This window comes from Atheta coriaria, unplaced genomic scaffold (assembly GCF_025399875.1).
Source record: "Atheta coriaria isolate IRGN ID8LTWV9N9 unplaced genomic scaffold, Caltech_Dcor_3.1 hic_scaffold_10_pilon, whole genome shotgun sequence".
Lineage (NCBI taxonomy): Eukaryota > Metazoa > Arthropoda > Insecta > Coleoptera > Staphylinidae > Dalotia > Dalotia coriaria.
Window position 1 is genome coordinate 2675669 of NW_027045452.1, and position 52740 is coordinate 2728408.

The 52740-nt window shown below is 38.2% G+C and overlaps 1 protein-coding gene and 1 long non-coding RNA gene across 2 annotated transcripts; both read right to left on the reverse strand.

Moving 5' to 3' along the window:
- Positions 1-5971: 5971 nt before the first annotated feature.
- Positions 5972-7048, reverse strand: LOC135800626 (uncharacterized). The gene is made up of 4 exons (XR_010550201.1): positions 6913-7048; positions 6722-6862; positions 6510-6660; positions 5972-6454 (listed from the first exon to the last, which is right to left on the reverse strand). It is a non-coding gene; the product is annotated as an uncharacterized lncRNA (long non-coding RNA).
- An 11777-nt stretch (positions 7049-18825) lies between these two features.
- Positions 18826-40435, reverse strand: LOC135801535 (uncharacterized). Its single transcript, XM_065315060.1, has 6 exons — positions 40067-40435; positions 31465-31673; positions 28886-29024; positions 25134-25267; positions 22769-22967; positions 18826-19782 (listed from the first exon to the last, which is right to left on the reverse strand). Exons 1-6 carry the CDS (start codon positions 40116-40118, stop codon positions 19694-19696), a joined length of 822 nt encoding a protein of 273 aa, XP_065171132.1. The 5' UTR covers positions 40119-40435; the 3' UTR covers positions 18826-19693.
- Positions 40436-52740: the final 12305 nt, after the last annotated feature.

Genomic DNA, 52740 nt, shown 5'->3' on the forward strand with positions numbered 1-52740 from the left:
AACGCCATCTAGCATTCCAGCAATGAAGCTCAAACCTAAGTACTATAGTACCATCACACTGTATTATCACACTGTATTACCGACAGCTACGTCAACATCAAATCCAATTGACTACACTATGGAGACTGTACACTATACTTCCATAGACTATACTTTCAGCCATTTTAAACTTCCCGCCATTCTACTTCATTGTTACTTCTTCTGTGACTACAGACGCGTACGGAAGCAACTTCATTATTTTAGATAGTCGCGAACGAAGCCGCGGGTTAAAGCTAGTATAGTATAAATACGCAAATATTCACAAAGAAGTACTTTTTTAAATTGTGGATATACTCGCACGTACTAATGATATTAAATCATAATATGTAATAAATCACAATGCCCTATTTATTGACTTAATAAACTTAGTTATTTAGGTTAATTAGTGCTTTCATTATGTACTTCTTAATTAATACTATAATAATAGAAATAATAATTATTTCTATCATAATCACAAACACTACACTCTATTATTTTCCTTGACTAAAGGAAAGAATACTAGTAGGTATATTTGCTCATTGAACAAAGAATAATGATATTCCATGAGATCGACAAAATAATTAGATACACTAATTGCAGTAATGCTCGAGGAATTAATTATCAATTATTAGTTTTTGTAAATTAATAAGCCGCTGAATACTTTATACAAAATTTATTTAGAGAGAAATTATATTTCTTAATTTAAATAAAGCAGAACATTTTATTATGTTTAGTATATATGCGTACGCGTCAATCTTCGCTACACAGCAAGATAAAAGATAAAGAAAACCGGAATTTGTCGACGCGAATCTTTCGATTGCATTTATACAGGCAAGAATCGACAACGTTTGCAGTCGGCACAATTCATTTACCTACACGTTGCGCGCGCGTTACTCGTAAGTTAACCAACAAGTCGACGAAACGCATTCTTAACATAAACCGATACCGCAAATAAAAACGCTAAGTGAAAAATAATCCTACCTTGTGTTAATACAGCTAATTGACACTGACCACTTCACAATCACATCAATGTACAGTTCAAATCACAAATCGCGATATAATTAAAAGTGAACCGCCATGAGCTCGTGAAACAACGCGCCGCGCCGACTTCAGCAGCGAGAACTGAACGAGGAACTGCAACGACGATTGAAATCCGAGGCGCAGTAATCACATAGTGAAGGTGAGTGAGTTTGATAAGTCAAAGAGATTGAAACGAATTGTACTAACATAAATTATTTCTCAAGTGTCTATATCAGCTATAAACATTGTTGTATTACAAAATAATACCTAATTTTGGCATAATAGGTAAATAAATCATTCAAAAATAATTCTCTACTCTCCGCAGAATGATTTATCATTTTTGTTAAGCACTATTACATGTATTGCGACCAAGATAACACAGAATTTAAATATTTTTGATGTACGATGACCACTAATGTTTCGTAGGTCAGAGTTTACACGTTTATGTGCATAACATTTTGTTTGCATCGTTGTTATATCGTCATGTCTGCGACGCGTTTCTGCTAAAATGGTTACTGCATCGCGAAAGCCGAACAAACCAGCGCGAGCGCGCAGTCGGCAGATGGAGAATATAAAAATGCGAGCGCACCGTCGACCATAAATTCCCCGACATATTTTTCCCCCCAAAGAGAAGCCAAAACTTTTACATATGTATCGCCCGCGTGCGAGGGCGCCGCGCACAGGGTTCCGTTCGACGCCCAAAAGTCAGAAAACAAAATCGGAAACGCTGCAAGAGAATAGTTTATGTCGGCCGGCGCAAAAACGCCGCGCCGGCGACAAAAAGAACAGCATAAAATCTAAAAAATATATTACATGTCGGCCCAAATAAAATACAATACCCAGCGACGAAAAAAGTAAATCAATTTTGGTTGTAAAAGTAGGTATATAAAACGTTTATCCGCCAGAAACAAAACGACTCGTTTTGCGCATTTCATGTCGTGATGAAAAATCATAATGCAACAACGTATAAAACTATAAAACTATAAGTGCATTAAAAGTCGCGAGCGTGGGAGGAAGTGTGTGCCGAGTTTTGCACAGAGCGATATGAATCTAAAGAGTCGAACGCAGCGTCCGAAGAGTCGAACAAAACTTGTCCATTCGGCGAGAATAAGGCGAAAGGACGACTGACTTGTGGGATGAGATGGAAGCGGCTTTCCGGGGCCGAGTATTCCAAACGTGCTCTTGTTTGGAAAATATAGTTAGCGAAGATATACTCGTAGAGTTCGAAAGAGCTCTGAAGCGGTGCCAGCGAACGCGCCGAGATTTTCGGGCAAGCAATGTTTTATCTTAATTGTTTAATCTCGGAATGCTTTTAAATACTTTTTGGTTCGTTCTTGTATCATCTGTTTGTTTTCTCAGCGCGGGCGGGCGCGCGGGGCACATAACTAACTATAAGTACAACAGCAACGATGGAAGAAAAACGAGGCAACAAAAGCGAAGAAAAAACCAAGGCGAGCGCCGAGTTGCCGAATAAATACGAACAGCAAAAGCCGGGGAGATACTTCCGGGCAGTGTGGGTTGATTCATCGTGCTGGGGTTAATATAAAATTACTATGAGCACTAAAATTATTGCATGCAATATTGACGATTTCATTGCAAAATGGTATAAAACACATAATCTAATTTGTGACTGTAGGCAACCAAGTTTTCACACTGCGGGAGGAATAGCGTAACTAGTTTTGTAAGTTTTCGTTTGTTTGCGTTCCATTGCGTTTTAGTTGCTAATGTGTTTGCTCTTGTTTCGTGAGAATCCGCTGGTCTACTTTGCTATTTTCCCCCATTTATGTATTTTATTTTTATTTAGCAACTTTTTCTGACCTCTCCGCCTTTGTAGTTCCAGAAACTGGAACTCGACAAGTGTGAGTGTCGTTGAAAAGTTTTGTTGTGCTTTTATGTGCGAGGGGGGTACAGAAATAATTTTTCCAAGATTTTATTGAAGCTATTTTTGCGGTGGCGTAACTAAAAGACCATGGGAGAAATGAACTTGCTGATGGTTTGATCGGAGAAAGGACGTCTCGCGCGCTTCCGGTTACTTTGTACAGCATGTAGACCAAAGGCCATCCCATTTCCGCCTTATTCATTTTTGCTTTGGTGAGTCGTCCAAGCATCTTTCAAGAATCTCAAACTATTATTTTTTATTTATACAGTACTTGGTCTGAATATCTGCAAAAACGGTGTTTTATACACTTTTATATTTTTGGCTACTGCTCTATAGATGGCGATACTTGTAATGGCAAGAGTTGAAAGCTTCAGGGAATGCCTTTATGGCAATTTACGCGAAAGTTGATTTTGGCGAATTTGTTTAAGATACAATGCAGAGTTAAACGCCAACCGTTAGGGGCAAACAAGTTGAAATTACAAAACGCAAATGAGCAAATTAGATTAGCACTTAGCGCCCCTTTGCTGTACGCTCCACATTCCAAATTTGTGTCAGTGAGCGTGTGTACAGCGCGCAATAACTTTGGGGTTAATTAAGTTACCAACTTTTGACTTGTACTACCTTACGAACGATTTAATTAATACGCTGACAAAGAAAATGCTACACATATAATACCCTCAATGTTTTTCGCTAATTTTCAACACCAAAAGTAGTATTTTGAAAAAGCGAGTGACTCAAATCGTCAAATACCAAAATGGCAGTGTAATAAAACTATAATGTCAATAAAGAGAGGGATGATAATCGAAGGCGATGATGAAAGTTCGTTGGCGCGTTGGATCGCAAAGATGTAAAGCAGGCGACGATGATCGACACTTTGCAACTAACCGAAGTTCGCTGCGAAGGCGTCGCAGAGCGATTACGCCAAATTCCGACGAGATGAGGAGATGGGCGTCAATTTTCAAGCGCACTATGCGGGGGCTGCCCCCAAGAGGGAAGTCAACGCGCGAGTTGCGCAACCTGCGAAAGATCTCGCGGGCGAAAAACTTATCCGGGTCCCATCTCAGAAATCGGGGATAATCGTTAGTCCATTAGTGGAAGCACCGCTTCGAGAATACGCCGCCCGCAGTCGCGCAATTCCGAATAATACGCACTGTCATTTAACGAGTCTTATATAGTATGTGTATATTGGGTTAGAAGTTTTATTTGCTTGAATCGGTTAAAAAAAATCATACGGTTGATAAAAATCATCAATGTGGCCGGTTTTGGGTTGTTAGTGACACCGATTTTACTGCACACAATATTTATTTGTTTTTTTAACTTTTAATGATAATAAATCGACAACAAAACAAACTGTCAACAAAAAGTGACTGTTATTGTGAATTTTGGTTTTAAATAAACAAATATCAAGCGCTTTTGTGTTTGGATCAGTAACTTTAGAATAAAAACATATTTTTAAATATTTCATTAAGTTTAAATAATAAATGTCTACGTATTTATATTAGACTAGCTTTAACCCGCGGCTTCGCTCGCGAATATCTAAAATAATGAAGTTGCTTCCGTACGCGTCTGTAGTCACAGAAGAAGTAACAATGAAGTAGAATGGCTGGAAGTTTAAAATGGCTGAAAGTATAATCTATGGAAGTATAGTGTACAGTCTCCATAGTGTAGTCAATTGGATTTGATGTTGACGTAGCTGTCGGTAATACAGTGTGATAATACAGTGTGATGGTACTATAGTACTTAGGTTTGAGCTTCATTGCTGGAATGCTAGATGGCGTTAAAGTAGTCAAATAGTCAGATGCAGAGATATTATTGGCTAAACAATTTCTTTATTTTATTTAAAAAATATTTTTTTTATTAAATAAAAAGTAGCCTCTAACCATTCGGGGACCACTAAGAATATGTGTACAAATTTTCATGATGATCGGTTAAGTAGTTTTTGCGTGAAAGTGTAACAAACATCAGGACTTTCGCATTTATAATATTAGTAGGGATTTGGTGAAAATGTTGTTTGGAAAAATATTATCCGCAAATAAATATCGAATAATTAGATTCCATTTAGTTGGTTGATTATCCATTCGAGTGGTATATCCGCTTATGTTAATTGCTGTTTATATTTAGGGTTTACACCGGAATGACCTTTTATGTTTATGATATTCGCGTTAAGGCTCGGCCGGCGTGTTTATTTACGTCATTTGCATATTATATGCCGGATTGCCATTTGGGACACATAACAATTGAGTTTTTGTGTGTTTTCGAGGGTGTGCGTTTGCGACACTCTTTAAATCAACATATTTATTGTTTAAAACCCCTAACCCGTGATTAGCATTTTGCAATTTGCATATTTTTCACCGCGACGTGTGCATGAATATAATAAAACCGCGCAAAAAGCATCTAGTTATTGTTCTCAAAAAGAACATAAATTTTGGTAGAATTAACTAAGTCATGTTATTAAGTTTTGGCAACTTCAAAAGGAGAAAAAACTGTCGCCTGCTGTCACTTATTGGGCGCACCCTGGGTTACATGCAGCACGCGTTTTAATATTAATTAAAGGCGCGATAATGTATCTTTAACGAGTCTCATTATCCAGGGGAAGCATAATTAATCAATGTCTTGCAGATGACGACGACACTGGTGTCGCCCTAACGTTTTCTTAGAAGATATTCTCCACCGAAAATCAAAAAATCAAAAATTTATATTAAATTCCGTTTGCGTTTATGGAAATCCTCAGTAATTTGCAATTTAACGTTGCATATCAAATAAAATCGTCATTCGAATTAGGTTTATTTGTGCACGGCTCTGACGCTGATTAAACCTATAGTCACACTAATTAATCAGCAATAAACAGGTTGCATGGTGGACGGCGTGCGCATACGAGCGTGGGTTTGATTAATTCCGCAAATTCTGTACATCTAATGTTTGTTTGGGCGAGTGCGGCGCGTGAATTAGCCCCCCGGAGGGTGGCATGGTCTGCTTATGCGAGCCCACAATTACGCGCTAGCATTCGGTCAAATCGTCCTTGCACAAATAGTAATTATTAACTATTACCATGAATATTTAGTTAATGCATGTGCAGGCAAATCCTAATCAGATTAGATTAGAAGCACACACACACAATTTAGCTATTTATTATTACTTGGATTTTAAACACATTTACTTATATATAAGTATAATTCACTAACAAGTAAAGTAACGTTTGAATTATTCACTCGCCGTGGCTGTGTGTGTGGTCGTGCGTTGCTTGCTTGGAAATCTACGCTGAATTGAACTCTATTTATTTATTACTTATTCATAGGCAAATGTGCACTTAGCCGGAAGGAGAAAAGCACTCTACTGACTTGTACTCAATAAAACGAATTCTTTTGATGACATGTCTATGTTTTCACATGCGAAAGACAGCATAGAGCATTTATACTCTAATAAAATCATTCGGTATCTCTGATTCGCTTAAGTTTGCTAGTTGTTTTTCTAATTTGTGTTGGAGCTCCATCTGGCGGTAGTTATTCATCAACAACCATGTTGTGAAAAAATTCCAAACTAAAATTAAGTTATCAAAGCGGCTTTTAAGATAATATTATTTAAAGGTACTTACATATCATTGCAAATCCAACCAATAACTCCAAAAACATTTTGTATGTTGAGCTGTGCAGCAAAAAAACTAAATCAAAGATGAGTGCGATTGATGTTATTGGTATTTCGATGATAATTACGGCGAGATAAGGAATTACAAAATAATGATTCCTCTAAAAAAATACAGTTTTAGATAATTAAATAATAATAATATTAATAATAAATATTACTTACTCTATAAATACCAATCAATAAAACAAATATAGCACATATTGTTATGCCACCATAAACATTAAAGATGTCTGCATATGTATGAAGATTAACATCTTTTTTTCTGTGATAATTTAATACAACTAACAAAAATATTCGCAAAATCTAAAAATAAATTTTTAAAAATTATTTTAAATTTATATTAACATACTTACAAGACCTGAATATGCAGCTATTTGAATATTACGTGAAGAATCAAGAAATCGTCTAGTTGAATCCGACATATTAACAATTAAATATGATGCTTGTAAAATGAATCGAAACGCACATCTGTCACATTTTGTGTTTTAGTATCTCCTCAATGTTATCTTATCAAAAATTCAACTTACTTGATTTAATCTAATTCCGAATACTTGAGTTTTATCAAAATGCGACAATGCGCAAAGTTGCGTCTAGTTGACTCCTGGTGACTTGAAGCATCTCGGAATCATAATTCTTAGTTATACCAACGCGGATCGCTTTCGGCGCAGTGGGCGCAAAGGTGTCGGACGAAGTGGCGCGTGTAAATTCCTCAAGATAAATGATCCGCACTCCCTACATAATGCATACACACGTGAGCAAGCCGGCGTACACACCTTACGAGATTGTGAGGATGCAATGCAATATTTATAAGGACGAGTTTCGCTCCTCGTATCATTTTTCATGTCGTTGAATATTTTTTGAGATTTGATTTGTCTGGAATTGTTTTCTTAAATTAAAAAAAAAACAAGCAAAATTAAGTTTTTTTGTGCCAAATCATGAAAAAGGGAGATTTCTCTTCCTCTTGCGTTGGTATGGTCTGAATTAAATGTCAATTCCAATGCAGGCACTGTAGTAGTGGTTATGTATGAGTGTCGACGCATTCCTGAAAGTTTCTTCGTTCTCCCGCGCCGAACATTAACATCCCAGCACAATCAAAGTTGTAATGTTATTGTAATTTACATCGTCGACAACATCTGTATTAAGTCTCGCTGGAATCCGGGCAAATTTCTCACACTTTACGCGCGTTTTGTCTCTATTCAGCTTCTTCGCAGTGGTTCATTCGTCGTGGTTTTCTCTTTCGGTAGGCAAGAGAAGCTGAAACAATTTTGCGGCGTGTGCAGACAAAGTTACCTCACTCCCTGACGCCTTTCGCGCGAAATGGGAAAAGCTGAGGAACCATCGAAAGAAACATCAGAGTATATAGGCAGTTTCTTCGCTGCTAAAACTCAAAAAGCTTCTAAAGGTGCAGAAAGTCTTTAATCAAGTTTTAATTCCGCTTTTAATTTACCAAAAACTGTGTGGATGGGCATCATTTATGTATATTATAACAGCAACCGCCCTAATGTTGGTCTCATGTTAGACTACTCACTTCACACGCGCGCGAAATGAGGTTATGTGCGGCGTGTCACACGACGACGCATTACCGACTCGATTAACGCTGAATTTTCTACGCAAACCTGCTTGATTGCGTCTCGCGGTCGCCCCTGCTGCTGGTGATGGCTGGAAGCACGGAAGGAAGAATTGCTGGGTGATGATGATGAGATGGCGTACGCACATGCGGTGCCGTCAAGGAGTTATAACTAGATGGCCGGCAGTTAAATGAATGCCTGCAACACATCGTACGCTCCAAACTCATACATCAAACTAATGGTATAGTAATGTACTGAGTGCGTTAACACACAAATAAAGCTTTTAATTTCGCAGCGCGGTTTTTTGTTTACAAACGCAGCGGAAATGTTTGCAAATATTTTGTAGACGCGTAACGAATGCATTCAGGAAATAGAAATATATAGTTGACGTTTGTGTATGACGGGTACAAATTCAAAAACTTTAAATTGATGTTCTAGTTCCGAAGTGAATGCGCGCGCATGTTTTGAGAAATAACATGATTTACCTCTGAAAATATCAGAGCTGGACTTGTTCCAATTTTTAATAAATATTTTGTTATTTGTTCAAATAAGCAAATTGAGTTCGAATCTGATTTTAATACAAATTGACGTCACTATTTCACTGGCCATAAGTTTTCCAGCGTGGCAAAAGCATAGCTTTCAACGAAAACTTATTTAATATATCAATATTATTTGTAGCAGCTGTCGATGTCTCCCAATAGTTATACTACCACCATCTATAAGAATTCTGCCAAATTTATCTTTACTCCATCTTTCAGCTGATGTTTTCAATTCTATCCAAGTTCTTCTATAACAAACCGTTACACATGCGTAAATATTGCAGTTTTAATAATAAAATATTGAACGGGTCATTCTCGTACAGGTGCTGGAGGTCAAAGTTTCCAACTTGAGGTGAAGATGAAAAGCGATAAAAACGTGCGGCAAAAACTTCGTCAATATTGTACGTGTCGACGCAGCACTTTTATATTAAAACTCAATTTCATTGCCACGACGTCTACGGATGGGGAAAAAGTCAGTTTTCTGTCTGGGTCTAAGCTTTATCTGAATGGAATCAACGAACTTGCCAGACTTGCATGCTTTGCTAGTCACAAGTCATTTATTATCACTCGTATGACAACATTATTAACGTGATATTTAATTGTGAGCTAACAAAGGATTTTTGTTGTTGTGGAGGCGCGCTGAGTTTGAAAAATTACCTTCTGAAGTAGTCACGTTTTTGGCAGGCAAAACGTGGCGCTTGTTACAACTATCAGGCGGATGGCCTACACCGGAGGCGGCGTTGAAGTGCAGCCGCACGCCGCGCCACTCGAGGGACGCGTGTGCTCGTCGCCTTCCTCTGATATTGGATAACTTCCGAGAGAGCACCGGAAAACTTAAGGAGCAATCCATAACTATAAAAGTGGGCTTTCGCTCATGCACAACGTCATCTTTGCACAAGCAATAGGCTCACAATCATCAAAAAATATACAGGCAGTTAAAAAAATGATTTTTTTGTCCGCAGCATAATTCAATTTTATCCTTCACTAAACGGTAACAATTTTACGTGTAGGTGGTAATCTCAGCTGTTAAACTTTTTTGTCGGGTATACCAAAACTGTTGGAGAAATTATTAATAAATGTGAAGTTATACCTTAACTTAACAGTTGTTTACGACCATCTGTGCGTTACGTGTAGAAAAACTTGCCGCCAAGACTTATTCTATTTATCCGCCGCCTCCGGGCCGTATCCTTGCCGAAACTGTCACGGAATTAAGTGAAAAATGACATAAAAAATCCATTTTATGTGAAATAGTTATTTTTTGTGTATTTCTTGGGGTTAAAGTGGCCCATTTGGCAATATTTATTGGAATGGCGTTTTCTCTGTCGGCCGTCCGCGTCTTTTGCCTTCCAGGCCCCGCGTCCTGGGGGCATATATGGAGCGTATATATTTTCGCTACCGGAATGTAGTGCTGTATGTATTTTTTCCTGTCGTCGATGCACAACTTCCCATTTTTACAAATATACAGTATGTCAAAAACTTTTTTCCCCTCACATTCATGCAACTAGTTAGAAGTCAAATAAAAATATACATCATGTATATTATATCAATGTACCGCGTTATGAGAGGGAGATGTTTACGGTGGCCACGGCAATAATTCACTGATTATCGTGTGCGGGTGAAATGTAAGTGAGTGGTAAAAAGTTTGCCATTCGTTATGTACTAACAAACACATTCGGAGCGATTTTGTTTACTCTCGACGCATATAAGTAATAAGTTATTAGTTGAGAGGTGGGCGTGCCACGGTAACAAATTTCCACTTCCCACTCCACAAACACGACGTATGTACACGATTCGGACAACAAAAGAAGTGATTCATTCGCTCTCTAACCCTTGACATGTCCGGGAGGCTAATGAAAAAAACACCAAGCGAATTATTAAGTTACTAAAAGCGTTCGATAAATTACAGCCCAATAACAAGACTGGTGCTGGTGACTACTATTCGATGAAATCTTTCATTTCGAAATGGTCGTGTTGTTGCCGTTTGCAACTATCTGATGTCGTCCGGCGGCGGTGGCGAAAATTAAGTGTATTCGAGGCACACCCCTTTTGCCAATGAAGCGAAGCGCGAGTGGACTGCGGGCGCAATGTGCGGTATGTGCTGGGTACGAGTCGAGATGTGTATGTTGGCTGTTTGTGGGTTGCGATAACGACGAAATAAAGCAAAACGTGCACACTGTGCGGCTCTGGCGTGGAAGAAGAATAATGAACGAACGTCTGCTGCATGTTGGATGTTTTTTTTGTTTTGATACTCAGATGTAGTATTGATGCTTGCTACAGTTTCTTGTTCTTCCAGTTCGTTATATCATGATCATGTTTGTTTCTATGTAATTTGTTTCAAAACTTTTTAACAAAAAACAATCATATGTTTAACTTGCTTATTTAATAGAGAATTTTCCGTAGATTAAGACTCTACGATTCGTTCTTTTCTATCTCTTTTAGTAGGCGAGATATTCACAATTGTAAAAATCAAAATTTAAAAAAATTCAATTTTTGGTGTTTTTAAACACATTTTCACTCTTTTACGCTATGATATTAAATTATTTTATAGAGAATTTTCCAATCTTTACTAATCTGCAATTTGTAGGATTCTAGCGCTTTTAATTTAGAAGATATTCACTATCAAAAAAAGTCGAAACAAATTATCAAGCATTCCCCTTGCCCATTTTTTCTTATGAATTAAAATTTCATCTTTTAGATTTCCAATTTAACTGGCTTATTTGATAGAGCATTGTCCGTAGATTATGATTCTGCGATTCGTTCCTTTCTATCTCTTTGAGTTTACGAGATATTCGCAATTGTAAAAATTCAAAATTTAAAAAATTTAAATTTTTGGCACTTTTAATCACATTTTTTGCCCTTTTACCCTATGATATTTAATTATTTTATATTCCAATCTTATATATTTTCCAATCTTTCATAATCTGCAATTTGTTGGATTCTAGCGCTTTTAGTTTAGAAGATATTCACTATCAAAAAACGTCAAAAAAAAATTGCCAAAAAATTATTTCTTAGATTTTCAATTTATCTAGCTTATTTGGCATACCTACTTGAAGATCGTTATTATGGTATATTCAGAAAATACATTTGTCTCTTTTTTTCGAATTCACATCAATTCTTAAAAAGTTTTCACTTCAAAAAAATAAAAATTTGAGGAAAAAAAAAAGTTAAATATTCAGTTTTTGATTAATTTTCTATTTGTCTTTTGATATAGAAACCAATATTCGATTGCAGTAGTTGAGCTTTTCGTGCTTTTTACCGTTATTAGTTTTCGCCATTTGGCAATTGTCGCCATCGGTAGTACGTGAGGACATTGTCAATTCGCCGACGCTGCAGATAGCCACTTGCTCAGATGCTCAGATACGGCGATACAAAGCTTTTAACATGATCAAACATCTGCTTTGCAGCGCAATGTTTGCTTTCGTACGCAAGCGGTATTTACCACTTGATTTGCGTGGGGTCCTCATTCTTAATTGATTCGCTTTGATGTCGCCCGGAATGTTCTTGTTGTTATATCGCAATTAGGCCGGCGAAATTTGAGAAACTTGTTCATTTGTTCTGTTTGCTGTGCGTGTTGTTTCATTTTGATTTGTTGAAGTTTGCCGGGGCGACAACCACTCGGTTGTCGCGCTATGTCCAAACGACCCAATTAAGTCCCGTCGCTTAATTATAATTAACGAATATGTAGTGTGCAGAGATGCTGTGGCAACGCGATGGAATTTACGCACCCGGCGATGTCGCCCCCGTGCCGTCACTCTTAGTGCGTGACAAGTTGATGCATTGTTAATTACCTTCAGCCCTCTAACCACGCTCATTGAGTTGGTTAACCGCTTTATTGATTGACGAACATTTTCTGCGTATACTTTAATTCTAATCAAATTGCATGTGAGAACAAACTTTTTGATTTATTTGATTTTTTTTTCTGTGCGGCGAAGTCGAATCCAATTAGTCCGAATGTCGTTTCGTCGTCGTCTAGTGCTTGGGTCCTTCGTCCTACGAATGCGCGATAATTTAATCGGCCAGGTGTTCACGAACAATGCGAGCCAAATTATGACTTCCACTTGCCGGCGACGAAGTGTCTTCAATATCCATCCACCCATCCGAATGCCAATTGCTTGGGGCCATAACCAAAAATAATCAAAAGAGAAAAACCACCCCGTAGATCTATATATAACTTAATAACAAAAGTGTATTAAAAAAATTGTGACCAGAAGGCTGCAATCTATATGTTGGTCTTCGAAATAGTTGCTCTTTGCTTCTATATTTCTTACGAATTCCCATTTGCCACTTTGTGATGTGTTTCCTGTGTGTGGTCCCGCGTGTCCCTCGCCGAGGTCCCATCATCCGAAACACAAGCACACCAAGAAGCGAGAATGTTTCGCCCAAGATGGATTCCACACACGTAGCAGCCGTGGCCGTGTTCAATTTTGTTCTGGATGACGGGATGTTGTTTTATTATAGACATCCGCGTCTAGAGATAATGTTTAAGATGATTCCGTCGAACTATTTCGCTCGCGCAAGCCCCGAGGGCAGCTCCGGCGAAGAAAAAGATTCCGAGTGTCCTTTTCTCATTCGGTTTCCATTTGTGAGGCATAAAAAAGCCTATAACCTTCATAAAAATAACGCCAGCAAAAACACGCCCCGAAAAGGAATACATATCAAGCAGGCATGAAGAATAAAAGCGCGGACGTGTGTCATAATTATTTATAAGATAAACGATTTCGTAAACTACAGAGACGCCGAACAACATTTTTTTTTTGATTATTTTTGATGCTCTGTATGCAACACAATATTCTCGTACATCTACATATTGGAATTAAAATCTATTTGTATTCCAGATTAGCTCTCGACGCTGAATTCTGTATGTAAATCGAGTGGTAGCGAAGTGTATGAACCAAAAATATGTTGTGTGTGTTTTGTGGTGCTTTTTGGCGAGGGGTGGCAAATTGAAAAATGATACACACTCATCATTATTCCGGCGTTTTCTGTTTTTGTTCCCACAGCTCGAAAAATAAAAAGCTGGGAATGTGAAAACGTGAAAAAAATCGCGAGAAGGTGAATTTGCCACAATCGGCGTTCAAAAGTAGGTCTTTTATGCTCATTTGAATGCAGGGGCGTCGTCGTACCATCCTGCGGAATCGAAATCGCCTTTCGGCACAGGAGATACGTTGCGTTGGTATGGCCATATGGACCTTATGCCAGTATGGTCAATTTCGACACACCAGATTTGCAATTTCATTAACACCACCAACAGATTTCTATGCGTGAGCATCACATACAGTGCGTTATCAAAAAACAACCTTCCAAAATACGCAAATCGATGTATAACTATTTTTAATTAAATTTTGTGAATATTTTTTGTTTAAAATAATTATTTTGGTGATATAATGTGTGAACGCATTGTATGTGTATATTGAAAGTGTATCAGTGTATTCGGCAATTGTGTGGCGATGGTATAACGTTTATTGGACCCCGGTACATTTGTGTATATGGGCGCGCCTGGTGGCAGCAACATCACAGAGAGTTTCAGCATCAAGAGGTTCCCCCAGGGCGCGTCGCGGCTGTGTGGACGAAAACTGGGCGGTTTATTTGCGTTTATACCCGCGCGCACACGGGGCCACTGTATATGCAAATCAAAGTAAAACAGCCGGCCGAATGAGGCGATTTTTTTTGTCTCGCCGCCACCGAAACCATCGAGTCCTGTTCGTCCTGCTTCCTGCCTCGAACGTTATTCAAATCGCATGCATATTATCAAAAGCATCAAAATTTTTGGAAATGTTTGGATCAACAACAGGCTAAAAAAATTGTAAAAATACGTTAACAATATTAATTGGATATTATGCTAGGTTTTCGATGTTTTAAGAAGGTTTTGTGGAGAAACTAAAACTGAGTTTGCAAATATCTATGCGCTAAGTGTACGCACGTACGTTTTGAAAAGCGCTTTTTGCTTTTTGCTAATTACTGCGCGCCGCTAATCATCAGTTTTTGCCCCGGCGCTGACGGGGCGGTTGGCTTGCTGGCAGAGCCGATGTTAATGTTAACTTATCAGCGAGCATTGAGTTTCGTTCGGGGTGCTGCTGCTGGCGCACTGCCGGCGTATTCATTAATCAGGCGAAGAGCTTCTGACGCGCATCGCGCCGCCATGTTCGTTCGGGATGTATTAACAGTAAAACGAACATGGCGCCCAACAACGCCAGAAATGACTGCAACCAACCAGACACAGCTTGATTTTGCCAAATTTACCGACACACGACGTGTTAAATGGTGATTTGATCAGCTTACATTTCAAAAGTATCAAAAGTTTAAATTTACTTTAAAAAATTTGTATTATAAGATTAAAGAAAGTTTACAAAAGTGATATAAACGTATTAAACGCAAATTTAGTTAATTAACAGTTAAATTGCTGCGAAATTTATTGAGTTTTTTTCGGTGTGAGAATGTTTGCGATGCGAAACGGTATAATTTTACTTGATTACGCGGTTAATTCAACTGTTCATTTAGAAAATGCGAAGGGGAGCTCAAAGCCGGCGAGATACCAAAGCCGGCGAAAGGTCATGACGTTTGCAGGACGTTCATGTCTCTCACTCGCTTTACTTGGGACGCAGTGTAGCCAAGGAAGCAATGATGGAAAACATCGGACGCATTTTCCGGAAGCTGCACACCTGAGGCAGCGCAGTTGATACGCTTTAGATTTCGGATTAATCACGCTTGACGCACATTTTCAGCGACTATCAAATGAGAAAAAAGCGTTGCCATTTTTTCTCCGTCAAAATATTTGTGTATTTTTTTGATTAAATTTCAAGCGTTATGAAAATTTGTAAATTTTATTTTTTATCTCTGCGAAGAACTAAACGTATATCAAGTCATGTGTGGTCGGATCATAAATCTAACGCAAATAACGCGAATAAATCCCATTTACTGGAGCCGTTTGCGACGTTAGCGCAGGCTCGACGCAAAGTTTTCAATCATTTTCGTTTTCTTCATTCAATCCGACTGACAATTTTATCCGCGCGTGACGATTTGTCATTGAGCTGTCGCTTTTTTTGTCCTCTCGAGTCGAGCCGACCAAAATGCTACACCACGGTGTGAATCACACACCGGAATTACGAATACAGTGTGTTATCTGCTACAAAAAAAAAACATAAACAAAAACAGAAGACATTATAAATTTTACCTGAATTATGGAATTACGTGTGTTTTTGATGCATTGTTAGTAAATCTCTTGGCATTACAATGTTTACATGTCAATGTAACGCCGAAAAGTTAGCGAATTCAGCAAAGTGCGGAGGACTTGCAGACGATAATATTTATAGTCACGATTTGCACGCAGAGCAAAGCATGCTGAAACAGACAGTGTAATGCTGAATTATGTCCGAAGCGGCCGCTTGAGCCCAGCATCTAGAGGGGCTCTCAGCTTGGACATCCCGATGTGGTAAACACGGATAAGCGGAACGCTCAACCAGTTGAGACCGTGTTGCTGGGATGTCGTAGTCACGACTACAATTTCATCTCGGTATCAGCGGCGATGTATGGATATGAACAGACGGCTTCCGACATCATGTAGGATGAGAACTGCTTGCAAGTAGATTATTGTACATCAGGTATGCGTGTTATATTGAAATATATTGACCATTTTGCCTAAATTTACAAGTTTAATACTGGTTGGGCAACCGCACATAAAATTGCTCGAATTATAGAACATAATTCATTTCAGATGTGAGTGAAAATTTGATTTTAGCGAAATTTAGTGTGAATATAACATTATAACATTATAGTTTTTAATTGACGCGCTCGTAAATTCCCGTAAACATTGCCGAAAGTCAATTATAAGTTGCGCAAATATTTTACACACTAAGCTGCCGCTGTTGCACATTGCGTAATGTGCACAACATGCGCCGGATATTGTGACACTCGAATGCCGCGCGCGTTGTTGGAGTGGCTGCGTTTGAAAGTCCATTTAAAAGTATAATTAGTTGGTTAATGAACCAAATTGCCGTTTGCGACGGTCGCGTTTTGAGTGCGACGTTTTAAACGCTCAAGTTGCGCTCGAGCAATTTGCGAGTGGTGCAAAAGTGCAAAAGTGCAAGCGCACCGAGCGCAAACACATTTTACTCAAAGAGAAGAGAAAGAAAACATCGTATGCAAGCAAAGAATGCCGTGATGTGAGATTGCACACAGGATAGAGGGACGCTTTGGGTTGTTCGCGTGGAAAAAGCTGAGTGAGTTCGTGGAGTTCTGAGCTGAAGACGACGTCAACGGAGTCGTTGAGCAAAGAAGCGTTTTGCGCTAGGCGTTAGGATGTAAACGCAGACGGGCTTTTCATTATGATAATAATTGTCGTAAAAGTAATGAAACACTCGTTGAGCTGGTGCGAGCATGGAACACCTTGTTGAGCCCTATGGCTGCATAATGGCTAAACAAGGTTATAATTTTAGTAGTTACAAATTTAATTAATATGTTGCACTATATGCTAAACGGTACGCTATGAACATATTTTAATAAATATTTGAAAATTATTTTAATTAATTACTGAGGATAATTGGGAAAAATTGCATTATTTCTTGCAGGGTACAACTTTATTAGTTTTGGGCTACAAGGACCTTAAATTCACGTTATTTCTTCAGTTTATAGCAAAGCATTCTTTGACAGTTATTATTTGGAACTCTCTTATGATCTAATATTGATAGGGGAAAGTAGCCATATTTGGACCATTTTTATATTTTTTGATTTATAGAGCCACATATAAACTGTCAATAAAAATTAAGTAGCGGAAAAGTAACTCACAAGGCTTACCAACAAAATGATATTTTTGGTTTAAGTAAAAATTATATTTATACCCCTCAAATTTCATTTTAAAAAAATTGTGTTTTTGGTCCAAATTAAGAAACCGGTTTCCTAAATTGGACCATGCTTTTTTAACGGCAATTGACACAATAGTCAATTTTAGTTTTGGCAGTAACACAAGCACATTTTGTATAAACCAAAGTGCGGCATTTTATACAGTGGATCATTTCGAAGATTTGTGCTCGTCCACAAGCTTTTCTAGGAGGTCGAAAAAATGATATACGTTTTCCCTGTTAAAACCCCGGTGCCTGTCTTCGGTCCAAGGGATTGTCCATTAATCACGTGAGTCATGAAGGGGGGGGTTTGTTAAAAATCACGAAAAATCACCAGGGGGAGGGGGAGTGGAGTAAGATATCACGTGTATTTATTTTTTCGTCAAACGCACGATTTCTAAAGAGAAAAGCGGCGTGTTGTTGTTGGGATTAAAATACACGTGATGATGGGGGTGGGGGGTGGGGGTAATCTTAAACCTCACGACGTATCACCAAGGGGGAGGGGGGGTCCAAAAAATGAAAAAAAAAGATCACGTGATTAATGGACAGCCCCCAACTTCGGCAACTTGAAGAATTTTTATTTAATGATCAACGACAATCTTAATATAACATAACCTCTCAAAATTAATACTATAAATTATAGATAAATAAAGAAGCTTTCTGATGATAAAATAATAATCGGTAAAACTAACGTTTTAACGGCTTGACAGCTCTTGCACTTACGTCGTTATAATAGATTTGATAATCAATAATACACGAAGTTGTTGTCACGACGAAAGCACGCGGCAAGTTTTAACCCAAATAGTTGCATTAATTGTTTATAAATACGAGTAAAACAAGGGGCCAGTCAATTTTTGCATAAACTTCAACAGTCCGCGGATATCGTGGTGGTCCAACTTAGGCGCTGGTCCAAATTATGCTACCTTCCCCTACTACCCTTGAGAATAGAAAAATACGCGGAGAGAATTGCTCAAATTTTTTAAATTTAAAATGTTAGCAGGAAGCACGCTTTGGTTTCTTAATTTTTACAATGTGCACATTCAAAAATTAAGAAATATTTAGCAATTAAATAATTAACACAGTAACTACAGTTAAAAACTGATATTTTGATCGAATAAGTGCAAAAAACGCTTAAAATCTTAAATTTTATCATTTTTGAAGACCTGAAGACCAAGTTGAAGACCTGATATTTTCTTAAAACTGTTGTATTTACCTACTCACCTTAAGTGTAGAAGATTCTCCAATTTATTTCAATTTTTTATTACAAAAAAAATTCAGTAATAAAAAGTATGAACTACTTTCAAGGGAGAAATAAAACTCACATATATCAATTAATAAGTATAATTATTATAAATTATTATTATTATCACAGTTAACATTTTCTGTATATTACATTACATAATTTTCTTAGCTCGCTTTTGTCTAGATATTATTTTTACATAATAATATATACTTCAAGGATTGTTCTTCATTCTCTTGACTCTGTTGTATCAGTATTTACGCATGTAGTGCTTTACTTTTACATTTCTTAAAATATAAATAGTTAATAGTTAATAACGTTGAACATTGTTACTTCTTTGTAAATCATACACAATGTTACCAATTACTTTATGTTATTATACGTTTTAGACACACTGGTAACACTCTGTACAAACATCTCTAACATTTATATGTTATTAATAGTGTCTTGCAGTTTTTTTTTACAAAACATGCAATTTTTAAATAGTACTGAAACAAGGATAAAATTAAAATATTCGACGAAATTTCATAAAATTAAAATTTAGGAAAGGAATGCGCGTGTTTTTCGCGTTGTTGTTTTAATTAATTACATCTCTAACTTAAATTGTATTATTAATTTATAATGAAAATAAAATACAATTATTTATTATTAACAACAAAATACCAGTCAAGTGGTATTTTAACATGAATGTATATGTTATTCAATTTTATGAATTGAAATAAAAACCTACGCGTACTTCAAAACATAATATAAAATGTGAAAAATTGATTGCATGCCGTGATTTATTGAACGTTTTCATATAACGCACATTTAGATTCATTTTCTTTTTAAAAATTTTCGTGTTCATTAGTGTGAAAAAAGAGAATTTGGGTCATATGTGTAGGTGGATGTTGAAGAGGCGGGTAACATTGAAAATATCAATGAAAAATATATTTATATTTCGAATGTTTTGTTCAGTTGCTAATCAAGTTCAATAAATGAAAAATGATTAATTGCGCTATAACGTAGCTGGAACGGCTGCTCACCGAGTTGACGGCGCTCACTGAAACAGACAGAGAATATCGATTTAATTATTTCGAATAAATTTTAATTTCCGCATGAAGCTACACGATGAAAATTAATTATTTTATAAATTAAAAGAGACTAATAACGGATTATACGACAACTAAATTAATTAAAACTGGCCATAAACCGATGTAGACATAAATGACTATTTTTGAAGTATCAGGAGAATGAAAATTCCGAAATTTTCAAAATTTTTAATTGTACTTAAATAGATTCAATTGAATTGATTTGCCTTAAGCTTCCCTCAAATAACTAATACTAATACCGTTCATTTTCCACCAAACCGGATCGTTATGATGCATCAAAGGGACATCGTAATATATTAATACGTGTCATTTTCAACGACTTGCAAGCATTCAAACTGGAAAATCAATAGAGCTAAATTTGGTTATATGTGTTACATGCGACTACCGAGTTTGCAAACACACATAACGCGTTTCCTTTGTTGATCTATAACATGACGTCAATGATGCCAGATTAAATGTGCGTGTGCAATTAAAATTATTTTAGATAAAATATTAGTTATTTTGTTTGCATTCGTATCAAACGCACGAGTCAGTTTTAGCCACTCGCCTAGAAGCACACCCGTCGGATTTGCAAATATCGGTTCGGCGTGTGTTTCAACTCGAAATCGTCGAATTGTGCGATTTCGCTCCGAGTCAATCGACCGTGAGATTCGCATGCATTTCGGAGGGTTTGATGTATCGAGACGCGTTTGTTGTGTGCACAATCCAACGAAATGTGCTTTACTAAGCATTTTCTAACTCTAGCTATATATGCAAATACAAATGTTATTTTTGGTGAGTAATATTTATTTGCCTCATTACTTTCCACCACAAAAGATTAAAAAAACCGGCACTAGTTTAGATTTGTTCCGTGCACATCTTGCCCGGAAACACCGGGCAAATCTGGTGGATGTCGTCGATGTGAAAGCGTGACCCGGGTACAAAACGGCGCACGAGTTTTCGATCCTTATACCAACGACGAGCGTTGACGTCGTACGTCTTTTTAGCGTCGACAATTAAAATGTAATGTACGGTGTCGTTACGTGCGCGCTGAACACGCCAGCCAAGTGACAAATTAAACATGATACACGACGTGTACAAATGATAGCTACCAATAAATTACACACACGCACACGCAAATGATATGCAAATGTAAAAACCCCGCTGATCAAAATTAATTGGATTAATACGTGCGTATGGATTGTCGCATTAGTTCGTCCGCAATTAAGGTGTTTGTTGGTACAAATGCTTAATGCAAATTATCTGCACATTCACTAAAGAGGCGTTCGCCATGTTGGTGGTCTGCTTAGTTCGGGCGTGTTCAGTTACAGTGTAATCTACATTCAAGTCAACGGCGCATGCAGATTGTCCAGTTGGTTTACTACGCATTCGGCCACATTAATTATGCATGCTTCGGCCTATCATTATTAATAATTTGTAATTAAAGCCGCCGATCACAACAACTTCGAATGGATTATATTGACGTTATTAGAAATATCTAGTTAAATATCTTATTATACTTAAAATTCACAACACAACAGGATAATATTAATGTGCATCGTTTAACCACATATGCACCAGTTGTGGAGATAATGTAATGAACTTTCTAACTCACTAGTCATCGCGTGTTTGCAATGTAAACGCCCGCATTACGTGTGCGTGTGAGCACTGGGCGTTGGCGACGTGAGCACATCCTTCCGTCATCCTAGGATGTCCTTCCTAACGCTACACGTATATAATACGCGCCGGAAACCAGAAGTATGTTTGCACAACTAAGTACAACGTACGTTGTATGCAGTTAACACTCCCTTTACTATTACCTGCCTCTAACGCATTCTAACACACTGTATGTTTCATATTTATGCAGATCAAGATAAAAATGATGTAGGCGTGTGCGTAAGAATGAAATCCATGAAATAAACAACTGCTTGGTATTACCACATGCACACCATAAAAACCTAGTGGGGTTTTAAAACTTACACACGTATTATTAATCCGTACATTATTCAAATGTGTTTTTCCTTGGTATTGCCAGGATGACGCAGAAGGGATGGAGTCAACCGACACGCAAAATGACAACAAAACTATGTTAATAACCTAGGTGCGGGTTTAATTAGTTTAACGATGGCTATACAATGTGTAAACAGAAGCGGAAACAAATTTTAATCAAAACTGAATAATGTATGAATAACTTTTTTTTTGTTGTTGCTTTCAAGCGAAATATTTTTATACGCGCGCACACAAGTTCTGCAATAAATTTAAATCTCTGCTTACAAATTATGGGATATTTATATTCGCACGCGACAATTCCGTCAACATTAGATTATTGGACGCCCGGCGCCTCCACTCACGCTGCGCGCCGAATAACAAACAAACTTTTAACTGACAATTTTCGTTCCTCGTCAGCCCGTCTCCCGGCGCGCGCTCAAAATACTTTTATTAAATTTTGTTGAAAACGTTCGCACTTGGAAATATCCAATTCATCAAAGTTTATTGGAAAATCTGCGTACCGCTGCTGTCATCGTCATCGACGCCTTGCCTTTCACAAATATCTTTCGTTTAATAAAAAAAACCGAATTTATACTAAGACACATTATTTATACAATGTGTTTTAACTATTTTGGTTTTATTTTGTATTCAATGTTTTGGTTTGGTGTGTGTCATATATGTAATATAAATAATTCTCACGTAGACATGTGGCGCCATCTGCAGGGGGAACAAATATGGCCGCTCGTAATCCGCACACGATTACAAGAAAATAATAAATTCAACGTGCTGCCAGCTATTTATCTTTTACAGTGTTGGGAAAATGTGACTCGGAACTGTTGGAGCACCATACAAATAACGACACACATGTGTTCAACGCCAGCGTTAAATCTAACCTAAAATTTTAGTTTTCATTCTAATATAAAGCATTTTACAACAAAATAGAACAAAAATTGGGTTATAATAAATTACCTCGTTCTGGGACGGGATCTCTTACACTCTCAAGTTCTAAAGTAGCATTGGCGGTGTACAGCTCAGTAACTTGCGCAACGCAACTCAGTATAAGTCGACCTTGACTGAAGTGATACGACGATAAGGGAAGTTCCAGCATGAGGTCACTCCATTCGTACTCGTTCTGTTTTCGTCTCGTCATTGGCTCGGATCGATGCACCTGTAATGAAATAATTATTCAGTATTTTAGTGCTTTGCATAATTTGAGTTAAATTAAGCATATATGTCAGTAACCAAAGTTTATGACGTTTAGGTAACAACCTTGGTTGGCTGATAGTATCACATTACTGCGCTCGCTTCGAGTTCGATCAATCAAAGTCATGCGGTGGAAATTGATGCGTTCGTGAAATATGCGACGCGTACCTATGCAGCCGTTTAACCGTCTATACTTAGCTTCCATTGTGCTCCAGGGCGCTACGTCTACGTGGCCTACAAACTGAGTTTGAAATATGGGAAATATGAGAAAGCAAAAATATGCTAAAGAGAAAGTTACAAGAACCTTGAAAATTTTTAGATAAAAAATATATACTTAAATAGGAAGTGGTAAAGTGTATGTTTGGTTGCATAACACATATCTATGTTTAGTGCGCATGCGCTACTGAGACATAACCTATTCAATAAAAGATGAATAATATGAATAATCGTCACTTTACGACGTTTTAATTTTATGACACTTCACCACTTTAGCGCCGTGACATGAAGAGTGTGAGTAAAATCAGTTTTTAAGTGCAATTTTCACTCGGGAACACGATCCGCGCCACGACCGACTGCTCCAGAGCATACATTCAGATCGTGTGTTAAAGGTGCCAGCGAGATCCACAGTTTCGAAATGCGGTAAGTCGTAAAATCTGTCCGACGGTAGCATAGCATAATCGCCGCTTTGGGTGCTTGGCTATTGTACCCTTGAGTGTGTTGCGGCGAGCATACCACGCGCCATACACCACCCTCACCGTGACCGCACCACGCTCGCAGCATTAGAATTAATAATTGCGGCTACCTGTGTTGACTAAAATGAATTAATTAATAAGCAACTTAATCCGACGGATTACTTTACGACCTGCGCGCGCGTTCAGCGATTCTTCTAGCAAAAGTTTTGAGCTAAATCGGGGTTGTGGCTAGGAGACCACTAATGAATTATTGCCACCCATCATTGCTATCCAGTATCATACCGTAATATTGACGGTAAAATAACTTGACATATTTCATGTACATTCTAACATACATTCGCTTCGCATGGCTGACAGTCAATGTTATGCATAAACCAGCTCAAAGTAGAAGCGGTTGAAAGTTTAAACTCGCAAATAGGATTGATAGGAGGTGCATGTCCCGTGTCGCATCCAAGAGATTCAAACGTATCGTTAATTATTTATCCGTAGAGAGCTAACCTTCACGTTCGAATTTGAATGCATAATTGATTTATAGTTTTATTTGCATACGGATCATGAATTATTAACTTGTGTCAGCCAACTAAAGGGTGGACATCTTTGACATTTTGGTTTAATAGAATTACCGATTCAACTAATCATTTATAGGTTAATTTAGGTTGATCTGGTAACTTTTGGGGAGGTTTTCTTGACCTAGAAGTAAAAATATGTTTTTTGTTTGGTTTTGAGGTACAAAAAGTGATACTTTAAACACGGACAAGCCAAGGTAGTGAATAAAGTACTTTAGTCACGGGTTTTAGTCACGGGGTGTAGTTTATATTTATTTATTTTTAAATTTTCTACATAAAATATTGCATTTTTCCTGATCTTTCAATAATAAATTAAATAATAATTAATTATATATAAATCTATTAATATTTTTAATTAACCTAGGATATTTTTGCTTTCCCCTTGCTTTAATCAACACAATACCTTTTCTAAGCGGCTTTCAGGAACGTATTAAATATTCATTAATTTTTTTAATGGCTCATGGCCCACGCCCTCCGCAAGGTCTGCTTATTGTAAGTTGGCAGCGTATTGTCGACAATTCCTATTGCGACGCAAACAACAGGCCACTAAAAATCGCGCTTTTAAATCACCCAATAAAATTTTAACGAGACAATCAACACTCCGCAGTTACACCGCGCACACGCCATTTCGCATCACCACATTATATTCGCCTTAGTCCTTTTCGTCCTTTTCGCGGTAACACCGATGAGTGTAGTGGTAGCGGCGGCGGCGGCGACGCCGGAGACAATATGCTAAGCATGCGGATGTGGAAAGGGTGCGGCGCGTTTAAAACCGACACGCAATTAACCTAATTAACTAAAAACTAATTAAACAAATGGCTTAATAATTAAATATCGGAGCGACAAGTTACGGCCGACTTTCGAGTTACTTACCGCTATGTTGTTCAGCAGGAATTTTAATATCGCGGGCGGGCGTGATGGCGGCGACGAACAATTCGCGCGCAACGTGTCGCCGATATCCAGCGGTTCATGGCCGACGCTTATCGTCGGCGGATTATCGGGAAGTTCTGCAAAGAGAAAACATCAACACATTTCTCAAATCATCTTTTCTTTACTGCACGTTTATATTTGACTACTACTATTAAAGTTGTGTAAAAATCACTTAGAGTCACATTAAGTGACAACCTGTAGCCAAGTTGATTCTCATTGTGAACGTGCCAATAACACTTGAATTTTAATAGCGAGAAGCAATTGCATTGTAGCACACGTCGCGCAGTCATTATTGTCGTGCATTTCCTGCACGCGCACGCGCTTAAATGAGCACAAAAGTACGAAAGAAAAAAAAACGCACGGGATGCACTTCGCCACTCTAATGTGTACTCAATACGACACGAGTATATCAGGTTTAAAACTCGAGACATTGGAAGAGACTATCCGCAAACCGAATTCGCACGGCGAAATAACAATAGAAATCCACTTTTATCGGTGCGCCTCATTCCGGAAGCACGAGTTGTAATGCCTTTGCCCATTTGTTCCTGGATTTATTTATTTATACGATTTTATACGCTTTTATTGCGTGGTATTACTGGTTGTTTTACGATGGTTATCAACGACTTTTAAAGACTTTTTCAAAATCACAATAAACTCATATAATTAATTTGAAAGTCTTGTTCAAAATAAAAACTTTAAAAGCAGTTTTATTTGTGTTTCACTCGGTATAAAATAATATAAACAAGTATTCTCCGGCGGCCAAGTGGTGGTCTAGTAAAAAGAGGCAAAAAAACGTAGAAAATGAGAAAGCCATAATTGCACCCATTCGAAGCCCATTTCGTCGGCATTCCTTTCGCCCTTTCGCGCGCCCTTTCGCACCCCACTCACACCTCGCTCATGCTATCTGCCGGTGGAAGCACTTCTTCCGCTTTTAATACGGTTAAGCACTCATTGGCGCACATTTGTTATACTGACTGCCCCGTGGAGCAGTCTGGTCGCTATCTAATGTGCCCCCGTCCTGCTATACTCGGCACATCCCTACAACCCCGAAGCCAGGACAGCACAGTTGGGAATCTATTTTATTTTATTTTTTATTTCGGCTCTATCTCCACTTATTGCAACGCACAGAAAAGAAGCAACAAATCGAGAACGAATAAAGGGCGCGATTATAAAGGATTTGAAGTGGTGTTAGAAAAGGTGAGGGTGGGGAAGGGTACGATGAACAAAATGCTAATTGTTGGTGATAAGCATAAATTTAGCAGGCGGCAATTAAGTGAAGCAATTAGGAAAGAATCAAGAAAATCAAAGTCGTTGCTTACATCGAATTAAAATTAACAAAATAAAATAAACAATTAATGCTAAAAATATACACACGTATTAAATTCAATCATTTGGTAGTGTTTCCCTAATTAATTTGATTATCTGGTAATTTATGTAACACGTGTTTATATATTTCGAGTCACGCAAGCAGCACTTTTGTTTTCTGTTCGCAGATGACTCATACAAAGCATAAAAATAGTAATTACTCTTACAAACACGAACATAAGCTTTTATTTTGATTAATTTTGTTCTTAGTAAGTAGATATTATTGTAACTGGCAACATCCCTACTAATATTATAAATGCGAAAGTCTTGATGTTTGTTACACTTTTACGCAAAAACTACTTAACCGATCATCATGAAAATTTGTACACATATTCTTAGTGGTTCCCGAATGGTTATAGGCTACTTTTTATTTAATAAAAAAATATATTTTTTAAATAAAATAAAGAAATTGTTTAGCCAATAATACCTCTTCATCTGGCTATTTGACTACTTTAACGCCATCTAGCATTCCAGCAATGAAGCTCAAACCTAAGTACTATAGTACCATCACACTGTATTATCACACTGTATTACCGACAGCTACGTCAACATCAAATCCAATTGACTACACTATGGAGGCTGTACACTATACTTCCATAGACTATACTTTCAGACATTTTAAACTTCCCGCCATTCTACTTCATTGTTATTTCTTCTGTGACTACTGACGCGTACGGAAGCAACTTCATTATTTTTGATATTCGCGAGCGAAGCCGCGGGTAAAAGCTAGTTAGTAAATAATTTTTGAAAAATATTTGATTTTTAATGATTTAATTATTAAATTAAACTTTATTATGTGACTTGGATCTCCCGAGTTCAAAATACAAAGATATAAACTCATAAATACTGAAGAAAGACCGAGGCGGTTGTGACACAGTGCTTAAATTAAGATTAAACCTTTTCATTTTGTCTCGACGCGCCGGCATAATATTAAAAGATAAAGATAAAGAAGTTTTTACCATCGGCATTATAAAACCGCCGCGGCGCAGCTTCTCCTCTTTTGCTTTTGTCTTTCCGTATCCAACACTCCAATCATCCGACGGTGTCGCGTTTCTTTCCGCTTGTAGCAAAGTGCTCGGCCCCGAATCTTCCACTTTAATAAACACGAAGCGTAAGGGTTGCACACTTTTTGTTTCTTTCGCGTCGACATAAAAGCTAAAAAAACGCCGTGCGCCATTACCGCGCGCGGGCGGCGTGGGAAAAACTCCCTCTCGACATTCAGATAAAGCGGAATTTAATGTTTGTAATTTATTGCTGGAGACAGCTTTTGTGCTGGCGGGTGCGACACGCCAAAGAGGCGGCGACGGCGGCGTCGGTTATGTTGGCGAGTGATGCCTCGCCTTTAACAACCCCTGCCTTGAAATTACCTTGATTTTTAAAAAGGATTAAAAGCTCGGGCGCACGTAAAAAATGAAATGAATATAAAGTCGCGAAATGCTTTTTGTTTCGCTTCTTGTGGAGAAAATAATAAAATGCTACGCAAACGGAAGCACGGAAGGTATTAAGATATATTAAGAAAAGTGGGATTACTTCATCACTGAAGGCGCAAGTATAATAAAACACAAAGAACAAACTTTGTAATAAGTAAATAATACGTGTAATAATGCGCTTAAAATAATAATTTGTTACTGAAATAAATTTCATAATAAAATATTGAGTTAATTTTCAATTAGCTGAAAGTTTCGTTCATTCGTAATTTAGTTCTGTGCTTCATAACCTCAATGAGTGCGGTGTCGAACTGTACGTTACAGCACAGACAAGAGACAAAAGAAACCTGTGGAAACTAGGAAATTATCTCGTCCTTTCAACCGCTCATCTAATGCACGTGCGCGCGTCTATTGTTTTCGCATCCAGCCCGCACTATAACGCCCGCGATAACCCGCGATGAGCGCGCTCCTAAAAGTGGACATGAATCGCTGCTATGTGGCTTTCAACTTCCACACAGCTTCTAACGACGCGCGACGACGACCAAACAATTGTCGGGGCTTTCGAAATGCATCGGCGTAAAGTTAAAGTTTCCTCGAGTTGAACAATAATTTCGGTTAATTTGCGTTTTGCACCACTGCCAGTTCAATCTGCACCGGCCGGAAACGGTCATAATGCGGATGTAAGTTAATTACGCTCAAGGGCCGCGGGAATATGTCCAAACAACGAGAGTGGAATTATGAGTAATTAAGAATAAGTTAAATTTGATTCGGATGCCACACACTCGAACTGTCGGGAAGCAACTTTCAAAATGAACCAAACTCACAACTCCCAACTCTGATAATGGTCCGCTAAATTACTCTAAACTTTGAGAGAATAAAATCATAAATAATTTTTATACTTACGCACAACGAGCATGACCTGCGTGTCCATGGCGGTCGATAGTATGGGCTCGGTGTCGGTGGTCACCTCACAACTGAAGTTTCCGGACAGATTGAACTCGATGTTCTCCAGCAGCACTTGCGTACTGTTCGAACTGTGTAGCTGAAACAATCCGGACAAAAGAGCGTTACATACTGCCCATGGCTGTGGCGAAAACGGAACATTCTGTTTCCGCAAACTTTCGAATTACACGACGAACTAGTTCCCGATGGGCAAGCGATTGATTCGCAGTTCGTAACTTCGACTCATAAACAATTCACAACTGCAGAGCAAACTTTTGTTTGCGATCGAAAAGAAACAATCAAAATATATTTGATATAAAACGTCTAAGTAAGGTTAGAAATTTACGCAATTCAATAAAATATATATTCACGCTGTAAAAGTAACAAAGCAACTTCAATATTGCGAATGCAATTTCCTGAATTGCGGCGGATTGGTCGCGAAGATTGCATGGAGGAGAGCTCGAGGTGTAACGTGGCTGTATATTAAAATATCAGGAAGACGCTGCAAATGCGCAGAAGGAGCGCAAATGGAGATGCACATTTAAAGTGAAATATTTCGCCAATTGCCAAGGCGAATTATATTCGACTCGCAACTAAAATTCATTCTGGCAGACGGACTATGCTGCACGTCTGCAAAACCGGAAGTAGTACGCGAAGCGCAAATGAAGAAGTATTTACACTCTGCGCACTTGGTAACAAAAATAGTAAAAAATATTTATTATTAAACTAATGAATAAAACATTGTTTATATATAACTATGCATAAATAACAAGTACTTGCACAAAATATTGAAAACTCACAAAAAGCGCAACAGAAGTTTGTCGGCTGAAAATTTTCAACCGCTATGGAAAAACTATTCGACATGACAAACGCGTTGGTGCGCTGTGCAATGCGAAAAAGGTAAAAAGGTTCAATTGCGATGGCATCGAAATCGACGCGGACCACGCATGGATTCACCTCCCGCCGAACTGCCACTGAATTTATGGAAAACCGAGCTCGCGGCAAAACAATTGTGCCCATGCTATGGCTTTCAATATTTTCATGTGCTACAACGAGAAAAGCGACTCGAAAGGCAATTTAACTTTCAATTGTTTTCACTGCAGTAGCCATACATCACCAAATTCAAAAACTAAACATTACAAAAACCATTCGTAGCTAAATTCAATTGTGAAAATAAATTAATGTTAAATTGTCTTATTCGAAAACTTTACTTAAGTCTGCGTATCTAAAACTAAGAAATAATCTTGTAAATTTATACAGGACGTTTATAATTGTATTTCGACGCGTTTTGTTTGTGTTTATGAACAAGTAGTTCGCGTTTCCACTTACACCCGCGTGTAACTTGTTTTAAAGTGAACTCTCATCGACTTTAACAAGATGCGGAGTCGCTCTCGTGTTGTAATAGGCAAAACAGGGAAATAGAGAGAAAACGGAAAACAACAAACATTAGCCAACAACGCGTCCTGTGTCGTAAATGCTGTGAATACTAAGACGTTGCAAATAATACAGCAATGGCTGAATTTAGAACGTGCGGAGCGTACGCAAAAGTTTACGCGTTTGCAACAATTCACTCGATTTCATGAATTGTGAATATATTATCCGTGCTTCTGGCTGAAGAACATTTAATATAATTTAATTTTATTCACATTAAAATTTTAATGGAATGCAATAAATGCCTTGATTAATTTCGAAAAATTAACCTGATTAAAATCTCAATACATTCTGTCGAACGAGATGCGGATCAGGCTGCGTTACACTAGGTTTTAATTAAATTGTCCAAGCCATTAAATATTGCTCATCCAGGTATTTAAAATCAATTTACCGCGTCACGCTCCGCCTGCTCTTTAAACATTTTCACGTGTAATCAAACACGTTCGAACTTTGCATGATGCGATGATGTTTTGAAAAGGTGCTCCTGTTATAAGCTAATCAATATGCAATGGGAAATGAGCTGTCGGAAAATTCACCGCCGTTACATTTGATAATGGCGCAATAAAAAATCGAATATATAATGACGCAGGTACGCCAGCCAGCGATGGAGATGCTGCACGTCAGTAAAATGTCATGAACTTAATTCGCTATACATAATGCTGCTTTCGACATATTTAATACGTTTAACAAGAGTAGTATATCACTCGACTGTACGCCGCATATATCATAATGTGAAACCCTCGGTGATGAACACGTAAAATATGCGCGCACGTAATGCTTATTTATGCGGAACAAGATATGTTCGATAACATTCATCCGATGTTGCGTTGCCTGGGCGACGCGTCGCCGAGGAAGAACGACCGCATTTCTTCGCATGTCGCGTGCATGTCTGCCTCCAGCCTACCCCATCGAGCTGCATGAGGTTTATGAACTCCGAAATTATTTATGCATATTATCTCAGCGTCGTACGGGAATTGCGTGCTTAATTATTCCTAGTTTACCTAATACACCATCTCACAGAGACACACGAAAAGCATGCGCATATATTATTATTAATAATATATACACATTTTTAATATTATATTATTACATGATATAAATATGCTTACATTCACGGTGATGCCGGCAAGAGGGAAAATTTTCATATGTGGCACATCTGTTGGCGTGTACCTGTAGAACTCGTGCCTCCCTCGATACCACTTCACCGAATATAATGGCGCGTTTTCCAGGTCGTATTCGCAGCGCAGTATCGAGTGTTGATGTCGTTTCACCACTTTGGGATCTATCGTTAGCGTGACGTTCTTTAAGCAATAAACATCTGAAACAAAATTGTACATTATAATATAGAAATTTTGCGCGTTTCACGCTTGAATGCCACTCATCGATGAAAGCATAAATAAAAATAAGGTGACGGGAAAGGCACGCGCGGTCGTGCCTAAAAGAAAAAAAAAACGTCAAAGGCAGCAAAAGTCATAATATTACCAAGAGAATAGAAGCATGAGAAAACGAGATAGGAACAAATTTTGGGGGCTTGCGTTGAAAGCAAGCAAAAGAAAAAATGGAATATTGGGAAACGCAGTATCGGATAATTTTTGTTACGCACGCACCCACAAAAACGTTAAACAATAAGCCTCTGCGCACTGAATGCACGAGAGAATGAAAAACGGCGCGTGGGTTGCAATTTTTAAAAATATTTTTCAATTAAACGTAACATCCGGTTACTTGTTACCTTTTTGCAGTTTTATGTGTCGATGATTAAAAATACCGTTAAACAAGTTTTCAAAATGTTAAATTTAAGCCGAAAGGTTTTTCTGGGCTTACAAAAAAAAAGTGCGGCATTTTTTTCTGATTCTGCACTAAGACCGGAATAGCGCACGCGAGCTTTGCGGAAGTGACACAGCGTAAACAAATGTATGCGCGGCGAGAGGAAACGTTCCACACCAAATGGCGCCGGCATGTAGACAATACTCCCGACCTTCTATTTATACTTTCCCCACACAGATAGAAAAAGAAAGATGGTAGATAACGGTTAACGGTTGGAATCAGAACGTTTCGTATTTTGTTATTCAACAAAAACGGTTAAATGTTTTTTTAGAAAATCTAGAAAAACAGACATTTTAATAGCTGACTAGTAAAGTGCTGTGTAACACTTTGCACTGTTGGTTGCCTATAGATGTGTAGAATGACTCACAACAATCAGTAACTTCCTGTTTGTTTCCTTGCATTGCCACTACGTTTGCAAGAAAAAAGGTGAATACGACATAAACAATGGGCAGAGTAGGCGTGCCGCGTGGCGATAGGGTCGAAGGACTCGAAGGACGAGATAAGTAGTTGCTTTGTTATGCCGCGCTGGACCTCGGGGCGCTCACGAGGTGAAACATTCGTCGCCGGGCCGAACAAAAACAGCGGCGTCGCGCGGAATGCGAACTTGTAACCTCTTTCCATTCTCCACAAGCATCACCAGCAGGTAGAGGGTGCCGGAATACGTGTCGTTAGCCACGTTGCGTCACGTAGCGGCACGAAATCTTATGCGAAGAGTTCCGCATTGTAAGTTTAGATTTTTCCTTCACATGTTTGTAATTTTGTGTCGGTTGTGTTCAAGATACATGAAGAAAAGAAAGAGGGTTAGAATGTGTCACTAAAAACAAAGGCACAACAATTTTATCATCATTGTTTTGTTAACATCGATTAATCTTCTACACAACTTAAAAATGTTTATTTTTTTAAATGTAACAGTTTTGTAATATTTTTTTTCTTATATTTGGCAACATTGAATGAATGCACACAGGCAAGTTTGAGGGTTGTGGCAGACTTTTGCAGCCTTGGGAGAAATCCAAATCTGGCAAGCTGTCAAGCAGCGTGTGATCGATCGCATTTTGATTACTCGTCGAGACGTCTCGTCGCGCGAAACTACACTCACGTTTATATTTTTCACGCAAAGCCTTTTGGCGCTCTTTAAAATCCGCTTCGTGCACCCTTCTAAGCCAACATTGTTGGGTGCCGCGGCACGGCACATTCTCAACTTTTATGTTTTCCTTGGATTTTTGAACAATTCCTCAAATCCTGATGTGTGTGCCTCAGTGCTCGTGAAATTAAAGCGTTAAAGATTTTATGTTATGCGAGCTGCGCGTAAACCACCAGAAGAACCAGTGATGGATCGTCGAGAAAATTTCCGAATATAATTTAATGTGAAAAGTTTTGCAGCGCGAGTCGCTGGAGGCGCATAAAATTATAAATAGTGTGTCTGGAAGGCGATGATTTGAATTTTCTTCGTCATTAGCGTATCGTTCTTTGTTGCTGTGAACTTTCGACGTTATACGGAAATGAGATGAATCTGTTCATTTTTTTTTGTTTTATGAATCAAAGCAATTTTTGATTTTGATTAAAGTATTGATTTTATTGATTTTGCGGTCCAAGTATAGAAACTCGTTCGTCTAGAAAGATGCTGAAGTTGAGCCCAAAAAGGAAAGATTTATCAGAAGCGGAAAATTAATCCGGCTCAAAGCTGAATCTTTCCCGGCGACAACGCCGCGTGCCGGCTGCTAGTCCTCGAGCTTCGTCGGTTCCGTAAGAGGACTTAAAAAAGCGAAACGCTCGAATAACCAGATATAAACTCGGCCCCGGTCTCGATAATTTCTTAATAACTCATCGTCCTAGCTACCCACTCGGCACGCTTTTAGCTTTAACTTTCCATCCGGAGTTTTAAGGTCGTCGAGCGAACACAAAACGACCAAGAACTTACATCTCTATACATCCAACTCATCCCCAGCGATGGGCAACAATTTCATCCATAGATATACGGCACTAACTCAAAAAAACTTTCCGCTTTCAGCGCTCGCACTCTTTTTTTCTCTTCGCGCGCTTTTTTTTATTATTCGCCCAACCCGCTTTCATCACAGCAAAAAGTTTACATTGCTTTACTTTACTTTTCGTCGATGGATGTCCGTGGAAAATGTCGTCGTTTCACGAATTTTTGTCGTTACTGCTTATTGCGTCCTTAATCAGCAGCGCAGATGAGTTAAACATTTTCCAAGAAGTGGAAAGTTTGCGTAACGCTTGCAAAAGGTCAACACTGTGTGAGGGTCGATTAAAATGGCCTGCGTGGAAATATTTTTAATGCCCGGAAAACCCTTAAAAATTACCCCTTTTAGGCGACTTTAAGTCGCAGTTTATTTCCGCCTTCAAGACCGCTGGGCATCTAGGCGCGGCGGGAAATGAAAGAAACCGACAAATTTGTAGCAAGAAAAAAAAACGAAATTTGTGAGAGTTATTTTAGGGGCGTCATTAATTTTCGACCCCGGCCGGTGCCAAATTGCAGCAGGGACTTTTTTTTGCTTGTTTTACTTGCTTCGTTTTTCATTTGTGCGGGAAAATTGAAAGTGAAGTACAAACTCACACATCAATACATGTCGCATCGCATCAAGTGAAGTTTGGGTCAACACGGCGTCAAATGAACAAAATATTGTTCCATTTCAGCGGCAACAGCGGCTGTCGCAGCGATGCGTAGTAAATTAATAGAAATCAAATTAAATTCATGCATTCGACTTGACAGGATAATTTAATGGCGGAATATGTTTAACCCCGTTTCCCATTTCCCTCACAGCGTGCTGCAACAATCGGGCGCGCTCAAGGGAGGACGGACGCGTCGTCGCCCGCATGCGGCAGTCATCCATCTATCGCATACTACCTAACAGCCTCCGCCGCCACCACAACCTCTTCTTCCTCCTGGAACTATTGTTTATACTCCAGGCGCTGCAAAGTGGCAAATCTTGAGTGTGGTACACATGTATGTTGGATTACCCACGGTGATATTTTATAGTTAATAATTTTGTGGTATTTTTTTTAATCTCAAGTTTCCTCTAGGAAGAAACCTTGCCAGCGTTGTCAAAATCATTGCCTGTAGGGTTATGTATCATACATGCACGGAAAACCACTGAGCACAAAGAACGTGTTTCCAAAACAAAAAGAGATACGCGAATATTTTGTCATGTTAAAATATAAATTTTACATTCACGCATTTTAAAATGTTAGACTTATAAATTTTATTCAAAACAAGTTACATATTAATTTTGTTTTGAATTTTATGTGTACACTCTGTATATTTTATTGATACGTTGTGCTCTGGGGTAAATGCAGCCGGTACTAGTCGGAATATTGCACATAACTTGGATTTTATGGAATTTGTAATAATATGATGCGATCGTGAAAGCGAGCAAAACAAATTGGGAAATTATTATCGTGAAGTCATTACCGCATCTGATACGTGGGGGTCACGTGGCGTGCAATGGGTGAAACGACATTTACGCTTTTACGAGCATTATCGGTCGATTATTAGCGTTATTGCAATTGTCCAACATGAATAAATCCGCTTTTATTGCTCTTATTTTGTGGTCGCATTTAACTGACTAACTCGTGCAACAAAAATATTTTAAACATCAATTTAAATTTATGGGAAGTAGTTTTCACGGACCACATAGCGGTATTTTATGCAATAATGATTCAATCATTGTAATTTCTCTACGAAAGATTTTTTGTTTAATTTTTTACAATTTTATTTTAGAAAACTCTTTGTGCGTTGTTCGCGCGCGATACATAGCATAATACCTCAATGACTCTATGGAAATTAATTACACTCCAACATGATTTATTATTAATATCATCAGTTTTACCAAAAATCAGCCAACAACAATTTCGATTTGAATATTGTACGAGTATTCTATAAATACATTGTGTTGCCCGTCCACGCAACAGCAGCGGATGATGTAAATTAATTAACAAAAAACTGGGACGGCGGAGCACGTGAGTTAAAAATTATTTCATAACAAATTGCTGGTGCAATGTCGATGTTGATGAAAAATTTCGCTTGGGTTAATTGGATTAGTACAAACAAACCACGTGCATGCATTGTGCAAGTTATACAACACAAAAGTATTAAAACGACGGTTTAAAAATTGAAACTGCCATACAATTGTCTACTATTTTGTTGGTTTATAGCGATTCACACAAAAGGCAGATATACCTCGTTTTTTTTTTGTTCAATTTTGTTAATTCATATGATACAGATGTTTCAAATGGAATAAAAGGCATTTGGTTGATTAAAAAAATGTCGAAAAAGTTTCCAGCGGGCAATAAAATCAACTAGTTCTTACTTAAATTAGAATAGTTAAGCTCGTGTCGCAAGATAATTAATGAACGCCTTAAAGTCTAATTTTATGCGCCATCTTGAAGTGACGCTTAGTTACTTTACTAGCTTGCTTGTAAGTTACCATTAGTTATAAGTTTCTGGTCGACTTTTCGGGTCGAAAGAATGTAAATTCGAACAATTAAAATATCTTCCTAGCCCACGTCCTAGTTGTACGTGACACTTGCACAAGTTTTCTTGCTATTTGTTACGAGATACACAAAGATAGTTCTGAGTATAAGTAAACTAACATTTGTTTTCGAATTGAGACGCTCGAGGCAACAAACTGTCGTTAATCGCTTCAAATTTCGAAATTGTTTCGCTTGACTTGGGCTTTGTGCGCTGAGCTTTTGCTTCTGCATTCAATGCGATTGAAACTCGTTTCCACACATGCGGATGATCGCAAGGTAACCAATTCCGAAGCAAGCTCTGCGCCGAGCGATAGTCGAAGACATGTTACCGAGTGTGGAGCGCTTCTATTTAAAGTTCGCCCAGACGTGAAATAGTTTTAATTGTGGTATTATCGGAAAGCTTTCCTTCTCGCACGTACACACACGCATCATGGATTCAATTGCACCAGATTCACAAAATGTCAGATTTGAGAATCGGTTTCAATCCGCACCATTCACTTGTAGTCGAAATTTTAGGTTTGGCGGAATTTTCAAAACGATGACACCGAAAAATTTGCAGAATGACGTTCCAAGCATATCCACCGTTTGCTTTAGTGTGCAGAAAAAAGTGTATGTACTGCTGAAATGTACGATCAATAAGGTTTTGGAAACTGTCGGGTTCGGAAGGATCCTGAGTATTGGATAGTATTCCAATGCGAGCGCGCGACGAGTAAGCGGCTGAAGCGTTTATCGAAAAAGTCATAAAGTCGACTAGCGCGCGCGCTCTTTCCGCGCAAATTCCGAATCGAAGTCGCGCGATTTATGTTCTTCTATCAAGGCATAGGATTAAGCGCGTACCAACAGGAAGCGGGGCGAGCATCGCGCCGTCTACAACGGCTAGAGTTTTGCTAGTTTTTCCAATCGTGCGTTTTTTTTTGCCGTTTTGCGTTTTCGTTTTGGTTTTTTTATAGCACGGCTTTTATCGGCCGCTCCATTTTCGCTTTTACGGTCGCACAACTAATGCAAATGAGTATTTTCATTAAAACGACATTGGCATCCATAAAAACACTCTGTATATACCAAAATGTATCCGTGGACATTGTCGAATATATTATGTAGCGTCACGTAGCGCGCGTATGAATTATCACAAGAGAACTTTAATAAACAGCAAATATCCTTGCATATTTAATGTCGTCGGGGGTTGTTCGAATGTCCGTCGCGGCAAACGTGACGGCTCGCGGGAATGTCAGCGATTATTATTTATTACCCTTTAATGCTTCACATACGTTCGAATTTATTACATTGTACGACAAGTCCTTACCCGGCCTGAACTTGTCCCGCATCAAGAAAATAAATCGCGCTTCACTCCGCTTTATACTGTTAGTGTTTACTGTTGATAATACCGCAGTGAAGTGGGATATGAAGGACCGTGTAAGGAAAGGGCATTTCTTGTTAGGTTTTCTCTTGTCGTCCACTCATACACCACCACCCAAGACCTAGATATATAAGTGGTGGGTATTTATGAAGGTTATAAAGATTTAATCTGCGAGCACGCGGATCGAGTACGTAATTTTACACCCGCGTGATCCCAGAACTCATTTTTTTACTGTCGAATCCCGACTATGCCCGCCACATGCTCACCGACACCACCAGTGGCACTTTCTTGCTTGTATCCCAGATATTCTTCTTATGGTGTCGTTCGTATTCTTTTTACGTTCATGATAAAGAAGAAAAAAACGCGCGTCACAAGCTGGTCGGGAACACAGGAGCAAAAAAAATGGCAACCACGTACAAGGACATGTTTAGCTTGACGGGAAAAGTGTCGTTCGGTTTGCCCCTGCGTCTCTGCGTACAATGTAATAAAACATATAAAACAACAAGATTATCGAGCTACATGTGTAGTCAGGCCCCGGCGAGACCTTCGATATATCGGTGGGAAACTAGAGGATAAGAAAGAAAATTGAAAAAATAAATAATAAATAATAAGTAACGACCGAGATAGCAAAGCCTAAGCTGTGGTTGTATTTTATACCATGTCCAATAGTAGCTTGATATCTGTAATATATTATGTTTTGAGTATTATTACTGGTGCATAATTAATATACGAGTTACTTTAAGTACCGTGGCACTATTTATTTGCATCTTGCATCTGTATGCGACGGTTTGCATTTACGGGCGCATTTCATAGACGGGCGTATATCATCGGCGCGTTCAAATATTGCAGGTTGTCATCGTTAAAGCACCCTCGTAAAACGCCAAGGTGTTCGTTACCGGCAATTATGTTTCGTTATTGCGATGTTTTCTCCACGCGATGAAACACGATGCATCTTCAAGCAAACCTCTCGTTTTCATATTTTAAATACTATGGGCTTAAATAAGCGAATGGCCTGTTTCTTATATTTATACTAAATATTGAAAATGCGCGTTGTGATGTAAACATTTATTATTTGAAAGTTGTAAAATCATGCTTTTAAAAAATATTATAAATTTATTACATGTATCTATCATATTTATATCCTGATTTTTTTGTTTTCAGGTTTTGCATAAGTTTATGGCTGAGTGCTTTCCAAGTTTACTCAAATATGCATGTAAGTTTTGTTTTGTTTATTGTTCATCCATTAGTTTAAATTATTTTTTAAAATTGCTTATCTTTTAATGACGTTCTATTAAAATTTCACAAATATGTTTAACACAAATGAAGTAAGTTTATATGATAATTGAAAAACAACAGCATGGATTTTAATAACATATCAGGGGTTTCCTAAGTAATTTATATCTGAAGCACATGTACGCTTTCCGAGGCGACAAATGTCGAGGGAATACACTTTCGCATTAGCATCGCTGGGTAATATCTCCTAAATATACACATTTCAACTGACGCTTCAACTGTTCGCGGCCGGTTCCTTTGGGATCACGTCAAAAACGCGTTTTGTGTTGCATCGATGCACTTCATTTGTTGCGCGTGCACGCAAGCTACATTCACATCCAAGCTCGAGCTAAACCGAGCATAAAATTTTTCCGAGAACACCTAGAAAAGCAATCTCCACGTTTTATTTTACGTAAAACAACATAAAACGAAATCCCCACTTGGACCGAACACAAGGAATGTAAAAACAGAACACAGCCGCGGTTATGTGCGTGATGTTGAAAGTCGTACTACCAACACCAACGAGGACAGACATGGCACGATGACAGCCGAGGAAAGCTATCAGTTACCACTTAAAAATAAATATTTAGAACCAGCATCAAAACTGCGACGCGCTGTCAGTGAGATCGCTTTACAATGACGACGTAGTGCTTCGAAAACAAAAACAAAAAAACGAAACTAAAGTTATGCTAGTCGGTGGGGTTGTTAGTGTGTTGTTAAGTTTCCATTGTTAGAAATTGAACACGAATCGGAAGTTATATTGTGTTTCTTACCTCTAAGAAATGTCGAGAAGAGAAGCAGAAGTAGTCGATTTAAAGTTTTCATTTTTCTGAAGTTTGCAGCTTGGCACTCGTAGTGTAGATGTGTGTTGCCTTCGTCACAACGAACTAGAGTTTGTCACTAGCGACTACATTCGAAAAACGGTTACACTTTTCAGCTGTCACTGAGCGCTATTCGATACATACGAACCACTGGAGTGTTTGTTGTTCATAACTTTTCCATAAGTCACAATTGTTTTGTATTCTCAAGATTTTTGGTGAACAGTTTTTAAATGGTTATTATTACGCGTTGTAGGTCGGTTGAAGATGCGCGTCGCGACGCTCGTGCCGGCGTCGTCGCTGTATCGCGTACGAATGAAAGCACGCGCACGACGCACGCAAAACCCGCCGCCGCGCCGCCTCGCTATCTCTTCGCCGGCACCCAACACGCATGCGCTACTCCTCAAGCCTTTAATTTTTAATTTACTACGAGCATCTTTTCAATATTCACTCGTTCAAAACATCCAAGCTTTGATTATTACTTTAAAGTCTCGTTTTTACGACGCTGCAATAGCAACTTTTGTAATTTCTGCACCTTGGCAAGACAAACAATAGTTGTCGTCGCTCTGCGAAGATAAAAGTGGGTGATATTAAATTCCCATTGGCATCAACTTTTTCCGTTTGCAGCACACTCACAGACACATACAGTTGCGTTAACAAAACTTCATCCTCAGTCAGCGATGTTGATTTGGGTTTTTGGAGTGTCCGAGTGTGAGTCCAGGCCCGCCAAGCATTTCGGCAACAATGAAAATTAAATTCGTCCCAGCTCCTTGTTTCAATCGGTTTTTGTCCGGCGTCGCTTTGTGCCGTTTTCATCGATGTGAAACCAGGTTGAAGTTAAAAGTTTAAGTCGGCGGAAAAAGGGCACTCGAAACGTTTTAAATTGAGGTCACTTTTTAATTCGCTTTTTAAACTTTTACGGCGCGGGATTATTACTTAGTTGTAGGAAACAATTAATTTGCAAAGTTGTGCACATTTCGATCGTCCGCGAAAAGAAATCGCAAGTTTTATGATTAAACTTCCCGTTCGGTATGTGTTGTGAGTTGTTTTCCTTGCATTTGCGTCCCGAAAAACATGTTTACCATGCGGTTAAACTTAAATAATATTGTTTGCATAGCATTCTTATTGTTTTCGTTTAATTTGTGCTGTATTTTTTCGAATCGTAACCATTTCAATTCGTGTTGTGTTAAATTTCGCATTAACGTATTCAGTGAGTAAATAAATTGCTGCAAATTGTTATTGTTTGGAAGTATTATTATTCCTTTTTTCATTATTAGAACAAAGAGCAAAAATTACAATTCAAAAGCCCCACAGATTCAAAACACGAATAAACGACAATAACACTGCGACTGAAACATGCCTCGCCCACACAATAAATTTATTTAATGCGAGAATGTGTTTTGAAAATAAATGGTATATTATTTTGCACGGCGTAAACACACCGCAAGGGATGAAGAGACAGCGTAACGCAAGGTAAACGTACACCGCTTATTATTCATGGATTTAAAAAATGTGCATTTATTATGTAATGCAGGACTTTTTTCATATTTGCATATTTTCTGTTTTTTCTTGTGGCCCGCTTCAAATTAAATTCGTCGACGACTATCCGGCTATGTTTTTGATGCGTTTCGCGTATCGGAATTTTTGTACGTAAATATTTTTCTTCTGAATGCTCCGTTACACTACGCTAGTAATTTTTCGTAGATTGATGAAAATATGCGTTGTTTGGCGTGTTCAAAGATGATCAAAGCTTGATTCGGCAAACGCTAAATTCGCACGAATTACTCATCGTGTTTGCGTTCTTATCTGTGGCTTATCGTGGCAGCGCGGCCGAATTTTATGCGGACGCTTCTTTTGACTTGCTTCCAATTGGCGGCGAGTTCACAACGCGCATTATGTTCGCTTGCCAGTTACGCATTCACGCCACGTACCGAATTTCATTCGCTCGAGCTTGTTGTTTCTGGATGCCCGAATGCAACTCGCGATACGCTTATATAAAAGTCAAAAATACAGTTTATCAATAAAAATTTCCCGGTAATATTCTTTTTTTTAATAAACGCCCTGTATGTTCTCATATTTCTACCTTCCGTATGTATACCGATGTGTATACATTCAGTATACAGGTACAATTTCGATGTTGAGGTCTTTGCGCCAAAAAGACTAGAAAAGCTTACCGAAATGCCGGAAAATGTAAAATGAAGTTTTGTGTAACACAATGCGAAAAATATCTAATGCTAATCCTGCAGTAACGGTCTTTTATTATTTACGTTTTGTTTGCAGAGGCTTCGGCCTCCACACTAGCAAAATAGCCACAAGCTTTGTTTCCGCCAATATTACCAACCGTTTCGGAAGCCACCTGCATTACGTTTACATGGATTAAATAAACACGTTACTGGGCCATACACATACATACCTGTAGAATAATTTCTATAATAATCTCTTTAACACTTTTGGTCAAGTGTGGAGGAGCATGATTTAATTTTAAGTTTAAAAGCATTTTGGCCTTTTGTTTTGTACTATTATTAAAACTTTCTTCAATGCGCAGAAATTATTTCAAATAATTTATTTTAACAAATAATAAAGATAATCTGAAATAAATTTTAAAATTGGCCATTTGTAGGAATATGACAATTTAAAAAAAATGGTTGTTTGTAAAGTAGGTTTACGATCGAGATGTTTACGTGATAACGTCTTATTGGTGATATAAGTTTTTTTTGTTGCAATTGTTGTAACACTTCACTTGCACTTCACATTTTGTTTCACTGTTAGGCTCCCCGCACACTACAAACTTTTTATCGGCCGATAAAACATTCAACGTAAACTTAACCGCACGAGAAAATCTCCATTCGTTTGTATGCCGCCAGAGTGAGAGAGACGGAAGATCGGTCAACTCACTCGAACGCTATGACTGGCACGGAATGACTGGCAGCGCTCGAGATGAGACGGGAGATCGGTCCGTCTCTCTCTCGTTATAACGAGAGGGGGGTATACCTGCGATCGACCTCGCTCGTGACACAGTGTCTGAACAGTAACCCAATAAAACGATTTTAAAGACGTTATCACGTCAAAAATTTTATGATTGAATTTTATGCGCATCTAACTAATCTTTGCATTTTATATATAAAAGTAAATATCTTAATGTAAACTTGCAAAGTGAACGTTAGAAGTATTTCACATTCGTCGTTTCATTTCTATGAGTTCCTACAAGTTATCTTTAAAAGCTCTAAATGTTATGAAAAATATTTTCCCTCTTAAAATATGAACATCTAAAGATTAATGATGATATTAGATATAACAAAAAACGAAAATAATTTAAACTTCAGAGTACATAATTCCGATATATTTGCGCAAATTGAAATTTGATGAATGAATACTTGTTTATTGCCATTTGCCAATCGTGGAATTTAATATTGAACATTGTTAAACCCATATTAAATCCTCCGAACTTATTGCGAACTGAAAAGCACAATTTCATTGAAATACTTATTAACTTATGTTAAACCGTTCACGAGCAATATTGATGAATGCATTTCATGGCAATATATTTCACTTTGTAGCGGCGATTTGTACAAAATGAAGTGTTTGATTACATTGCACAGGTGCATTGGGGCACATTCGTATTAGTTGAAACTACAGGCAGATGTCAATAAATTCGTTTCAATGATTTATACTTCCATCTATAAAAATGTATGTCAAACACAAGTAAATGTTGTAAATGGCTCTCTGGTAATGCTTTCCTAGTCCATTGGCATAATAAAAAGTCGAAGCTTTTACAGCGAATGCAGATGCTTCTGCTGGTCTTCTCTGATGTCGTGCAAGCTGCATCAATGTATGCCCAACCAACGCATCGCAGCAATGTACTTCCGGCATCACAGCACTTGTATATGTGGTACAAATATGTGCTGCTTGCAGAGCACGCTGCAGGTCCTTCCGTATGAAAGGACGCGGGTTATTCGATGGCGGAAAAAGGGTGCTAGTGGAGCTGGCTGTAACGAAATTGGGGGTTTTGCAATTTTCGTTATGTGCGCATACCCGGCGCACATTCTATGCCTGCATCCGCCATAGTCGCACAGTGGCGGCCATGTTGATTCTGGTCCTAGGGTAACTGAGGGGGCATTGTGTGTGGCGTTTACGAGTGCATCGACACCGAATACTTTTAATAAATTACTACCGTCTGAATGAATATTGCTTATTTTCACATTAAATTAAAATTTAATTATTTTACACAATATATTTAATTAGATAAATTCTCAGCATTAATGACAAATACTACAATGGTGAGTTTTATTAACTGCATATCGGCAGCGTCTCGAGTTGAATTATGGAAGCGAGCGTAATTTATAAGGGACGCGATAAGATACCGCCGTTGCTTCTTAACAATGCATCGGTGATGCAATACAACAACAACGACCAACTTCCATTCGATGCACAATAAGACGGAAATACAACGCTTCTCAAATTGAAGACAAAGCTAGTTAACTATATTTATCGTAAAGTAAACTCTATTTTAAATCATTGATAGTACATTGGCAGTTTACATAACATTTTGTACGTCTATAAATGTTTTTGTCTAAACTTTTGATTATCATTTCTATTCGACAGGCTTCAAATGCTTGCGCAATGTTCTGTTTGCATCGTTTGATTTAAATGCGATTACTACGCAGAGCTGACGAAGCCAGACGCCCGCCCGACAAAACTGTATAAAAGAAGGAGTTTCATTTGTTGTTTTGCGCACACTGCGAAAATATTAGCAAGTAATGTATAATGCGCGCAACGAGATGAGCTACGACAACGACTCGACGGCGAGAAGGCATCGGAACGCGAACGATAGCAAATTACAATTGCAAATTTCGTTTTAATTACCTTTGTTTGCTACATCTTCGCGCAAATAATGCGCGTCACACAATGCCTTTTACTGCCAAGATTATAAACTTGCGAAATTTCACGATTTACCAAAGGCATAATAATTACATTCAGACAGAGACAACTTTTTCTAGAAAGTTATTTAAAAAATATATTTCGCAGCAAGGTATAAACGTGTAAGTGCAGGAAAAGACGAAATAATACGCTTAAGTACTTAAACTTTTTCTCGTTGTCAGAATCCGATTAATTAAATGTGATTTTAAACCACGAATATTTTTAAGTCGCTACAAAAACGTCTTTTAGAATTACACCACAACCACAGAGATGAATATTTTATAGTTTGTCTCAATTTGCCTGCAAGCATTTCATCGTCTGATGGGAATAGCGAGTCGCTGGAATCGACGAAATCCGGAAAAGTTTGGCGTAAGCAAAACTCGCTGGACGAATGAAACATATCGATTTCCGATGTCGCTAATAGCCAGCCGCGGCGGCATGGTCTAATCAAATAAACTGGCAAGCAAACGATTTCCGCCGTCGTCATCGCAAATTTTCCCATCTTTCCTCGCGAGACCGGCGACTGTCGTGTGCTTTGTACGAGGGATGCAAAAGTTATTACGACCGGAATGGCAATACGCAGACATTTTAAAATTAAATTTGCTTTAATTTAATATTAAAAATCTTTGCTAAAAGTTACTCACAGGCTGCATCCATATTTATATGCTTAGTTGTTTTTGTGCAAGGGCTTTAATTATAATGCGAACGACACAAAACATAAACCGGTGTGTTTTTTGTCTCAGCATTGTTGGCGCACGCAAAACGCACGTGAGTACATTTTCGTTGATACTGAATAGAACAGTGCTGCCAACTGCATTCGCATTCACGCCCCGAGTGACGCTTGTGAAACAATTGCGAGAGTGTAACAACAAACTCGTTGTTGTTGCAGCATTACCTCGTCGTGGCGCGAATTGAGACGGTTGCAGACACATTTGCGCGACTCGTTTTTCCCTAATAGTAAATTCCTATTCGTGCTTCTATTCCTTCTATTCCCAATCGCAGTCAGAGTTGCTACAGTGCTACCAAGCGCCCCCGTCGTCGTCGCCTTAACACGGGAATACGCCGCGCGTAGAATGGAGAGAATTTACCAATTTCCTCCTCTATTTATCTAGCAATTAAATCCTTATTTGTGTCGCTGCCGCCTGCAGCGGGTGTAGACAGGCGGTCGGTGGATTTCCGGATGCATCCAGACGACGCGCGGCGGCGGCGGCGTCGCCGAGGGGGCCAAATGTGCGGTGGCCGTAGGTTTCTTTAATTAAATTTTAATGAGGCGCGCGCGCGTTTGCCGGCCGGGGCCCGCTTTTCGTAATTAAACCGAACATTACGATACAGGTTCCATCGGGCTATACTTCTATTCCCACCGCGATACAACCGGAAAACATTACGGTGAAATTCATTCAACTTTATGCTCAAATACATTCTATTAGAAACTATAATTTACGATTGCATTAATAGACTTGCTTTTTGATCAAAAGCAACAATAAACTTTTACCTTGTATCATGACCGGATGTTTGTTGAAATTAACATTCTCATATCTGAAAATGCAGTGTAAGCAATAAATAAACGTTGAGTGTGGATGTCAGTACTTAAAATTCTGCATGTTTCTAGTAATAAGATACAATGAGTGCTGGTTGTAGGGGATGATGATGTTTGGACATGTTGGCATTTGATGATTACAACCAGTGAGTTGCCCTGATGCGGAGTGAAGTCCCCTCGTTTTGTAAACGCACAAAACTCGGAAAAGTACGAAATTAGCTTCAACGTTCATTCTCAACAGCGAAACAGTTGTCAGCTGTTGGTTGAGGGTATAACTGTGGTTACGTGTGCCATTTGTGGCCACCTGCCAGTATCATCATCAACATCAACATAACCACAAAAAGTATTGACACGGCAGAGTTATACTCACAAAATGTTGATATTTGTTTTATCTATAATACAAATGTTAAAATGTTTTTTTTTTCTTTACTGACGAAACCAATAATTACTTAAAAAATGAAAATTTATTATCTAGATGTTGGTAGATGTTCATGTTAAAATTTGAAAACTGATTAGCCGCACTTAATCTGGGTTCGAAGTTGGTGCCAGCGAAGATTATTTTAACGCGAGCGGAACGCGGCGCACATTATCGGTTGCACACCGCTACACACACATAGTTAGTCGTGGTGGAGGCGGCGACGCAATGCGGCATAAAGTGAGAACGTGTCGATTTCAGCGTTCGACACGTCTGTACGCGCAAATTCGCCGCCGCAGCTACCGCCACCGTTGCCTGGGGTCGCGTATGATCGGGTTACCTGTGCTTATCCTGCATCTATGTATATGTCAATGCATTCTCGCAATTCTCGACGAGAACTCGCGCTAATAGCTGCAAGTTGCAATGGGTGATAATTACAGCTATTTACAAGTTGCTAACGTTATGACTTCAACTATTCCAACTTTTAGCTGGTATTAAACTAAAATCCTAAAAATGAACTTCCAGTTAAACCTTTATTATCCCATCTGTGTTTAGATGTGTTGGCGCAGAAATAAATTCGTAGTTGTTTCTTTTTTGTCGGTGATGTTCAAATCGTAAATATTACGTGTATGTACTGTTGGCGCATGCAGGTTGTTCACATGTGCAATATATTATTCGATTTGCGGCCGAATGCATGTCTCTGGCCGCCTTCAATGCGCGGGAGGCGGCGGTGGCGGTTGATGGTGGAGGTGGTAGTGGCGCGAGCGCGCTATTTGGCATTATGTACACGTTTGGGATTTACGGCGTTCGACTGCGCCGCACAATAACCGATTGCGATCGCTGATAAAGCGCACACCGACGTCGCCGACGCCCGCCCCCATGTACCCCTGCATCCTCGCACGAAAATTGTTCCGCCAGCGTGACATAATAGCGCAACCATTAAACTGTTGGATTTCGCCAATTTTCTAAGTGTAAAGTGCAAAATGCAAGATGAATTGCTGCCACACACGCCAGACAATAAGATTACTTAATATTTGCTGGCGTCTTCTACATTAGGAACATTACTTATTGGTAACCTATCTTAGACTAGCCCTTTTTTTGCTTCTGATCTTTTAGTTACTTTCCACATTCCTTTCATTTTTGAAGGTTAATTATTATTTTTGACCTTACGACAATACAGATCATAAGAAAACAATATATATAGAGTGTATATATTATAGTGAATAATATAAAGTATATAATATTATAATTAAATTAAATAATTAATTTGTGGTTGATTATTGCTTCTCTGTAGAAGCTTGGGAAAATGTGATTCTAGTACAAATTTTGCAATTGATATAAATGTAGTATCAGAAATGGGTATAGGCCAATACCAATGCGTAGTCTAATATTAAGTAGGGGAAGGGGGGGCAAAGTGGGCCCCTGGGGGCAAAGTGGGCCCCTGAAATTCAGGTGGCTTAAAAAATTGAGGGAAAAACGGCCCCCTAAAATTTTTGATAAATAAGAGGGGAAAATAACTCACATCAACAAATTCGACGTAAGAAATGAAAAAAAAAATATATATATATAAGCAAAAAATGGATACAAAGGTAATAGCAAAATTTTTATGGGCGGGGGCCCACTTGCCCCATATTCTGATTTTTTTTTATTTTGATAGACACGGCTTGTTAATATTGAATACTGAACAAGGAGGTAAAAAATAGGGTAACGAGTGAAAAAAAGTAAACAAAACCCCTTTTTTCGCTTATGGGGCCCACTTTGCCCCTGCTCTAGTTTCTAAAGTAAATGAGATAGAAAGTTGATTTTTGTTGCATTTTAAAGATAATTAAATTACACATGATATATTTATTTAAAAATAATTAATTTTGGTTAAAAACTTGGGAAAATATTTAAAATAATGCAATTTTTAGAAAAAATGTAAAATTACGCCAAATTTCAAACTTTAATTAAGTATAACCTAATGAAAATTATTATTTTTGTCGGATTACTTTGCCATTGAATAAATAATTACTTATTTTATAAGAATGCCAAATTTCGTTAATATTAAATCATTAGTTTACTTATAAATTGCAAAAAGCAAATTTTTAGGCATTTTACAATTTTCGCATTTTGCTATTAAAATTGCTGTAGTTTCTAAACTAAATATGATAATAACTTGATTTTATTTCATTTTAAAGATAATTAAATTGTACTTATTTTACATACTAAAAATAATTCATTTTACCCAAAAACTTTAGTAAATATTCAATTTTTGCAATAATTATACAAAAACTGCAAAAATCTTCTTTTCTGCAAAATATTCTATACTGATTTGACCTTCTTGATGCAGCTCTTCTTTTTCCTCCTCCTCTGAGTCTCGGTGTCTACCTTGCGGGTACCTGGCGTGTCCGCCCGTGACTTCCTAGTCTCAGGTCTCTCGCCTCGTGCTGTCAAAGGTCAAATATTCAATTACTCACTTGGCATGCACGCCGCTTGCATCCCGACCATCTCCGCGCGTCATCTTCGCAATTATCTTTGTTAATATTTCCATTCACTCATTTTTTCTCGGCTTTTTTGTGTGGTGTATGTGCCAACCCAGCAACCCTCAGAAGGTTGCATTGTGCGCGCGTGGCAGGCGCGTAATTCGAGACATTGCGCCACCGGGGGCTGGATTAATAAAGTCAAAGCTCAGATGTTGCATGCTGCATGATGCACCCTTCCAGGGCCGGGGGCGACGTTCCGCATACATACACACAGAAAAAAATTAAAAGCCACAGAACAACTCACCCCAGAGAGCGGAGATGAAAAGTGCGCCCCATTGTTATCTAGCGCACTGTGGCAAAGATTAAAAATCGATATTCACTTCTGTGCGTGCGGTGCACAATGCACACACTCTGGCATATAATTATTATTAGCATTTCAAATGACATTTCAAGATTCAAGATTCGAGATTCTTTTTTTGTTTCGGATGCACTTCTTGTGGGCACATTATTTACGTCCTCTTCACTGTCTTGAAGTGACACTGACCTATCGTTTAACCTCGGTGGTATATCTTCTGCAGCAGCACCTAATGCCAACATCCGAAATAATGGCTGATTGATTCAGCGCCCGGCTTTTTTCGATTCGCTCGCCGAAGTGCGAATAAATCACAATGAAATAGTGCCTGCGGTTTGTTCGCGGGGGTGCATAACAAAGTAGCCGGCGCTTTTCGTCTGCTCTGATTTTCCTCTTGGCGGGGCGAAGATTTGTTGCTTCGAGTGCACTCGTGTGACGGATCTCGGAAAAAAGTTTACCTACGTGCGGAATCTTTTAGTTTTTGTCATATGTTACGTGACATGTGTAGAACTACGACTAAAAATGTACAAAATGTGGTTTTTGTGGTTTAAAGTTGAATAACTCAAAAACGGGATGAGATAGAGAGATAATTCTTTCAACAATATATTCTGTATTAAATTCAGTATCTATTTTATGTAAAATTTAAGGAAATATTGTTTAAAATTTGAAATTACAGCCAAAAATACTGATTATTAATTTTTTTGTGATAAATATTACTTTAATTGTTAATAACTTTTTATTTATTTATTAATTTTATTCACTTTTAACGCTAATTTATCCAGAATTTAATTCCAAACAGATTTTACTAAAAAATATTTCTTCTATCTCAAATACTTTTTGAGTTATTATCATAAAACTACAAAAATCATAATTTTTCTAATTTTACACCAAACGCTATTATAATATACAGTATGTTTTGACTCTAACCATGTATGGATTAATTTTGTGTTTCTTGAATTGGTGCCAATGGAAAATCGGCAAAACTCGGAACGTAACGGCATGTTTCGGCGTGTTGCGATCGCCATAAATCGCATCTAATAGCCGAAAGTACAATGGCATCGGCGAAATTCGACGCAACGCCTTTTCGCTGTCGCCCTGGGTCCCTGGAACCCATTCCGGTTGGGCACTAGTTGTTACCGAAATCAGGAGGAAGAAGATGAAGACAATCGAGATCGTCTCATTGTCCTCTCCTTTCGGATATTATCGTATTAGAATCAGTGTTTGTACAAATGGTCAGCAGGGAATATTTGTATATTTTTAATTGTTGAATAACTCAATTGTTTATTGACCGATTTAATTGAAATTTTTACCATCAGTTTTAAAGAGCTAAAGAAAAAGAATTACGTTTGAAGAAATTAAAAAATCGTTTGGGGTCTGATGACCCCGAAAGCCCTACAAATTTTAATCAACTTAGAAAGCGTTTTTTGAGGAAATTTATGAATCAATTTTAACCAAACTTTTACCATGGTTTAAACACACCAGAATATACCAAAATACGTTTAAACATTTTAAAAATCCATTACGGGTTTTATTTCTCTTGAAACTTTTATATTTTTGCAAAATTTCTGCTGATGATTATATATTATCGATTTCTGTAACCACATGATGTATCATAATGCATCGCACTTGATGTTTGATGCAAGTGCACACCATGCACGCGATAACAAGAAAGAATCTCGGCGAGTGCACTCGGCGAAACGGGCGGAGAGGTCGTGCGCCTCTTCTCGGGTCTTCTTCTTCCGCGATGCAAGTGAGCAAACGTGACCAAGGGCCAAGACCGCTCGCGCGCGCGCTCCTGCATTCTGCGGGCACTGCCATCGTAAACGCTTCGAACCGACTAAACTAAAATCCATGAGATAACAACTTCCTTAATATGAGCGATATGCGTACACGCCGGCCATTTGCCAAATTGAGTTTTGCATATGCGCGCAATTTCTGATTAGGATTTCTTATTCGCGTATAATTTTAACGAGCGACAATTAAGGCATAACACGTTGCTCAGCCGTTGAGAGCTGTATCAGCGCAGAGGTCAAAGATGCCATTTTTATTTGACAACGCAATTAGAAATTTTGCAATAACAACTCGTTTACTGCGCCGTGGTGGATTAATATTTACTAATTCGACTTGTTTTATGTTTGCCATCTTCATCTTTTACTATTCTACAGTTCCACGTATTTTGAGTGAACATTACTCAGTTAGTTATTAACGGATTTTTATGAAATTTTCAACATTAATGAGAAACACCTAAAACTATAAGATGACGTTTGAATATATACAAAAATTTAATGGGATCTTATCTCCCTAAAAACCCCAGAAATTTTTCTAAACTTGAATTGCGTATAACTCTGTTGTTTATCGATGAAATTTGATTAAATTTATAACATATATTATAAACATCTAAAACTATAATATGCCGTTGAAATATTTACCAATTTCGAAAGGGATCTTACCTCCCTAGAAACCCTTCAAATTTTTCTAAACTTAAAATGCGCATAACTCAATTGTTTATTAACCAATTTTGATAAAATTTACAACAAATATTTTAAATTCCTAAACCTACAATATGCCATCAAAATATTCAAAAAATTCCTAAGGGATCTTACCTCCCTGAAAACCCTACATTTTTTTCTAAACTTAAAATGCGTATAACTCAATTTTTTATTATCCAAATTTGATAAAATTTACAACAAATATTTTAAATTCCTAAACCTACAATATGCCATCAAAATATTTACAAAATTCCTAAGGGATCTTACCTCCCTAAAAACCCTTCATCAGTTTTTTTACACAAAGCAATTTAAACATAAAATTCTGCCATGAAAAGAAGGGTTAATCTTTCCCTTGTTTGTACATTATTCATTATTGCATTATGCGCATCTTAAAAACCACTTTATTCTCCATTTTAAACCCAACCCTTTTTATGCCATAACACAATTTCACCAGCAA

Excerpts from the sequence above, each read along its gene's own strand:
- LOC135801535 (XM_065315060.1), bottom strand. The coding sequence starts at position 40,118 with ATGAAAACTTTAAATCGACTACTTCTGCTTCTCTTCTCGACATTTCTT. Across the intron at positions 25,268-28,885 it reads GCAGGTCATGCTCGTTGTGC|AACTTCCCGATAATCCGCCG; the intron begins GTAAGTATAAAA and ends TTCTCTTTGCAG. Across the intron at positions 19,783-22,768 it reads AGATCCCGTCCCAGAACGAG|TGAGCGCCGTCAACTCGGTG; the intron begins GTAATTTATTAT and ends TGTCTGTTTCAG.